Genomic DNA, 71,095 nt, shown 5'->3' with positions numbered 1-71,095 from the left:
CGTGTTCACTTCCCGGACTCCGCCGAGAAGAGACCATCACGGCTACACACGCGGTTGATGCGTTTTAATTCGGATCTGGTGTCAAGTTATCTACAACCGGACATTAACAAATTCCCATCTGCCTATAACCGCAGGCACGGCTTTCGAAAGATTATACCCTGCAGGGGTGTCCCAACTTAGCCCATGATAAGCTCTCGCGATCAACGAAGGATATTCCTTCTCCCAGGAAGACCCGATCAGACTCGGAATCCCGGTTTACAAGACATTTCGACAATGGTAAAACAAGACCAGCAAGACCGCCCGATGCGCCGACAATCCCGATAGGAGCTGCACATATCTCGTTCTCAGGGCAACACCGGATGAGCAATCCGTACAACTAAAACCAGACCTCAAGTTTCCCTGAGGGGGCGCTGCAAAGGGCTCTAGTTCGGACCAACACTTAGACAAGCACTGGCCCAGGGGGGCTATAATAAAGATGACCCTCGAGAGAGCGACTCCCAAGGGAAAAGTAGGTGGTGGTGAGGCAAATGGTAAAACCAATGTTGGACCTTGCTGGAGGAGTTTTATTCAAAGCGAACTGTCAAGGGGGTCCCATAAATCACCCAACCGCGTAAGGAACGCAAAATCCGGGAACATAACACCGGTATGACGGAAACTAGGGCACCACATTGATCACAAAAATACATGGTAAGCACCTCTGTAAAGAAGACATATCATAGATCAAAACACATGTAGACATCAACCTCATAGGATGCACACATCAATCATGGCAAAAATGACAAAAGAGCATGTTCTGTTAACAGACAGCAGACAACATCATGAAGCACTCTTGCAACGATGATTCAGGCATCAAGATTAGCTCAAATGAACATGATGCAATGGAATGAAATGTTGTACTCGTTGCGACGAACAATTTGACATATTACATGCATGAAACGGAGCTACGGATACAGAGATACAATGCGATGAACATGGCATGGAAATGTGCAAATATTCGGGACTTAGTGGAATTTTTGGAGGGGGGAAAGTCAAGCTTCGGTGGATCTGGATCCGGGTCGAGGCGGGGCCGGGCTCGCTGGAGCAGGGCGCCGGAGACGAGGAGGGAGGCGGCGGAGGAGGGGCCGGCGACGGGGCGGAGGGAGCAGGGGCGACAGAGCCGCGGCGGAGGCGGGGCGGCGGAACCACGGTGGAGGCGGCGCAGCGAAGGGCCGGCCGGCTCGGGCGCGCGACCGGGGCGGCGCCGGCGGGGGCTGCCGGGGCGGCGCCGGGCGCGGGGCCGGACGGCGGCGAGGAGGCGGGTCCTGGCGGCGACGGGCGGATCCCGGCGGCGGGGCTAGGTCGCCGGCGGGAGGCGCGAGGCGGCGGGGCGCGCAGGGCGCGGGGCGGCGCGCGCGGGCCTTGGCGGGCTGCGCCTGGGCCCGGCGGGCCGCGGCGGTGGGGCGCGGTGGCTGGCGGCGGAGAGGCCACGTGTCAGCGCGGGATTCGTCGGGGGCGAGCGGGGCGGACGTGTCCGGCCGTCGCGGACGCGTCCGGTTGCGGCGGAGGGCGATTTTGCTGGGGTTAGGGTAGAATGATCCGAAAATTTCGGGGGAGGTCTAGTTTTATAGGTAGAGGAAGCTAGGAGAGTCCAAATGAGGCACGGTTTTCGGCCACGTGATCGTGATCGAACGACGAGAGCATGGAGGGGAGTTAGATGGGTTTTGGGCCACTTTGGAAGGGGTGTTGGGCTGCAACACAAAGAGGGCTTTTACGGTTACCCGTTAACCGTTGGAGTATCAAACGACCTCCAAATGGCACGAAACTTGACAGGCGGTCTACCGGTGGTGTACCAAGGCCGCTTGGCAAACCTCGGGCCATTCTGAGAAAGTTCAACACCCACTCACGAAGAGAGGCGAGAAGGGGACGCCAGATGACATAGGAGCGCCGGATTGCAAAACGGACAACGGGGAAAATGCTCAGATGCATGAGACGAACACGTATGCAATGCAATGCACATGATGACATGATAAAATGCAACACGCAAGCAAATGACATGGCAACAATGACGAATAACTGGCTAACATCTGGCACATCGAAACCGGGGCGTTACAATGCTCCTCCACTAACAAGAGATCTCGTCCCGAGATCTTAGGACCGAGACGGAAGGAAAAAGGGAAGAGGTGAAGCAAGAACTTCAGAGAAGAAGCAAAGAATCGATAGCACTCGAGAAAAAAAGAGGAACGACGAGAATGACGAGAATCGAAAGCTCAGGAATCATATAGGCTAAGAAACCACTCCGGTTAAAATGAGATAAGAAACGAATAAGACTGAAAGGATTTAGGCAGCACTCCGGCTGAAAAATGGAGGAATAGAACACGAACTTCATAGATGGAATGGCACTTGATGAGATAAACAACGCAATGCCTCCGGAAGAATTAAAAGAATGGAATGAAATGAACTTAGAAGGAAGGGTTGAACGGAGTTGTTGAGAAAATCAACAACGAAAGAATAAGCTTGTTGTGGACTTATGGAAAACATCTCAAAATTATGAGGTGATCACCGACCACAAGCGAAAAAGATTAATTAGCTGAGGAGAACGAAGAAATGCAAAACTCCACTTCAAAAGAAATATGGAGAATTAATTGCACTTCGAAAATCAAGAAGGAAAGATACTTGAGCTCCTTCGATAAGAATCTTGATGAACACTTGAAGAATGAATTAAATACTGACGGACCGCCGTGAAGAACTCCGTTGACAAAAAGGATGATGAGATAGAATGAAGAATGAAAGAATAAGATTAAAGCCTTGCGATGATTTAGATGGAGGTTCCGACGAAATGACCGAGGAAATTGAACTCCGAAAAAGAAAAGATGAAAACACTTGGAACTAGAATTTATTCATCAAGAACAAACTCCGAAGGAAGGGATTATTCACTTGGATGGAATAAGAATAAGATTTATTGTATGCTTATCCTTCATCAAATTAAATTGATGACAATCAATGGATTTTGCATACTACTTATTCTCGTTGAAAAAGGATTAAGGGGAAAACATAGCACAAAACTTGAGAAAGTCTTCATGAACCACCGGTAGGATTGGAAAGAACGAATGAATTGATATGATAACAAAGGAAAAAGAATCTTGAACGAACCACCGTAAGAATTCGAAAATGACTGATGAAAGAGACTGAATCCCCGGGATAATTGGATAACGGTAGCTGAAATGTGAGGACGAAGAATTCTTCTGGAACGATGCCTCTGGTGAAAAGAAATGGAATAACAACTTCTGACATACTCTGGATGGATGAAAAAAAAATCTGACAAATGGAATAATTCTCGAGGATAACAAGAAGCTAGCACCACGAATCTCTGGGAGAATGGACAAGATTTAGAGGACAAACTCTTCTTCGATCTTCAAATGACGACAGAAAACACCACCAAATTACTAAGATACTCCGGGAGAATGAAAAGCGAAGGGATTTGAGCCAACAATGAGAATGATTTGAAATTGATCTTGGAAAAAGGCATGTGACTGATGGAATCCATTCTTACGTCACACTTGAAAAGAATTTAAGAATAACTCCGGGGGAATTAGAAGAGTCGGGTAAGATCCTGGGAAAAAACCTATGGGTTAGGGCCCATTGAAGAGAAAAAACACCGTTGAAAACTCCGGAAGGATAAACTGGCGAGAGGCGAACGAGCAGGGAAAACACTTGAGCCGAGGAAAAAAATATAATCAACACCGAATACTTGAATTGGGTCCACCGGAAAGGAGATGAAGAATGTCCACCGAGACGAGAATTCACCGGTTGAGATAATTGACGAAGGACTGAAGAGGCTCCACATGAATGAAATTGATGTTCGAAAGAGGCTCAGGCTCTGGGAAGAAAAGGGTGGGAGGGCGGGAAAACAAAAGCAACTTGGAAGGGGAAAATCGATGAATAACTTGAAGAGAAAACACCGGTTGAAATCATTGAGGAAAGAAAACAAAGACTCCGCACGAGTAGGAAGGATACTCGATTACGGACTCCGATTCTGAGGAGAAAAAAAAGGGGGGGGCGGGTGGGAAAGAAAACAACTGAGGATTGAACTTGGCAAAGATGAAGAGGCTCGAGTCGACTTGACGAGAAATGCACCGGACGAAAAGAGCTGAGAGCCAACGATCGGAAAACCAACTGCGTGATCCCAAAGAAAAATTTGAAGGGGAAGAGAAGTAATTCAAAACAGCTACATCAAGATTCCTTACCAGAGCGACGAAGGGGCAGAGGAGTAAAAAGAATTCCTACTCTCCGATATAACTAGACTTCGAAAACAGTTTATTCTAGACTCAACAACGACCAATCTACACGATCAATCAAGGGGGCTCCTAGGGTCGGTCGAGGCTCTGATACCAACTTGTCACGCCCAATATGCTACCCTATCCAAAAGGAACTCGAAGGTCCCACCAAGGATAGACCTGCATATTGAAACGCTTTTGCAAGGTAGATATCATTACATCAACTTTACATAATAGATGGGGATACATACAAAAGGCATACAATGCCACAAGAATACAACATCACATCATACATAAGATCACCATCCTACTATGGATGAAACATAAAGAGAAACTCAAACGACATCCACCCTGCTAGCCCAGGCTGCCGACCTGGAATGTATCCCCTGAACGAAGAGGAAGCAGAAGAAGAACTCCAAAACAAGCACACATCGCTCTCGCGTCAAGATCATCGCATAAACCTGTACCTGCAACTGTTGTTGTAGTAATCTGTGAGCCACGAGGACTCAGCAATCCCATTACCATGGGTATCAAGACTAGCAAAGCTTAAAGGGAAGGAAGGGGTAAAGTGGTGAGGTTGCAGCAGCGACTAAGCATATATGGTGGCTAACATACGCAAATAAGAGCGAGAAGAGAGCAAGCGGAACGGTCGTGAAGCTAGCAATGATCAAGAAGTGATCCTAAACTCCTACTTACGTCAATCATAACCCAAAACCATGTTCACTTCCCGGACTCCGCCGAGAAGAGACCATCACGGCTACACACGCGGTTGATGCGTTTTAATTCGGATCTGGTGTCAAGTTATCTACAACCGGACATTAACAAATTCCCATATGCCTATAACCGCAGGCACGGCTTTCGAAAGATTATACCCAGCAGGGGTGTCCCAACTTAGCCCATGATAAGATCTCGCGATCAACGAAGGATATTCCTTCTCCCAGGAAGACCCGATCAGACTCGGAATCCCAGTTTACAAGACATTTCGACAATGGTAAAACAAGACCAGCAAGACCGCCCGATGCGCCGACAATCCAGATAGGAGCTACACATATCTCGTTCTCAGGGCAACACCGGATGAGCAATCCGTACAACTAAAACCAGACCTCAAGTTTCCCTGAGGGGGCGCTGCAAAGGGCTCTAGTTCGGACCAATACTTAGACAAGCACTGGCCCGGGGGGGGGCTATAATAAAGATGACCCTCGAGAGAGCGACTCCCAAGGGAAAAGTAGGTGGTGGTGAGGCAAATGGTAAAACCAATGTTGGGCCTTGCTGGAGGAGTTTTATTCAAAGCGAACTTCAAGGGGGCCCCATAAATCACCCAACCGCGTAAGGAACGCAAAATCCGGGAACATAACACCGGTATGACGGAAACTAGGGCGGCAAGAGTGGAACAAAACACCAGGCATAAGGCCGAGTCTTCCACCCTTTACCAAGTATATAGATGCATTAATAATATAAGAGATATTGTGATATCCCAACCAAAATCCTGTCCACCATGGAGCAATCTTCAACTTCACCTTCAACTAGCAACGTATAAGAGGGCTGAGCAAAGCGGTAACATAGCCAAGCAACGGTTTGCTAGGAAGGGTGTCAAAGGTTAGAGGTTCATGGCAATTTGGGAGGCTTGATAAATAGGTGATAGGTAGCGCAGCAAAGCGATAGAACGAAGCAACTAGCATAGCAATGATAGTAGTGAGATCCAGGGTAGCGGTCATCTTGCAAGCACCAAAACAACATGCTACAGGACCTCAACAAGAAAACAAAAGACATGGGCAGGAAGTACAGGTAAAGCATAACAAAACATGAACACTGAGCTATCTCCAGAAATCACTAGAACATGCTCAAACACGCATGGCAAGATTGCAAATAATAACAGTTCAGACTTTGCAGAAAATAACATCAGGTTGCAATGTTTAGAGCTATCAAACAACATGTTACAGGAACTTATCATGGCAAACAAAGGCATGGCATGAATCTACTAATTGCATAGATCAAAAGTCCATTACTGACCATGAGCCAAAAAGGATCAGAAAATATGATGGCACCCATGTAAACATAGCAAGTTATAATACAGATTCAAACATGGCAGAAACAGAATTATGAAGGCATGTAGATGAGCTTGTACCCCTCACTACAGAGCAATACATGGCATGGCAAGGCAACCAACAGTAAGAAGACATGTTTGTGAAGCTAAGCATGGCAATATCAAGTTCATAGGGTGCATGGAACACTAGCAACAATCATGGCAACAACTGAACTTAATGTTAACAGGCTAACAGCAACATTATTAAGCAACTTTGGAGCAAGATATAAACAAGCTACAGCAAGCTATAATTGCAACCAGGGGCATGAATGGATAAAGCATGACATGTAGAATAAAACATATTTAGTGCTCATCTCCAGATTATGCATAGAATGATTTGTAGCAGCAGGTTTACATAGCATCACCAAATAACAGATTCAGCCTAGCAAAACAGCAACAGCAAGTACACTACTTAACAAGATTGATTCACTCACCACAAGTCATTGCATGACAATATAAGCATAGCATCATCAAGAAGACATGTTTGTGAAACAAACCAAGGCAAGAACAAGTTCATAGCATGCACGGATCAACTACAACAACCTTGGCAAAATTGAATAACATGTAAACAATCTGCCAGGAGACATTTTGAAGCAAATGTAGAGCACGAAAATGGCATGCTAGACTACTCCATAATTGCAACCAGGGGCATGAATGGATAGAGAACAACCATATGTTCAAAACACCCTTACTGAAGTATCTCAAAATATGCATGTATCTCTCTGTAGCATCAAGTTTACATGGCATCAAAATAACAGCATAACAGGGACTGAAATCAGCAACATCACGATGCCTAGTTTGCATGCTTGTGCTAGTCACCACATTGATCACAAAAATACATGGTAAGCACCTCTGTAAAGAAGACATAGCATAGATCAAAACACATGTAGACATCAACCTCATAGGATGCACACATCAATCATGGCAAAAATGACAAAAGAGCATGTTCTGTTAACAGATAGCAGACAACATCATGAAGCACTCTTGCAACGATGATTCAGGCATCAATATGAGCTCAAATGAACATGATGCAATGGAATGAAATGATGTACTGGTTGAGGCGAACAATTTGACATATTACACGCACGAAACGGAGCTACGGATGCAGAGATACAATGTAATGAACATGGCATGAAAATGTGCAAATATTCGGGACTTAGTGGAATTTTTGGAGGGGGGAAAGTCAACCTTCGATGGATCTGGATCCGGGTCGAGGCGGGGCCGGGCTCGCCGGAGCAGGGCGGCGGAGACGAGGAGGGAGGCGGCGGAGGAGGGGCCGGCGACGGGGCGGAGGGAGCAGGGGCGGCGGAGCCGCGGCGGAGGCGGCGCGGCGAAGGGCCGGCCGGCTCGGGCACGCGACCGGGGCGGCGCCGGGTGCGGGGCCGGACGGCGGCGAGGAGGCGGGTCCTGGCAGCGGCGGGCGGATCCCGGCGGCGGGGCGAGGTCGCCGGCGGGAGGCGCGAGGCGGCGGGGCACGCGGGGCGCGGGGCGGCGCGCGCGGGCCTGGGCGGGCCGCGCCTGGGCCCGGCGGGCCGCGGCGGCGGGGCGCGGTGGCTGGCGGCGGAGAGGCCACATGGCAGCGCGGGATTCGTTGGTGGCGAGCGGGGCGGACGTGTCCGGCCGTCGCGGACGCATCCGGTGGCGGCGGAGGGCGATTTTGTTAGGGTTAGGGTAGAATGATCCGAAAATTTCGGGGGAGGTCTAGTTTTATAGGTAGAGGGAGCTAGGAGAGTCCAAATGAGGCACGGTTTTCGGCCGCGCGGTCGTGATCGAACGACCGAGAGCATGGAGGGGAGTTAGATGGGTTTTGGGCCACTTTGGAAGGGGTGTTGGGCTGCAACACAAAGAGGGCTTTTACGGTTACCCGGTTAACCGTTGGAGTATCAAACGACCTCCAAATGGCACGAAACTTGACAGGCGGTCTACCGGTGGTGTACCAAGGCCACTTGGCAAACCTCGGGCCATTCCGAGAAAGTTCAACACCCACTCATGAAGAGAGGCGAGAAGGGGACGCCGGATGACATAGGAGCGCCGGATTGCAAAACGGACAACGGGGAAAATGCTCGGATGCATGAGACGAACACGTATGCAATGCAATGCACATGATGACATGATAAAATGCAACACGCAAGCAAATGACATGGCAACAATGACGAATAACTGGCTGACATCTAGCGCATCGAAACCGGGGCGTTACAATTGTCCCAGTGAGGAACGGATGATGGAGACAATGAATCCCCCACAAGTCGGGATGAGACTCTGGACGAAAAAAAAAAGATAGGCCAAAAGAGCCCAAAAAAATATGAGAGAAAAAGAAAGAAGGGGCAATGTTACTATCCGTTTACCACACTTGTGCTTCAAAGTAGCACCATGTTCTTCATATAGAGAGTCTCCTGAGTTATCACTTTCATATACTTGTGGGATTTTCTTTATTATAGAACTTGGCTTGTATATTCCAATGATGGGCTTCCTAACATACCTGAGGTCTTCATGAGCAAGCAAGTTGGATTCGTACCCACTTAGTTTTAGTTTGATCTTTCATATACTTATAACTCTAGTGCATTCGTTGCATGGCAACCCCTACTCCTCGCACTGATATCGATAGTAAGGACCCTCCATTGCCTAACAATCCGCCGAGTTGATGAGAGTCTTTCTTCCTTTTTGTCTTTTCCTATATACCTCTACCACCGCACTCTATTCCACCCTAGTGCTAATATCCATGGGTCGCGCTCATGTATTGAGTGGAGTAAAAAATGTTGAAGTGCGTCAAAAAGTATGATACACATGCTTGGTTTGACACTAGGGTGCTCATGGTTTATGCTTATGCGGTGAAGGTGGAGTCATGCCATGCTTACATAATTCAATGAGTAGCGATAACATTCGTCGAGCATTATACATTTTGAAAAAACTAATGATTATGTTCTTATATTCATGGATATTATTATGTTGATATCAATTACTTCATTGTTTCTCAATATTTATACCGTAAAGAGATTACATGAGAAACATGTTAGATAGCATTCAACATCAAAACTTCTGTTATTATCATTTACCTTCTCGAGGACGAGCAAGAATTAAGCTTGGGGAGGCTGATATGTCTCCAACGTATCTATATTTTTTTTATCGTTTTATGCTATTACATTACAAATCTTGGATACTTTATATGCAATGGCATATCAATTTTTTGGACCTAACCTATTAACTCCGTGCCTAGTGATAGTTGCTATCTTTTGCTTGTTTTTGGCTTTTCAGAAAATCCGTACCAAACAAAGTCCAAACACGATGAAACTTTACATTGGTCTTTTCTGGACCAGAAGGGGCCCTAGAAGGTTCGGGAGGAGGCCAGAAGATCTACGGGATGAGGCCAGAAGATCTACGGGAGAGCCACGAGCCCCTTGAGCACGTGGGTCCCACGCACCTCCGTTTGACCTAATTCCACCTCCATAAATTCTCAAATATTCCCAAACCAACACAGAGCCACCTGAAACACTTTTTTCACCGTCGTAAGCTTCTGTTCTTCCACGATCTCATCTGGAGGCCTTTTCCGGTAGGGAAAACTTTGTTTTTGCCACTCTAGCTTTTGACCACTTTGCTTTTGCCACTCTAGAATTTGACATTCCACTTTTGCCACTCTTAGTTTCTGACAATACATCAAAGTTTCCATTGAATGGCGATTGTGATGTATTATCAAAACTAAGAGTGGCAAAAGTCAATGGCAACTGTGATGTATTGTCAGAAACTAAGGGTGGCAAAAATGAAATGAAAAATTATTGCTTTTTCCACGGAATGGCATTTGTAATGTATTGTAAAAATCTAAGAGTGGAAAAAGTGATATGCCAAATTCTAGAATGGCATAAGCAAAGTGGGCAAAAGCTAGAGTGGCAAAAACAAAGTTTTCTCTTTCCGGTACTCTGCTAGAGGGGGAATCGATCACGGAGGGCTTCTACATCATCCTTGCGGCACCTCCAATGATGTGTGAGTAGTTTACGATAGACCTACGGGTCCATAGCTAGTACTTAGATGGCTTCTTCTTTCTCTCTAATCTTCAATACAAAGTTCTCCATGATATCCATGGAGTTCTATCCGATGTAATCTTCTTTTGCGGTGTGTTTTTTGGGATCTGATGAATTGTGGGTTTATGATCAGATTATTCATTGAAAGTGATTGAGTCGTTGTTGTACTTTATTATGCATGATTGTTATAGCTTTGTATTTCTCTCCGATCTATCTGTTTGGTTTGACAAACAAGATTGATTTATCTTCAGTGGGAGAGTTGCTTCATAATGGGTTCAATCTTGTGGTGTCCTCATCTCATGATAGAAGGGGTAGCGAGGCACATATTTGCATTGTTGCCATTAAGGGTAGAATGATGGGGTTTATTCATATTGCTTGAGTTTATTCTGTCTACATTATGTCATCTTGCTTAAAGCGTTACTCTGTTTGTCATGAACTTAATACCATAGATGCATGCCAGATAGTGGTTGATTGGTGGAGTAATAGTAGTAGATGCAGGATCATTTCGGTCTACTTGTCATGGACGTAATGCATATATACATGATCATTGCCATGAATAGCATCATAACTATGCATTTTTCTATCAATTGCCCAACTGTAACTTGTCTACCCACTGTATGCTATTTATTTGAGAGAGAAGCCTCTAGTGAAAACTATGGCCCCGGGGTCTACTTTTATCACATTCCAAAAACCAAAAATACCTTGCTGCAATTTATTATCTTTTATTTTGTTTTGCAATTTATATATCTACTACTACCAGATTTGATCCTTGCAAGTAACGAGTTCAAGGGGATTGACAACCCTCTTGCTAGCATTGGTGCAAGTGTGTGCTCTTGTGTGTGCAGGTACTGTTCACTAGGCTTTGCGTGATTCTCCTATTGTTCAATAACCTTGGTTCTCATTGAGGGAAATACTTATTAGCTACTATATTGCTTCACCCTTCCTCTTCGGGGAAAATCGCAATGCAGCTCACAAGTAGCAATCACCGGTTGTGTTACCCTGAGATGCGGTGGCGGTGGCCTTTGTGGGACCCGAGCACCGGCGGGCTCCCATGATCTACTTTGCCTCGTTGTCCACTTTTGATGTGGACGTGTTGGCCTCCACAGGCATGGATTATTTCCCCACCTGGTTGACGTGTTGCCGCCATTGCTCACGGCGGAGTTGCCGAGAGACGGTGTTGGCCAGCTTGGAAGGCGAGGAGGAGCTGGCAGTGGCACCACATCCGAAGGGTTTGTCGGCAAGCCAACCTATATCGGGTTGGCTCGTTGGGCAAGCGAGGCTGCTGCAATGCCGAAGAACTCCTTCTTTTGCTCGCCGGAGGCCATGGTAGGTGTTGTACAAGGAGGATATGGAGAGCGGAGGTGAGGTGTGGTTATAGCTCGGCGCCTCACCACATTTATATAGCAGGCGGATGCGAGGAGCCAGCCCGAAAGGTGTTTAATGTCGGCCCGCACATGAACGGACATGTGGCGCTCGGGGCGCCAGAGTAGGTCCCTTGGCACACACGCCGGCTTAATGAAGGTAGGCGGGCAGACGAATGCCATTTCAATGCGGAGAGAAGGCGTGAGCGGCGGGCAACGCTCTCGCCCGGCGAGCCGCTTTAATGCCGGCTCTAGTGAGCGGCCGTGTCCGCTCTGGCCTGCCATAAATGCGTCCGAATGGCTTCGGGCAGGAATGCGGGCGGGCATAGGAGAGGGGTTTTCGGTGGGCCAAGGCAATCATAAGCGGACTTGGCAGCGGTCCAGACGCCCGCAAAGCCCTCTAGTTTGTCCCCGGTTTGTGGGAAAAAGTGCGGACCGCCCAATACAGACCCGCATTAGATGGCAAAACACGTTCGCACCGTGCTGTCCGGACGGTTGCGGGTGGCCTAAGGTTCGGCGATGGAGACACACTTTGAACATCTGTAGCAGATCTCGTAAAAACACCACCTGTAAAAATAGCATAAAGATTCCCTCAAAACGAATTTACGGTATCGTGAGGCATCGGGCGGAACAGATCCCGTAAACCCTACCGTAATATTATTTTTGTTTTTCTTATCCCCGCGCTTCTTCTCCGGGAGCATGCATGGACGAACTTGAACTCCAGTCGGCCAGAACGGCGCCGCTCCCATCTACCGCCTGCTCCGGCGACGCTCTAGCCCGCCGCGTGCTCCGAGGATGCTCCAGTCGGCCGCTGCCGAGCTTCTCCGCCTGCTCGCTGCTCTTGCCTGATGTCTGTGAGCCCCCCTGCTCCGGCATTGACCAGTTTTACGGGACCCTCAAAAAACGGCTCGAATCCACCATATATGACAGATGGGTGCACTACTAATATATGGGAACGTTTTTTTACTAGATATTCTATTTTGCAAGATCTATTCGATGCCTTTTTCTAACCTGTACCATAAATCTGAAGAATGGGCCATTTTTACGGGATTTACTAGAGATGCTCTTATACTGTACTCCGTATTATATTATTGCGTGAGGTCTCGTGGGTGTGTGGCTTGAATATTGTTTGGTCGTTGCTGGCAGTGTGTTACGTATAGTAGTATAATGCACTATATGCAAGATGGTGGTAATTTCCTCATCCTTTTGAGGACGAGAAAGAGGGCTTTTACATGAGAAAAAGACAGTAGCAAAGCCACCTTCAGAGACTGTCAAAGCAAAAGGAAAAAAACAAAGGCAACTTGAGAACAAGCAAGTCCGAGCCTGAAGAAAGGAGTGGCAAGGGCAGAATGCGCTTTCATCTAGAAAAAAGAAAAAAGAAAAATAGAAGGAGCTTTCATCTCAATCAAACGGGAAAAGGCAGAAAGGGACAAAATTACTGTTATGACCTATAAGACTAACAAAATCCCGATTTGACCTCGCTTTGGAAAAAAATTCGTTTCTGATCTTTTTAGGTGACGCCAACATCCTTGTCGTCTGGGTTGCGAAGCAGACGCCAGGATCCCTGGCGTCTGGCCCTGGCCCGCACTGCCCGCCTGCACGTTGACCAGCTGACGTGGCAAAGGGGCCAGACGCCAGGGACCCTGGCGTCTGGCCCTGGTAAGTGGATAACCCCCACGGGCCGAGCCCACCCACCCATCTCTTTTCCTCCTGGCGGCGCACGAACAGAGGGCTTCCTCTCCTTCGCCCCTCTTCTCCCTCACACCAAATCCTCACTTGGTCTACTCCATCCTCCACTCTAGTTCGTGGATCTGGGCCCCCTAAGCATCCTTGAGGTATTCTCCCCCGTCTCCTCCAATTTATTTGGGTTGAGTCCTCTTCTTTTTGATGCATTATTCAACACTTGGTGATGTTAGATGAGTAGATGGTTTCTTTGTTTTAGGAAATTGTTTGTAGTTGATAGATGATTTGGTAGGCAGTAGATGATGTGTAGTTGAACATGTAGGCAAAATCAATTCCTTTTTGTGCATATGTTGTCCATAGGAAAAAAAATTAACTAAGAGGGGTGATTTTTGTATGTAAAATAAACTTGTTTGATAATTTGGTTTGATAGGATGTGTGTATGTGGTATAACAATATAGTTGAATTTAAATATGATGTCTCTATGTGTAGATAATCTTATTGTTGGCATACTTTATTTGCAAAAGATATGGTGAAATTTGGTACTCTAGATGATATGCATATGTGACACCATATTATTTGACAAATTTATTTGATTTAGATGATGTTGGTATGTTTGAGAAGAATTATGTGTGCATATGAAGAAGAAAAAAATGATGTGGTTATATTTGAGAAGAATGGTGTGTTCATATGGCATAACTTGGAGAAGAAAATTGTATTGTTTTATATTGTTCATGTATTCATAGATGTTTGTGATTTGTTTTGTAGGATGGCGGATGATGATGGACCTTGGTATGCCGGATTAATCGATGAGTGGGATAAGGAGCATCGTGCTCGTGCCATTGAGAATGGAAAGGTAACAAGCAAGACTTGTCAAATTTCTTTATTTCTCATTTGTGTTCTTGTATTGATCAAAACATCACTTTATTTGCAGCTTGTAGTTGCTATGCGCATGAGGGGTCATTCCGCTGATGGCTTTACTTACGACCCGCGGTACGAGCCTTATATTCGGAGATTGGGTCTTCTCCCATTCGTGTTGCAGTTTAAGCGACGCGCTCCGCCGGTGAACCACGCGGCGTTGAACCGCACTTGTGGATCGTTGGAGGCCGGAGACTCACTCGTTCCACCTTCCATGTGGGGAGCTGACGATGACCCTAGAGGACATGGCTATGATAAGCGGCCTTCCTATCGACGGACAAGCTGTTACCGGTCGTGTCAGCGTCGTTAATTGGCGAGAACGGACAGGCATTTTAATTGGTGTTCAGCCCGACGACCCTCAAGAAGGCAAGGCCGATACCGCGAGAGTGAGGCATTCTTGGCTAAAACTAGTCAGAGGAGACACCAATCCGTGCCCTCAGGGTGCCAATGACGTGGTTGTGCAGCAGTACGCGCGGGCCTATCTTTGGTATGTACTAACCAAGGTAGTCTTCTCAGATGCAACCGGGAACTCAGCCCTCTGGATGTTCTTGGAGCTACTCAATAACTGGGATACCCAGTATAGCTGGGGTTCGGCCGCACTAGCATATTTGTATCGTCAGGTAAGAGATATTTGCAACCATTTATCTTGCATTTGTCATGCGCCTCCATATCTAACATGTTTGTTTGATTGCAGCTTGACTTGGCGTGTCGGAGGAAGGGAGATACATCCTCATTGTCTGGGTTTGTTTGGAGTCTATCCGTGTGGATGTGGGAGCGGATCCCGGTTGGACGGCCCGATTTCAAGAACCCCCTCATGGCAAACCCACGGGGTAATCATGACGGGTTGCATGATGATGATCCATATCGGCGCCCTACGCTTGCTTACTATTGGGAACAAGTGACAGTCTACACAGGAAGCTCGCATGTGCGATACAAGTGCTATATGAACGAGCTGGACACCTTGACTGCTGAGCAGGTTTTGAGAAGTTCGATGAGATAAAATTTAGTCAAGAATGAAACTTATGTAGCTAACAATGTATCTCTTTGTTTTGCAGGTATATTGGTTGCCTTATGTGGAAGATCGTGACTTTGATCTTAATGAGATGTGCACGCGTGATAGCCATCTTTGGCGGGCGAGGTGCCCAATGATATGCTTCTTCGCAGTCGAGTGGCACTTTGTAGACCGTGTGGCAAGACAATTTGGAAGAAGACAAGGTATTCCAATTGAGGAGAGCAAGGAGGAAATGCTATCTCTGCATCGGTAAGCAAGCATGCCTTGAGTATGTAGTAGAGCATTGAATAAGTCAATGTTTGCTAATGCTTTGTCCCGTGCATCATTTGTAGGTTCGATCGAAGGAACAATCAGGATATATCGGATTGGGCAAACAAACACCGTGCGTGGATAGAAATTTGGAATCAAAGAGACACGTTAGTGCAATCAGAGAATAGACCTCACAATCAGTCAGCATATCAGAAGTATCAAGTGTGGTATGCGGATCGTTACCGGTTAAAGCTGAAGCCTGGTTGGACTCATGAGGAGTGGTCGGAGTTGGTGTCTGAAGACCCGGAGACTGCACAAGGTTATCAAACCTTCAACACGGCTGTGAGAGACACCAGAGGGGCTCACGTTGACTATGCACCGATGCATGATGAAATGGTAGTCTGTTTGACCTATTCTAACATACTTGCATCATGTTGTCTTCTTTCAAATACATAAGTTTGGTGTGTTCATGAATTGCAGGGCAGAGAGTTGCTTCTGTGCGTCAACGATGCCAATGTTGCACTGAGTCATCCACCTGGTGGTGCATTATCTGAGAGGACTCTTAGGAGCACGATGGAGGTGTGATCAATATATTATAAAAGTTTCTTTTCGCGGATTATTTATGTGCATCTCATATCATAGCATATTTTGTCTTATTGCAGAAGTTCAAGAAGCGGTTTCATAAGATGGCAGCAATGCTTTCTTGCCATGGTGCTCAGTCCAGTGACGTGTATGCACCTGGTAGCCGCGCCGCCACAGCTAATAGACGGCGTTATCTACAGAACGATGAGGACATGGAGGAGGAGTTCCATGAAGAGGAGCCATCACATCAAGAGGAGCCAACACATCATGAGGAGCATGAGTATGATGCAACACATGAAGAGGATCATGAGTATGATGTTGATGCTCCACAACCATCACAGGTTACACAACCAACACAAGGCAATGCTCCAACCATCTAGGAAAGGCAAAGCCATAGCTAAGACACCAGGCAAGAAAGGTAGAAAGAAGACATGGAACACACAATTCCATAGTCCGGAGTATCCTCATAAGCTTATCCCAATAGGAATGCAAAGATATAAGGCCAACACTGAGGCGGAGGAGGAGGCATACAACGAAGAGGAGGAGGAGGAGACTAGCGAAGAGGAGGAGCCTACACTTGCAACCATGGTGAAGAGAGGAAGGAGGAAGTGAGCTTCTTGTTGACGTGGTAAAAACTTCTTAGGTTGTCTTGAATTTGGTGTCTTATGTATGCACTTGATGTCTTATGTATGCATGAATTTGTCGTGATGAAAAATTTGTGGACTTGTTGTCGTTTGTATGCAAGAATTTGTCGTGGTGAAAATTCTGTGAAATGTGCTATCTTCTGTGTTCTATGAACCTGTCATATTATTATATATGTGTTGTCTTCCTGTGTCAAATAGCATGTCAAATATTATGTACAGGGACCCAGATGTCAGGGTCATTGGCGTCTGGTCTAAAGTCAGGGGAGCAGATGCCATGGTCCTTGGCGTCTGGTCTAAGTCAGGAGATCAGACGCCATGGTCCTTGGCGTCTGGTCTAAGTCAGGGGAGCAGACGCCATGGTACTTGGCGTCTGGCCCTGGTGTAGTAGTTTTTTCATTTTGTTCATATTTTGTCACAGCATAGTATCGAATGACATATATATTTTGTTCTAGCAAACACCCATAGTATCGAATGACGAACATTAGTGTTCACATAATAGCAAATGACAAACATAGTTCATGACCATGATGGTCTACGATACAATGTCTTGAATGACATAGCAAATTACAAACATAGTTCAAAATACACAAATAGTCTCGAATGAGAAGTTCATCACATACAATGTCTCGACTGACATAAGTAGTTCATGACCACGATGGTTGAAACGACATGAACATCACATATAACTCGGTTTCCTGTAGCAATGCAAGTCAACAACCCTTTTCCATTCCCATTCTTCCAGCATTTCTTGAATCTTGTCATCATCAGTTATGTCAACCAATTTTCTTTCCCCGGGGCCATCTGACTGCCTCCTGCTGACGTAGTACACAAAATCCTCTTCCTTCAACCCTTGCTTCAACATGAATTTAGTCTTCAACCAATCGAAAGTGAGGTCCACTTCACTAACTTGCACAACACATGGAGACAAGCCTTGGACATGAACAACAGGGCTAAGCACCCACTGCTTAGCCATCTACAACACACAAATCTCTTAGTAGCTAACCTATCTTACATTAAACCACAAGGAAAACAAACTAGGGTTTTCACAAAACTATAATACATTAAACCAACCAAAAAATAGGGGTGGAGTTGATTTACCTTCTAGTTTCGAAATCCTGAAGATCCAACGGTGAAACCGGCCCGATTCGTGAGAGATTTGAGGGGGGTTAGGGTGCTGGATGAGGGAGTGACGTTGGCAGGGCTAGAGGTGAGAGTGGGTGGATATGAATGAAATGAGAGGGGTAGAGGAGGAGATGAATGGATGATAGGGCTAGAGGTGGGCCCAAAAAATCTTATCCACTCGAATCTTATCCATCAGACAGATAACTGCAAAAATGCTCTCTGGATACCAGACGCCACGGACCTTGGCGTATGGATGTCCATCAGACACATCAGAGTGTCTGGTCTCCTGCGCGAGCAAAATGATCCAGACGCCAGGGTCCCTGGCGTCTGGGTGTGGGAGGCAGACGCCATGAACCTTGGCGTCTGGGTGTCCATCAGACACATCAGGCATGTGTCTGGTCTTCTGCGTGAGCAAAATGAACCAGACGCCATGGACCTTGGCGTCTGGGTGTGGACCTGGTGTTTTTGCACACACTTCTGTCTTTTTGCTTAGCAACTTGTAACACACACTGTTAAATATGAACAAAGCATGCTAGTCTCAACCAAAAATATGAACAAAGCATACTAACTAGTCTCGAATGACGAACATAGTTTGCACATTCTCAAATAGTCTCGAATTACAAGTTCATCATACATGATGTTTCGAATGACATAAGTAGTTCATGACCACACAAGGTCTCGAATAACAAGTTGATACATTAAACAAAGTCTCGACAGTTCATCATCGACGTCGGTGCCTTTCCATTTGTCTACTGAGTAGTACGGGGCCACTTTCCCTTCTTGTCACGTGCCTTGTCCTCCTCTCGTGCATCGCGAGCCCTTGCAAGTTTTCTTGCCCTCTCTTCTTGATGAGCCTCCTTCTCTTTGCGTGCCCTCTCTTCCTCACGCTTCTTGCGCTCACGAGCCTCCTTCTCACGACGCTCCCGCTCCAATCCCCGTGCATAGGACTCCTCGAATAGGCGCTGCCTCCGTAACCAATCTCGACGTTGGTCCTCTTGGACATCTTTTGGTACCTCGTGATCTATCCAAGTGAAGTACTTGCAAAGTGGAGGAGGGGACTACATATAAACCATGTTTTTGTTAGACATATGAGTGACAACTTGTTGATGTTTTTTGTATGTACACCTAACATACCGGTGGTATGTCATATGCGTTAGTTGGCCTTCGACGATCATGTGCATAGTTGGGACACACGAAAAACCTTCTACCTTCTGTCCATGACTTGTTGCGGTCAGTGGACACCTTCAGCTTGCAAACATCAGCACACCAACATGATGGTGTGGGCACATCCTTCTCCTTCTCCTTGTCCAAACTGGCCTCCATCCACGTCTTCGGCATGTCCTCTTGGTCCGCGCACGCCGGCCTCGTCCTGGAACCGGATGAAGCCATGCCTACAAAAAGAACAATTGTTAGCACAAGACATAAAGAGAGTAAATGCGTAAATACAGTAAATGAATAAATGCTAGGAATTGTATGAACAAATAATATACCATTATTATTAGATCAACCATCTGGATTAAGCAAATAACCGAAGGCCGATCCATTATCAACCATTCCTCTACGACCACCACCACCTCTAGCACTTGTGCTTCCTCTCCGACCACCACCACCTCTAGCACTTGTGCCTGCTCGACCACCACCTCTAGCATTTGTGGTAGCTCGACCACCACCTCTAGCACTTGTGCTAGCTCGACCACCACCACTAGCACTTGTGCTTGCTCGACCACCACCTCTAGCACTTGTGCTAGCTCGACCACCACCTCTAGCACTTGTACTCCCTCTACGAACACTAGCACCTCTAGCACTTGTGCTCCCTCTACGACCACCACTACCACCTCTGACACTTGTGCTTCCTCGACCACCACCACCGTCACCTCTTCCACCTCGTTCACCATCGGTGCCGCCTCCACGACTTGTTTTTCTTTTTTTGGTTTTCTTATTCTTGCATGTCCGCTCATTGTGTCCCCCTTCACCGCACACCCCACAGTTGATAGTGTCAGGAGCCTCCATGAAATGACCGCTACCAAATTGTTTCATGCCAGTGTATCCAGCCAGGTCATCCATATCACCCCTGAACCTCTTAGTTCTCCTTCTACCCTTCGTCTCCACCTTCAGAAGAGGGTCTGGCCTAATATGAGGGCCATGGTACTCAGGCCACTGTGATTGGTCCAAGAAAGGGCGAAATCTTGGCGCCCATGTCAACCTAGTAGCTTCCAGATGGAACTCTTGCATCCGCACGGTTTTTCCATCACAAACATGTATGTTTCTCGCCTTCGCCGCCGTTATCAAATGCGAGCATGGCCAATGATACTTACTAGGCCTCTCGCACTGGCACCACCGAGTCTTCAGTTTCACCTCAAATGCAGCACCACCATATTGTCTACCGTCTCGTGTTGTGCCACCTGGCTCATCAATTTGATAGATCATTTCAATTCTATCGAATATGATAACTTGTTGCCGTGAAGACTTGCTTGCTTGTAACTGCAACCATTCATCAACCTTTTCCGGATAATCCTTTTTTTCACCTATCCATTTTGCAGTCTCTTCAGAATGCCTCTGAAAGTACTCATTAAGCTTGAAGAAGGTGTACTCCACTATTGCAGTCACCGGCAATGCACGAGCACCCTTCAACACATTGTTGAAACATTCTACCAGATTGCTCGTCATGTCGCCATATCGCCAACCACCATCGTCATGAGCGCGTGCCCACTTGTGCTTCTCGCTTAAATTCCTAGTTAAGAAGTCTTTTCCCCCTTCGTTCACCGCTGCAAAGAGTTTGTTGTACCGAGCATCGAAACCTTGGGTGGTGAAGGCCACACATACATGGGTAAGGTCTTTGCTGAGCTCCTTGCTCTTACATGCCCGGTAAAAGTTGGCCACGAAATGCCTCATGCACCATCTGTGGTGAAGCTTTGGAAATCCTGGAATAACAATGTCCATTGCCTTGAGTATGCCATGATGCCGGTCCGATATGATGCATACCTCCCTAGCCCCAATCACGTTATGCCTAACATGACCCATGAACCACTCCCAGTTGTCTTGGTGCTCGGAAGGCACCAAAGCAAATGCACACGGCAACACATTGTCGTTTGATGAGTGCGCCATTGCTACCATTAGTGTGCCCTTGTATCTACCGGTCAAGAACGTGCCATCTATAGACAAGACCGGACGACAATGCTGAAACGCCTCCACACATTGTCCATAACTCCAGAAGGCACGGTGGAACACTCCCTCGTGATCCTCGACCACATGAAACATGCCCGGGTTCCTATGTGCAATGGCGGCCAACAACCTTGGGAGCTGGTTGTATGCTTCTTCGTAACCACCATACAACATCCTAATAGCATTTGCCTTTGCCTTCCATGCCTTCCCATACTTGACTTCATAACCAAATTGTTTTTTCACCGTCCGCATGAGAAACCTCACTTTCACAGTGGGATCAAAGCCTATGTCTTTCATCCATTTGTATCCGAGATACTCAGATGTGAGTTGACGGTGTGTCTTTCTAAGTCGTTTAGATGGAGGTTTGCATCTATGAGTGGCAACACAACTTTTTAACACCCATTCTTCGGTTTCTTTAAGCTTTCTTGCACGAACCTTCCATGGGCATCCTTCTTGCTCACACACCACGGTGTAACGCAACTTCATGTCGGAGTGCTCAACATAAAATGGCCTATGGTTTCGAATGGCATAGTCAGCCAACCAAAACTTCAGCATAGGCAAGCTCAGAAACTTCACTCCTTTCTTCAAATAAGCATTCTCGTCCTCATTCTCCACCCTTGGTTCTCCTGGATCCGGGCATGGTGTTGGCTCAATCGCCGTCATTCTCATTCCACCGTCAACAACAGCTTTATGGGCAAGGCTGAGATCTTTAAACAAGTGAGTTCTTTTTTGTAAGCCCGTCAGCTCAAAGTGGATTTGGTTCTCCTCCTTTGTGAATCCATCCTCGTCCAACTGTTCAACTGGACCCTCGTCATCCGAGTCATACGCATATTGACGCCTAAAAGGCAAGTCACGATCCATGTCCTTTTGCGCTATGTACGCATCCAAGTCACCAACATCATTACCATGAAACCCTTCCTCTTGCTCTTCGTCGTCATCATAAGCATCTTCATCCTCTTGAATTACTCCGTCACTAGCAATCACCTCAACTTCATTTGCTTGGCTAGTTGGTGGTTGGCTAGAAGCATTGGGGGCATACAACTCAACCTCATTTGCTTTAATAGATGGTACACGGGGATGTGGTGGGGGATAAACATTGGGGGCATCAACCACAACCCTATGCTCAACAAGTGGCACCATTGTCCTCTCGCTCATGTCATCCATTGGGGAAGAGACATGCCGGTTCAAATCAAAGGTAAACCGAGGAGATTCAACCTTGGTGGCAAACAATTCAAGTGACTTGTCTTCCGATTGGGATACTTTTTCCTTGTATACATCCCAATGCAAATCCGAGGTGATAGGCATACTTTTCAAGCGAGATTTGGCTCCAACTCCAACATCATACCTTCCTATTAACTTAACATCAACATTGGTGTCCATCCACTTCAAAACTTGTCTCACTTTTGCAACAACATCCTCATAGCTAGGGCTTGTATCAAAAACCAATGGTTCCTCACCCGTGTCGGCATTGTTACTCAAGAATGCCTCCTTGTCAATGTAATGAACATTAACAAGTCTCTCCATCTAAAAATAACATGAATGCATTTAAGACTTCAATGAGAATTGGTGTTTATCCAAATACATCTTATTATATCCAAATCATATCAACACTAAATTATTGGTCATGTCCACAAAAGTATCACTAATTAACACACACTAAGCAAAGTTAACCCTAATCACTAACTAACCCTAACCCCCAATCTTTCTACTCAACAAACATATATTCCTACTACACACCATGCATAGCACTATATTATCAAAGTTAACCAAGCCATTCACACTAACATAAGGGGGAGAAAACATGAACTAGGGTTCCACCAACATGTATAAAATGCAACCAAAATAACAAGATTTAACAAAAAATAATTGGATGATTTGGGGGAGATTACCAAGAGCAGCAAAGTGATGGAAAGATCCACCTAAGGGATGCACCTTTTGGAGAGGATTTGAGGGGGAGCTTGAGGGGTAGGAGAGAGTATGAGAGCTCCAAGTGTTCTTCAAGCTCGGGTTGTGGATTGGGGAAAGTGTGTGGGGTGGGTCCCACACACTCTCCCGTGGGTTATCCACTTACCAGGGCCAGACGCCAGGGTCCCTGGCGTCTGGCCCCTTTGCCACGTCAGCTGGTCAACGTGCAGGCAGGCAGTGCGGGCCAGGGGCCAGACGCCAGGTATCCTGGCGTCTGCTTCGCAACCCAGACGCCAGGGATGTTGGCGTCACCTAAAAAGGTCAGAAACGAAATTTTTTCCAAAGCGAGGTCGAATCGGGATTTTGTTAGCCTTATAGGTCATAATAGTAATTTTGTCCGGCGGAAGGAGCTTCTCTCTGAAGAGGAAGATGGAATCCAATGCACAGCTCCCCCATTTTCCCGATCTGGTGACGGTGAGTGAGGCGAGGTAGAGCAGAGTTGACCTCGGCCTGTGTTTGTGGATTGTGGTGGTGTGGCGCACGGGGCGGGAGGTGCTGCCGCCTCAACCGGCACGGTGCGCTTCCGCTGCGCCTGCGCGCGCACCACCATGGGACGGGAACGAACCGGGGAGATGCGCGCTGGCTGGCCGGTGCGATGCGGCGACAGACGTGCTGAGAATGGCCACGCGCTTTCTTCCCTCGCCTGAAACGAAATTGCTGGGAAAAGGCCAAGTTAGGAAACTTCGCCGTGAGTAAAATTAAAATATCTCGGACGGTCGTGGTCTGGAGAGAGGAGAGGACGGACACCCGAGGATGGCCGTAGCAGCAGCCTTTGTCCCGTTGGAACAGGGCCAAACTCGCACCGTTGCACGGCTCGGTACCCGGCGAGACGAGACGAGACGTGCCGGAAAGGCAGCTTCACTTCACCCCGTTGGTTCTCCGCCCCAAAAGCTTTGATGCCCGCAACAGGAACGCCGGATGGATCCGGTGTGCAAAACAAAAGCAAGCCACGCAACGGCACAATTTCCCTTCCCCTTTGCCGCTGTTTCTGCCTTTTCTTTTCTTTTCCCCGATCTCAAAGCTCCACAGTGCTGCGGGCTCGGCCGCCAGCCTGAGTGGCGGCAGCACGCAGCCACGAATGTGTACTTGTATCAGATCAGAGTAGTAATGTGCTCCGTCTGAGCTCGCCACTTGTCTCAATGATGTCGCTGAGATGCTCAAAAGCCGCGTTCACGACTGCCCCAAGTGCCGTTGATTAGTGCATGATACCGACTGTACCGTTGCCGTCGTCAAAGCTGGAAGCTTCGGGTTTAAACCCCTACTTAAACCCCCCCTCCTCGACCCCCTGCTGGTCCTCCACACGTCAACGCCCGCTCGCTCTCCAACGGCGACTCCACACGACCGCGCGCAACAGAGCAGGGCCATGGTGGCATCCATGGCGGCCTCCCCCCTCCGGCCGCTCCTCCTTCTCCTCCTCGCCGCCCTCGCCTGCCACGGTAAGCCATTCCTCCGTCCGCTCACCCGACCCGCCCTGACCCGAGCTAGTTGCTGACGTGCGCTACGTTGCTCTGTCCGTTTCTTTGCTCCTGCAGCGGCGGACGCGAGCTGGAGCGGGAGCCCCTTCCGCCACGGCCACGGGCGGGGCCGCGGCCTCGGCGTCAACTACGGCAGGGTGGCCGACGACATCCCGGCGCCGCGGCGGTCCGTGCAGCTACTGCGCGCGGCGGGGGCGGGCTCCGTCAAGATCTACGACGCCAACCCAGCGGTGCTCCGCGCGCTGGCCGGCACGGGCATGGCGGTCTCCATCATGGTGCCCAACCAGATCATCCCGGACCTGGCCGCCTCCTACGCTGCCGCCGACCGCTGGGTCGCCGCCAACCTGCTCCCCTACCTCCCGCGGACGCGGGTCAAGTACCTGCTCGTCGGCAACGAGGTGCTCTCCGACGGCTCCATCGCGGCCTCCACCTGGACCCGCATCGTGCCGGCCATGGAGAACCTCCACCGCAGCCTCCGCGCGCGCCGCGTCAGCCGCGTCAAGCTCGGCACCACGCTCGCCATGGACGCGCTCGTCACGGGCGCCTTCCCGCGCCCGCCCTCCGCCGCGGCCTTCCGCCCTGACATCGCCGAGCAGGTCATGCGCCCGCTGCTCCGCTTCCTCGAGGGCACCAACTCCTACTACTTCGTCGACGCCTACACCTACTTCGTCTGGGCCGGCAGCAACGGCACCGTCCCGCTCGACTACGCGCTCCTCCAGCCCGCCACGCGCGCCCGCTACGTCGACCCCGGCACGGGGCTCACCTACACCAACCTGCTCGACGAAATGCTCGACGCCGTGGGCGCCGCCATGTCCAAGCTCGGCCACGGGGGCGTCAGGATCGCCATCGCGGAGACCGGCTGGCCCAACGGCGGCGACTACGACCAGATCGGCGCCAACGTCCGCAACGCCGCCCTCTACAACAGGAACCTCGCGGCGCGGATGGCCAGGAACCCCGGCACGCCGGCGCGGCCGGGCGCCAGGATGCCGGTGTTCGTCTTCTCCCTCTACAACGAGAACCTCAAGCCCGGCCCGGGCACCGAACGCCACTGGGGCCTCTACTACGCCAACGGCACGGCCGTGTACCCGGTCGACCTCACCGGGCGGCGGCCGCTGTGGGCGTACCCGCCGCTGCCGGCGCCGGAGAACGACACGCCGTACAAGGGCCCGATATGGTGCGTGCTGGCCGCCCACGCCAGCAGGAAGCTGAACGAAACGGCGGTGGGGGACGCGCTGACGTACGCGTGCGGGCAGGGGAACGGGACGTGCGACGCCATCCAGCCCGGCGGCGAGTGCTTCCAGCCCAACACGGGGGCGGCGCACGCCAGCTACGCCTTCAACTCCTACTGGCAGCAGTTCAGGAAGACCGGAGCTACGTGCTACTTCAACAACCTCGCAGAGCAGACCATCAAGGACCCAAGTAAGCATGCTCTGACTCAACACTGCTCTGCTCTATATACATTGTGAAAATTGTTAGTACATGAAGATAAAATGATTTATGGATGAACATTGCAAGTAGATTATTTGAGCTTGTGCGTAGGATTAATGAAACTGTGTACTCTCGAATTTTTGTCATATAAGACCATCTATGCTTTCGTATTGTCAAAAAAGATCACACCCGGACCGTATTGACAAAAAGGACCACGTACACTGTGGCAGCAGGTCTGGCAGCCGACACGTGGCACCTGCCGCCACAGCAGCCGGCGGCAGGACTTGCCGCCACAGACGGCGGCGGCAGCTTCTGTTTAACAGATTTTTCGCCTCTGCATCGATCCACAACGGAACGGAAAGGCTAGGTGGGCCCTGCCGCCATAGAGGGTGACGGCAGCTTCTTTTACTGTCGTGCGACGCAGCATCTCATTGAGAAGGTACTCTGCGCCTAGCACTTAGCGGCGCGAGGAAAATACATGGGCTGGGCAAGAATTAAACCAATCACTCTGCGCTGAAAAATCTCGCAATTAAGCCAACGACCTGACCCTACTCCACCATGCAGTCTCGGCCCACGTTCAACGCACTCTTGCCAATCAACGCTACTATCTTGGTAATTACTAACAACCAACGAGCGGCTAACTAGCGCAGTAAAATGAGCTGCCGCCACCTTCTTTGACGGCATGGCTCACATGCCATCTCCGTTCTGTTATGTATCACTGTAGAGGCGAAAAACCTGTTACATGCAAGCTGCCGCCGTCGGCTGTGGCGGCAGGTCCTGCCGCCAGCTGCTGTGGCGGCAGGTGCCACGTGTCGGCTGCCGGACCTGCCGCTACAGTGCATGTGGTCTTTTTTGCCAATACGGTTTGGGTGCGGTCTTTTCTGGCAATATAAATGTGTAGGTGGTCTTTTCTGACAAAAATTCGTGTACTCTCGGCGTTGGTTAGCTGTACCTGGTGAACAGAATAGATAGTACATTTTTCAGATGAGCAAAAGGAGTAGTGTCTTTAGTTTCTTTAGCTGGCCGTGGGATGAACCTTCTGAAACTAGCCAAGGCTATACAGCTTAGGAGAACAGTACAGGACCAGCTTGCTTCTAGGTATGATCGGCGGTGATTAAATTAAACTGTTTTAACTTGTCACCTGATTTTATATCGGGTTATTCAAATGATCAAATCTGGATCAATCAGGCCATTCCAAACTAGGAGATCCATCCGATGCAGTGCTTAGCTGCTACGGAGGGTTTAGTTATTATTATAATGATGATTAGGGCGATGAAATCAAATTGTCCTAACGTCTCTCCTGATATTATACTAGACGTCCCTGTTGTGATGCATCTGGTGTACTCACATATCTTAGGTAGGTGGTTCACTAAAGAGATTAGGATCGAGATATTCGAAAACGCTTACCGCTTAGAAGTAGTTGCTGGCCTGTAAGCTTTAGCTATCTGTTGCCCATAGCTGATTGATTTCCCTGGATAATCTAGTAGGATACTTGAGGGATTATAACGAATCGTGCGGTCAATAAGAGAACTCTTCATTCTGTCACAAGAGCTGACCCCCAGCTTGGAGATCCAGATATAAGAGATACTATTGATATGCACAAGATGAGCATGAGATCTGTTGTTGCCAAAATTTATTTAATCAGCAGACATAGTGTTGACCCAGTACATCTGGATCTCGATTGTTCTAAGGATAAGTGGAAGGTAGTCTATGACAACTTCATCTTATGGAATGAGATGAGCACCTGAAACTGGTGTTCGCTTTAGAGCATCATGAACCCTCCCCCCCTAACCAACATTTAGATGATTTCATTTTACTGACTAGGTGAAGCTAGTATCTATCAACAGTCCCGCATTAGCATAGTGATATGGCACAGCGAATCCTGCCATAGCACTATGTACACCTGTCTCGCTGACAAAAATTGTGATGAGATGATCAGGTTGCAGTTGCCATCCTTGTTCTGAAAGGTCCATTCAGATAGGCATAGTAGAGCTGGCTGTCGTTTCTCCATTGGTTTTTAATGCTAAACCCAGGTGCGCTGTTGATCAAGTCAAAGTCCAACTGCACATTTCACATTACCTTTGGACACCCTGCATCTGCATGACTGCATTGCCCGTCTGCCATCGGCATGAGCATGCAGGCAGTGGCTGTCTGAATCGGCAGTCCTTGATACGTCTTGGACATTTGAGAGTAGGGTGGATACAGAATCATAATTTCTGCACATACTTAGAAAACATCAGGGTTCAGTGTGCAGAACATTTCTCGTACGCTTTTGTCGAATTCGCACAAGCACGAGAGGATGGGTGTCGAGTGTTGAGGCCAACTCCACCGCGCGACTTCAAACGGACGTCCGTTTTGTCCGGTTTCGGTCCGTTTGGGTAGGGGTTTGGGGTCGTGTCCGGGCATGTCCTGGGATGCGGTGGCCGTGCGCCCAGCGCGCTGCCGCATCCATTTGTCCCATCTTGTCCGTGAGGGCCAAAAATGCCTAAATTTGCATCAAACTACTTCCAACCCAAATGTTTGTCTAAAAATTAAAATAGTTTTACAACCCAATTGAAATTGTCTTAAATAAAATAGTTTTACAACCAAATCGAAATTGTCTTGACTGAACATAAATTGGACCAATACATCTATTGGTTGCCAATGTGATCCCAGACGTGCTCAACCAAGTCATTTTGAAGATTCAAATGAGTGTGCCAATCACGCATCTCACGGTGGAATTGGACAAAGTGTTCAAATGTGGCCGGGTCTTGGTGCAGGGGCTCAATATTTTCACCTTGATAATCAAATCCTTGGTCGAAGATACTCTCATCACGCTCATCCTCGACGATCATGTTGTGCATGATCACACAAGCAGTCATCACCTCCCAAAGCTTTCTTTCATTCCATGACAGTGCAGGGTTTCGAACGATACCCCACCGGGATTGAAGCACACCAAAAGCACGTTCCACATCCTTTCTAACACTCTCTTGCATTTGGGCAAATCTTTTTCTCTTCTCACCTTGGGGTTTCGAGATTGTCTTCACAAAAGTTGACCACTGAGGATATATACCATCTGCTAGATAGTATCCTTTGTTGTACTGGTGGTCGTTGATCTCAAAGTTGACAGGTGGGGAGTTTCCTTCTGCAAGCCTCGCGAAGACTGGAGAACGTTGCAGCACGTTGATATCATTCTGAGAACCTGCCATACCGAAGAAAGAATGCCATATCCAAAGATCTTGTGATGCCACCGCTTCTAATATGACAGTGCACCCGTTAACATGCCCCTTGTACTGGCCCTGCCAAGCAAATGGACAGTTCTTCCACTTCCAATGCATACAATCAATGCTGCCAAGCATGCCTGGAAAGCCTCTAGCTGCATTGGTCGCCAACAATCTCTCTGTATCAGCGGCAGTTGGCTGCCTCAAGTACTCTGGGCCAAACACCTCGATCACAGACTGGCAAAACTTGTACATTGACATCAGACATGTTGTCTCACTCATACGCACATACTCGTCCACCAGGTCGCCTGGAATACCATATGCAAGCATGCGGATGGCCGCGGTGCATTTCTGATAAGAGGAGAATCCAAGCTTGCCAAGGGCATCCGTCTTGCACTCGAAGTATGGGTCATGAGCAACCACTCCCTCTCGGATACGATTGAACAAATGCCTTGCCATAAGAAAACGGCAACGAAATTTATCCGGCTTGAAGAGTGGGGTGTTGGCAAAGTAATCGGCATAGAGCAGGGCGTGGCCTCTCTCCCTGTTGCGGTTCAGGTTGGGAGCCTTGCCAGGGAGTGACCCCCTGTAGCGAGGAAGCTGCCGTTGAATATGGTCGTTCACAACCAGTGCAGCCACCACAAGTTCTTCATCATCCGATGACGAATCGTCCGATGAACAAAGGAAGTGATGGAAGAAAAACTCGTCTCCACTGTCCATACCTTTGTTGGCAAAAGGTCGAACACCTTGCGGTTGCGGTGGCGAAGCGGCCGCGATGATCACCTCGACGTAGCAAGGGTGGTTGTCGGCCGGCTACTGGCCGCTCTGGAGCTCTCGTCGGAATCTGCCTCGGCCGCTGTCGGTGTCAAAACCGGCGGATCTCGGGTAGGGGGTCCCGAACTGTGCGTCTAGGCGGATGGTAACAGGAGACAAGGGACACGATGTTTTACCCAGGTTCGGGCCCTCTTGATGGAGGTAAAACCCTACGTCCTGCTTGATTGATATTGATATTGTGGATGTTTACAAGAGTGGATCTACCACGAGATCAAGGAGGCTAAACCCTAAAAGCTAGCCTATGGTATGATTGTAATGGTTGTTGTTGTTGTGTCCTACGGACTAGAGCCATCCGGTTTATATAGACACCGGAGAGGGCTAGGGTTACATAGAGTCGGTTACAATGGTAGGAGATCTACATATCCGTATCGCCAAGCTTGCCTTCCACGCCAAGGAAAGTCCCATCCGGACACGGGACGAAGTCTTCAATCTTGTATCTTCATAGTCTTGGAGTCCGGTCGATGATGATAGTCCGGCCGATGACAGTTCGGCTGACGATGGTAGTCCGGCTATCCGGACACCCCCCAATCCAGGACTCCCTCAGTAGCCCCCGAACCAGGCTTCAATGACGATAAGTCCAGCGTGTGTATAGTCTTCGACGTTGCAAGGCGGGTTCTCCTTCAAGTTCCATGTACCTGCCGAACAGTGTCCGGCTTCCTCATCAATGTTGCGCGTCTTGGCTTCCACGCCCAATAATGGTCTTCTTCCACGCATCGCGCGAATGCGAAAAGCCAGGGTATCTTTTATGTTTTACCCCCTAGTTGTGCGAATAATCTGCCTATAAGAGAGGCAAGAATCCAGATGCAAATCACCATCTTCCTCCCGCGAATACTCACCGGAGCGCTTTCGACCAAGAATCCATTCCATCATGGACCGTCAACGCGGCTCCTCTTCTCGCACTCCTAGCCCTTTGCCGGGAGATTGGAGGAGATGCTCTGTTCCGCACAACGAGCTGGTGAAGCTCCAAGCGGGGGGATATCTCCCTCCGGCCTTCATGGTTCCGGTTCGAGCCGGGCTGGCCACCTACAAAGGTGGGAAGCAGGCGGAGGCTACCCCAAGTCCCAACAAAGGGGAGCGGGTATGCTTCGTCCCCTATCTGATAAGGGGGCTCGGATTTCCTGTACATCCATTCCTCCGTGGGCTCCTGGAGTTCTACGGACTCCGGCTTCATCACCTCACGCCCGCCTCAATCCTGCATATTGCGGGTTACGTAGCTCTTTGCGAGCTGTTCCTGGGCGTCGAGCCCCATTTCGCGCTGTGGAAGAGGTTGTTCTGTCTTGTGCCCCGCTCTCACGAGGGGTCCATATATCAAGTGGGCGGCACCGAAATATGGCGCATTGCCGGGACCGGATATCCATCCGGAACCCCTAAGAAGGCGTCCGAAGACTGGCCTTCCGAATGGTTTTATATAGAAGACGCTCCGCTGCCGGACCCTGTTCGGATCGGCCTCCCGGAGTTCAGCAATGCTCCTCTGAAGAAACGCCTTAGTTGGCGTCCGCGGAGCCCCCAACTGGAGGAAGACAAGAGCGTCCATCATTTAATGGGCCGAATAAGGTTACTGGCCCATTCCGGGTTGACCATGATTGGAGTCATGGCAACATGCATTATGCGGGGGGTGCAGCCACTGCAATACAGGGGCCACCCCATGTGGGATTTCAACGGGGAGGACGATGCTACCCGTCACGGCCGCCAAGGGCCGGATTCGGTCGAAGACCTGGTGACGATCCTGACCGGCCTGTATAAGGGGGAGAAGGAGGATTTCCTTTGGACGAACCCGTTAAATGGGTTCTCCATGAATAATCCCCGGCCTTGGGTAAGCGAACACTCTGCGTGCCCGACCCATGCTTTTTGAAACTTAAGTTTCTTATATTGTGTTCTTCTTTCGACGCAGGAGCTGCGCCGGATCGTGGAGGACATGCTAAGTCCAGCTCCGCAACCCGAGGATCCAGAGAGATCCCGGGATCCGGCCTCCGAAGAGGATCCGAACATAATGGTGGAGCTAATCGACGGGGTGTTCCACCAGCTCAGCATGGACAATGCTTTAGTTGCCATCACGGCCGACTATCCCGGACTATATCCGGCTTCCCAGGTGATTGCGACCGAAGTCCTGACACCGTCATTTCTTCCATGCTTATTTCTGACCACCGTATATGATGGCGCTGTGCAGGAGGCGCCCCTAGGGCGAGAAGCCGAGCCCGCGGTGGCTGACCAGCAAAGGTCAGTCCGGACCAGTAGGCGGAAGAGGAGCGCGGCGCGGACTAAAATGTCACCGCAAAGGTATAGCTCACAATTCATTATTTAGAGCAACGTTCCTAGGAAGCATTTGAGTGCTCATGACATTTATAGGAGGAAGAGCGCCCGCCGGACTGCGGGCGCAGAGATTGCCAATCCGGCCTCTACCATCCAAGCTGCAGCGCCTGGTCCGGAGGGGGAGGCGAGCGCAAGGCGCGAGCCGGATGCTCCTCCAACGGAGGATGCCGACAGACTGTCCGCCACCAAGTCTGAGGTGGAGAGCGCCATGAACCATAGGCGCCGCCGGACAGTATTTCGTGACGCGTGCTTCTCCCCTGAGGCATTGGATGCCTTTAACGCAGGGGACGTGCACCTCCGTGCCGCTCAAGATGGTTTGACCAGAGCCACGGAGCAGTATGTAAAAGACATACGGGTAAGAGAATTTAATAGTTATATATGCCAGTAGCCCCCGAGACTTAAAGTAGGTGTATTAACTGATTTAAGGATCATATGAAACGCAGGGTCTTACCGAGAAGAATACCCAACTGTCTCAGGAGCTGCAAGAGTGTAAGGCTCAACTTGAGGCCGCACTCGCTGCTGCAGGAGGAAACACAGGGACCTCTCCTGGTAACACATTATTTAAAAAGATAAGTAGTGTTTGGCCTGTGCGCAAGTCTGATAATGACGTTGCAGGTGCTGCCGGACAAGATCCGGACAGGCAAGAACTTCTGCGCCAGCTGAAGGCCGGCGAGAGGGTGCTGCATAAGGTGCAGCACGAAAGGAACAAGCTTCAGGATGCCCATGCCCAGCTTGGAGAAGAGCTGAAAGGCGTTCGGGCCAAGCTGTCTGGCTCCGTTAAGGAGAATCAGCGGCTTCGTCGCGGCATCTATAGTAAGTGCTTGAGCGAACTCCTTTGAAAAGAAGAGTTCGGCGAGGAAGTCAATTGACAAAATATGTCTGTAGGTATACTCACAGGTCGCCCTGCAGAGGAGATGCCCGTATCAACGGGTGATCAACTTCCCTGAATTGTTGCAACTGATCGAACGAGTTCGGCAGGCAATGAGCGGCGTCATCCAGGCTTTATGGCCAGCCTTTTCCTTACCCGAGGGTCTCGGGGAGCTTGCGGAGAAGCTTCAGGGAGTGCGGCAGCGCTTCCATTTATGGAAGATTTCGGCCTGCCGCCAAGGTGCCAGGGAGGCCTGGGCCATGGTAAAGACGCGGTACAAGAAGGCGGATCCCAACCACATGGCCGAGGTCGGACCTGTGGGGCCCGATGGGAAGGAGATACCTGTAAGTTTAGTATACGGCCAAGTAGAGTTGGCCGCTAAGTTTTCCCAACAGGACTGTAAATTAGACAGCCTGTTAGACGGGATTGAGGAAGAATACAGTCAGTCAATTTGACAATGTATTATAAAATGACATGTAAAATGCCTTCTAGCCGGATTGTAGATCGTTTGTCTTTGCCGACCTTTTCGCTTCGACCTCGGGATCCTAGAGTCCGGAGTGTGTCCGAATACCTTCTCGGTTATGAAACAACCGGGGTATGCATGGAGACCAGGCGTAGGGGTCATTAGTGCTTTATCAGACAAGTGCCCAACTAGTTATGTTATATTACATGGTTAGTAAGAAACATCTTCCAGGGAGAATAGTTCCGTTAAGGGTTCCTTTCCTCTGGGGGTGGCATGCCCTAAAGTGCATGTCCGGACTGCGAAAAAAGCAGAAAAACATCTGGGGGTAGATAAATAAGTAGGTAAAATCATCTTTCAAGTCACCGACCGAATATTCCCTTAAGAACGCTAGCTTTCGGCTTCATCCAGTCTGAGGTACACATCCGGCTGACCCGGCAGTAACAATCGCAGAGGTGCTCCCTTTACCTCCTAGCCGAACAATCGGGAACGTAGGGGTAAGCACAGGAGCCAGGCAACCCAGCTTGGCCAAAACTTAAGTCATATCGATGCATATAATGGTGAATAAAAGATACATGTGGAAGCTTGACACATGTGCTAGGCATGAAGCCCTTATAATTTAAGCTTCTGGTAAAGAAGCCCCCAGGTATAATGAGTGCGGATGGCACATCAAGTGTGTGTGAACAATACGCAAGTAGGCCCTTAAGGGCTTTTTGATAGGAGATTAAGAGAAGAAAGAGAAATAAAAGACAGCTGAAGTATAAAAAAATTGAGCAGGGGAAGAGGACGAACTCTTAGTCCGGCGCTAGGCATAGAATCTTCGGAGGCGGGCTGCGTTCCATGGGTTCGGCTCGAGTCGGTTATCCGACGCATTTCATAGACGGTACGCTCCGCCGGTCAGGACTTGATCGATAATGAAGGGCCCCTCCCATTTGGGCTTGAGCTTGGTCCTTTTTCTTGTCCGGCAGGCGTAGAACTAGTTCGCCAACATTGTAAGTCTTGGCCCGTACTTCTCTGCTTTGATATCTTCGAGCCTGTTGCTGATAGAATGCGGAACGAGCTTTGGCGACGTCGCGTTCTTCCTCCAATGCGTCCAAGTTGTCCTGCCGATCCAGCTCGGCTTCTCTTTCTTCATACATGCGCACTCGAGGTGAGTCATGAATAATGTCGCAGGGCAGAACTGCCTCTGCGTCGTACACCATAAAAAATGGTGTGAATCCGGTAGTACGGTTGGGCGTTGTCCGCAGCCCCCAGAGTACGGAGTCGAGCTCCTCTACCCAGTGCGTGTCTGATTTCGTAAGGGGCCGCACTAATCTGGGTTTAATGCCGCTCATTATTAGACCATTTGCTCGTTCCACTTGACCGTTGGTTTGAGGATGATAGACTGAAGCGTAATCGAGCTTAATGCCCATATTTTTGCACCATGATTTAACCTCGTCGGCCGTAAAATTCGTGCCGTTATCGGTGATGATGCTGTCGGGGACACCGTAACGGTGTACTACTCCGGATATAAAGTCTATCACTGGTCCGGACTCTACCGTTTTGACTGGCTTGGCCTCTATCCATTTGGTGAATTTATCCACCATGACCAATAGGTATCGTTGCTTGTGGGTTCCCCCTTTAACTGGTCCAACCATGTCAAGCCCCCAGACCGCGAACGGCCAGGTAATGGCTATAGTTTTGAGGGCGGTGGGTGGCATATGGCTCTGATTGGCAAAGAGCTGACAGCCGACGCATCTTTGGACTAAGTCCTGAGCATCTTCTCGGGCGGTTGGCCAATAAAATCCTATACGGAATGCCTTTCCTACAATAGCCCGAGATGCAGCATGGTGTCCGCCTAGCCCGGCGTGAATTTCAGCCAGGAGGTCTCGCCCTTCCTCTTCGGAGATACACCTTTGAAGGACTCCGGTTGTGCTTTTTTTATAAAGTTCTCCCTCGTGGACCTTGTAGGCTTTAGATCGCCGAACTATGCAGCGGGCCTCATTTTGGTCTTCGGGAAGTTCCTGCCTAAGTAAGTAGGCTAGGAATGATTCTGTCCACGGGGCGATTACGGCCATTATGTCGTGGGCTGAAGGTGTTATTTTAGCGGCGGAATCGCCGTTTATGTCAAATTGCTCTGTGTCGGTTGGTGTGGCTGCTTCCGGTTTGTTATTTCCGGACTCCTCTTCCCATAGTACGGATGGCTTGAACAGCCGTTCCAGGAAGATGTTTGGAGGGACAGCGTCACGTTTTGCGCCGATGCGTGCCAATACGTCGGCCGCTTGGTTATTATCCCTGGCTACGTGATGGAATTCGAATCCGTCGAACCGAGCTGACATTTTTAGGACAGCGTTGCGATATGCTGCCATTTTCGGATCCTTGGCATCAAAGTCTTTATTTATTTGGGATATTGCGAGGTTTGAATCCCCGCGCACCTCTAGGCGTTGAATGCCCATGGAGATTGCCATCCGGAGACCGTGTAAAAGGGCCTCGTATTTGGCTGCATTGTTGGAGTCCGTGTATATTATTTGAAGTACGTATTGGACTGTGTCACCGATCGGGGACGTCAATACGACGCCAGCCCCTAGTCCGGCCATCATTTTAGAGCCGTCGAAGTGCATAATCCAATTGGAGTATGCGCCGTACTCTTTAGGGAGTTCGGCTTCGGTCCATTCAGCAACAAAGTCAGCCAAAACTTGTGACTTTATAGCTCGCCAAAGTTTGTAAGTTATATCGAATGGTAAGAGCTCAATGGCCCATTTTGCAATCCTGCCCGTTGCGTCGCGGTTGTTTATAATGTCGTTAAGTGGTACTTCGCAGGCCACTATTATCGAACACTCTTGAAAGTAGTGTCGGAGCTTCCGGGATGCCATGAACACCGCATATGCTATCTTCTGATAGTGCGGGTAACGGGACTTGCAGGGAGTTAACACAGTGGATACATAGTACACTGGTTTTTGAAGAGGGAATTTATGCCCTTCTGTCTCTCATTCGACGACGAGTACCGCGCTTACAACTTGATGTGTTGCTGTGATGTATAACAACATTGGTTCGCCCAGATTGGGCGCAGCCAGGACCGGATTCGTTGCCAATATGGCCTTTATTTCTTCGAGTCCGGCGGCGGCAGCATCCGTGCACTCGAAGTGTTCGGTGTGCCTGAGGAGGCGATATAGGGGCAATGCCTTTTCTCCTAAGCGGGAGATAAAGCGGCTGAGGGCCGCCACGCATCCAGTTAATTTCTGGATCTGTTTTAGGTTTTTTGGAATATCCAGCTGTGATAGAGCTCGGATCTTGGCCGGATTTGCTTCAATTCCTCTGCCGGATACAATGAAGCCCAGGAGCTTTCTGGCTAGTACGCCGAAAACGCATTTTTCCGGATTCAGCTTAATATCATATGCTCGGAGGTTGTCAAATGTGACCCTCAAGTCGTCTACTAGAGTTTCGACGTGTTTAGTTTTGACGACTACGTCGTCTACGTATGCCTCTACTGTTTTGCCGATCTGGGTAGCCAGACATGTCTGAATCATGCGCTGATATGTTGCGCCGGCGTTTTTAAGTCCGAAGGGCATCGTGTTGAAGCAGAATGGTCCATATGGAGTAATGAATGCCGTTGCGGCTTGATCCGCTTCTGCCATCTTGATTTGGTGATAGCCGGAGTATGCGTCTAGGAAGCACAATGAATCGTGCCCTGCAGTGGCATCGATGATTTGGTCGATGCGGGGGAGGGGGAAGGGATCCTTTGGGCAGGCTTTATTTAGGTCTTTGAAATCGACACATAGGCGCCAGGATTTGTCCTTCTTGGGTACCATTACCAGGTTTGCTAGCCAATCCGGATGTTTGATGTCTCTGATGAATCCGGCTTCCAATAGTTTGGCTAGCTCTTCTCCCATTGCCTGTCTTTTGGGTTCGGAAAATCGTCGAAGAGCCTGTTTGACTGGCTTGAATCCTTTTAGGATGTTTAGGCTGTGTTCTGCCAATCTGCGTGGGATTCCGGGCATATCCGAGGGGTGCAGGCAAAAATGTCCCAATTTTCCCAAAGGAATTCTCGCAGTGCGGCGTCTACATCAGGGTTCAATTGTGCCCCGATGGAGGCCGTCTTTGTCGGGTCCGTTGGGTGGACCTAGAATTTTATTATTTCATCTGCTGGTTTAAAGGAGGTGGACTTGGATCTCTTATTGAGTATCACATCGTCCCTATTCACCGTAGAGCGCAGCGTGGTGAGTTCCTCTGCCGCTAGGGCTTCGGATAGTGCCTCTAAGGCTAATGCGGCTGTCTTGTTTTTGGCGCGGAGTGCTATGTCCGGATCACTGACTAGAGTGATTATTCCGCCGGGCCCAGGCATTTTGAGCTTCATGTACCCGTAATGGGGCATGGCTTGAAAAATTGTGAATGCCTCTCATCCTAATATAGCGCGATATCCGCTGTTGAACGGGGCCACTTGGAACGTGACTTCTTCGGATCTGTAATTGTCCGGCGAACCAAATACCACATCGAGTGTGATTTTTCCTGTGCAGCGCGCCTCCCGGCTAGGGATTATTCCTCTAAAGGTTGTGCTGCTTCGTTCAATGCGGCTCCAGTCTATTTCCATTTTTTGAAGGGTTTCCTCGTAGATGAGGTTTAATCCCCTGCCGCCATCCATGAGGACCTTTGTAAGTCGAAAGCCGTCCACTATTGGACTAAGTACCAATGCGGCTGGAGCTCGGGCTGTTTGGAATTTAGGTTCGTCGCTGGCGTTGAAGGTAATGGCTGTGTCGCTCCATGGATTGGTTGTTGCTACTTGGTAGACGGCGAGGCTGCGGATTGTTCGTTTCCGCATATTATTTGATGCGAAAGTCTCAAAGACTGTTGATACCGTACCGATGTTGTTGGAGTGGTTTTCCAGGGCTAGAAGCTCCTCTCCACTTTTGGCCACCTGCCCGTAATATCCAACATGCTCGAAGGCTATGTGTTGGGATGGTGCCTTCTGTACTGTGAATTTTACAGGGTCCGCTAAGCCATCCCTCCAGTACGGTTCCGTGCCCTTTATGGGGTTTTTGCTTTTTGGTTTGTGTATCTGGTGCCTGAGTGTAATGCATCCTTTTGTTGCGGACTAGGGTTGTATTCGGGGCCGGATTGTCCCAAAACTTATTTTCGGTTGTCCGAAAACTCTCCATCGCACAGTACTTTCGTACTATGGACGCCCGGTCGGTGAAGCATGTAATTTCACGACGGCTGACGGCGTTCAAGATTCCCTCGTCCGTGCAATTATTGCAAAAAATTGAGATTGCGTTTTCCTCTCGGCAGTCCTTTATCCTGTCCATAACCAGGAGGAATCTGGCCCAGTAGTGATGTACTGTCTCAGCGGGCTCTTGCCGGATTAGAGATAGATCGCATATGTCTGGGCGGGTGGGTGGAATTAAGTCCGGAACCCTACCCATCTCAAGGCTCGAAGGCCGAGAAGTTTCCAAATTTGGAAGCTTGGATTGCTGGACGTTGTCCAACGAGTCTGGTCCGATGCCTGACTTTGAGTTCAGTGCTTGATCGAAGTCCGTCCCTCCGCGGGAATCCGGCATGGGGGGTTCGGGAGCCCGAACATGACTAGTTTTCGATATAGGAGAAGAGTCGCCGCATTGTTCCTCTACCACTGCAACGTGGTGGGTGACCTGGGGAGAGTTGATCTCTCTCAGATCAGTTTTAAGCCCAATCTGATTGTAGTCTGTAGCGACTCCCAGGGCGGCGATGCGATCCAAGAGCTCGTTTAAGGACAAGATCTCTATTGGATCCAGCCGCTCGGCGAATTCCGAGCTGACGTGAAGATTGCTTTTGACGACTTGAGAGGTCATTGTCGAAGCGGTGGCCGGACAGGAGGTCATAAGAAAACCACCTAGCCGGATAGTTTGGCCGGCGGCCAAGGCTCCTTTGGCGAAAATACCGTCCTTGAAGACGGGAGGAGGCATCCTTCCTATCGGTGACGGCACAGAGGAACTCTCAATGAAAGCACCAATGTCGGTGTCAAAATCGGCGGATCTCGGGTAGGGGGTCCCGAACTGTGCGTCTAGGCGGATGGTAACAGGAGACAAGGGACACGATGTTTTACCCAGGTTCGGGCCCTCTTGATGGAGGTAAAACCCTACGTCCTGCTTGATTGATATTGATATTGTGGATGTTTACAAGAGTGGATCTACCACGAGATCAAGGAGGCTAAACCCTAGAAGCTAGCCTATGGTATGATTGTAATGGTTGTTGTTGTTGTGTCCTACGGACTAGAGCCATCCGGTTTATATAGACACCGGAGAGGGCTAGGGTTACATAGAGTCGGTTACAATGGTAGGAGATCTACATATCCGTATCGCCAAGCTTGCCTTCCACGCCAAGGAAAGTCCCATCCGGACACGGGACGAAGTCTTCAATCTTGTATCTTCATAGTCTTGGAGTCCGGTCGATGATGATAGTCCGGCCGATGACAGTTCGGCTGACGATGGTAGTCCGGCTATCCGGACACCCCCCAATCCAGGACCCCCTCAGCCGCCGTGGTCCTCGCCGGCAGCCGTGTCCCCTCCGGCACCGGCAAGGACGGCGACGGCCAAAACTACGGCGAAAGCGCGGGCATGGTGGCGGCCATGTCGAGACGTGGTTTGTTATGGACGGCGGGGGGAGGGGGGGGGGCTGCGCGGTGAGGAGGCGGCCGGAGAATACGGCGGCGCTGGCGGCGGGGCGGGGCGGGGAGAGAGGGTGAAGCGTTGGGGAGCGGAGGGACTGCTAGTGTCCCCGACAGGCTGGCCACGGGGGGGGGGGGGGCAAGGGCGTGCGTCGCGGTCGTCCGCGCGCGTCCGTTTCACCCCAAACCGAGCGCAAGTTTGGGCCTGGGATGAGTCGAAAACGGACGAAATCCGGACATTTGTCCGTTTGAGGCCGTGCGCTGGGCCGCCTCTTTTGTCCATTTTACCCCAAACGGACGGAGCCGGATAGGATAGGGTCGTGCGGTGGAGTTGGCCTGATGGCTGTAGGTGAGACGTCTGCATATGCGTAGTAGGGGTAGTTTCCATTCAGAGCTGAAGCCCATCCATCCACGCACTCCTGCTTGCGCCTTGCGCGCGTGGCTTTCCCTCGGTTCTTTTAGCCTGTCGCTTTAGCTTAAACTTGGTAAAAGATGATGATGCAGAGTGTTAAATCTGGTCTGAAAAGCATAAGAGGCCTTTCCATTATTACTTGAGGACTTAATTATTACATTACCACTTGTGACAAGCTTTACTGGAAGCATAAATATGATGACTATATGAGCGGTTTCTACTAGCTGAAGCAACTGACTGCGTTCCCCTCTGATGTCGACATGCAACTGCTTTGCTTGTGTTAGCCTTTGGTTACTGTTAACTGGGTTTTTTTTTTGTTGTTGCTGGGGAGTTGTTGTTAACTGGTTAATCCTGTTTTTTCCAGGCCACGGATCCTGCAAGTTCAGCAGCTCATTGGGCTGATTGATTCAGACAAGGAAGGACATGGAAGGAGGACGGCGAGGGTGGTGTATTATGATCCTGCTGATGTTCTTTAAAGACTTATATTTAGGAACGGAGGGAGTAGTAACAGTGATTGCTGACCGTCCGTTTGACCGTTTTTCGTTGTGGTTAGGCCGCTGTCCTTTTCTTGTTTCAAAATCATTCATGTACCGTACGTCATCTGTTGACGGTTGAAATGATAGTCACTCTGATTTTTATTGTTACTGGCTCTCGCTAATCCTGTCACTTGGCACTAACAATCTCATCCTTTTGTCTCTTTTGTCTGTCCCATACCTACTACTGGAATGCAACGTTCACTTGCCTACTTCACTCTCTGCCAATGTGCACAATTTTGCACAAAGCCACGACGCACCTCTCACTCGTTTCCATCACTGGTCCTTTCCTCGTCACAGTTGCCATAGCTGTGCTGGCCATAGCTGATTGATTCCGTGGTTAATCTATTCTGTTAATGATACATGAGGGTTATAACGGGCAATAAAACAACTAATTATTCCGCCAAGAGAGTTTGACCCACACTTTGGAGATCCAGATATTGATGTGCACAAGATGTGCATGAGATCTGTTGTTGCCAAAATATAATCAGCTGACATATTGTTGACCCAGTACAGTTGGATCTGGACTGTCTTTGATATTGTCTTAAGCGTAAGTAGAAGGTCGTATCTTGACAACTTCATCTAATGGAATGAGATGCACACACGAAACTGGCGTTCGGTTTAGAGCACCATGAACTCCCCTTTTCTGAATGCATTTAGCAACATGTAGGATGATTTCATTTTACTGACTAGAATTGGATGGTTCCTTACAGTGTACACCAATTCTTAGCTTAACAGCCATGTGCTTGTTGAAGCTATCATCTCCAACTCCACATTAGCATCTTTCTAACAATTTGGCACAGAGTTGGTACTATGCAGACTTTTCCTGCCGCAAGTGTTGATGGCTCGCTGACAAAAATTGTGGTGAGATGATCAGGTTGCAGTTGCCATCCTTGTTCTGAAAGGTCCATTCAGATAGGCATAGTAGAGCTGGCTGTCGTTTCTCCGTTGGTTTTAAATGCTAAACCCAGGTGCACTTCGGTTCTCCGTTGGTTGGTCGAGTCAAAGCCCAACTGCACATTTCACATTGCCTTTGGATCCCCTGCATCTGCATTGCCCGTCTGCCATCGGCATGAGCATGCAGGCAATGGTTATGCAGTCCTTGATACGTACTCCCTCGCTAAAGAAATATATGAGCGTTTAGATCACTGAAGATCTAAACGCTCTTATATTTCTTTATGGAGGAAGTACATTTGAAAGTAGGGTGGATACTGAACCATAATTTCTGCACATATTTAGAAAACATCAGGGTTCAGTGTGCAGAACACCTCGTACGCTCTTGTCGAATTCTCACAAGCACAAGAGGATGGGCGTCGAGTGCTGATGGCTGTAGGTGAGACGTCTGCAATATGCGTAGTTTCCTTTCAGAGCTGAAACCCATCCATGATCCATCCACGTACTCCTGCTTGCGCGCGCTTCTTTCCCTTGGTTCTTTTGGCCTGTCGCTTTAGCTTAAACTTGGTAAAAGATGACGTTGCAGAGTGTTAATTTGGTCCGAAAAGCATGAAAGGCCTTCCCATTATTACTTGAAGAAGAAATTAGAATCTCCAGCTGCAAACCACGTAATTATATCTTACTAATGCTACATCCAATGATTCTTGATGACAACTATGAGAGGCCGCTGAGTACATATGATGACTATATGAGCGGTTTCTACTAGCTGAAGCAACTCACCCACGACGCCGACATGCAACTGCTTTCCTTTTATTACCCTTCGGTTGTTGTTAACTGGTTAATTCTGCCTCTCACTGCAGGCTACGGATCATGCAAGTTCAGCAGCTCGTTGGGATGATTGATTTACGCAAGGACATGAAAGGGAGGGAGGGAGGACAGTTGGCGGGGTGTATGATCCTGATCAATTTCGGATGTAACAGCAACCGTTATTTCTTTGCGAGTGGTGGGTGTAACAGTGATAGCTGACCGTTTGTTTGACCGTATTTTGTTGTGTTTAGGCTGTTGCTCTTTTGTTGTTTCGATTCGAAAACATTCACGCACTTCATCTAGTGACTGACAGAGGTGAAATGATAGTAGTCACTCTGATTTTATTTATTACTGGCTCTTGATGATCATGTCACTTGGCACCAACCATCTTATCCTTTCGCCCCTTTTGTCTGTCCCATTTCTACTACTGGAATGCAACGTTCACTTGCCTATTTCACTCTGTGCGCAATTGCACAAAGCCACGACGTACCTCTCACTCGTTTGCATCACTGGACCTTTCCTCGTCAAAATTGCTATAGCTGTGCTGCATGCTGACGTCCAATCTCTGTCCATCCATGTCGACTGCACTGCATGTGAGGCTTGTCGCTGCTTGGGTCTGTACTATGTAGAGTACTTGGCAAGCACGCGTACGTGCCACACTTCTGGCATGAAGCAATTCCACGCTGATGTTTTTTGGTGACAAGTTTAGTTATCTGAAGATGAATACTTTAATTGTGAAGCATGATAACTTCTTGTTTGGACGACAAGTTTCAGTTTTATTATGGATTTTGTTTTTTTATGACATTTTTAGCTGTAAAAAACATCAGGGTGGTGTTAATTCGTGTCATACGCGTGACACTTATCATTTGAGAAAAAGAATTGCACCTAAGCACATAGTACACACGAGAGAGAGTACCCATGACCGCTAAGTGCTAACTGATGGTGAGATTATCATGACAGGAGCTTAGGGGAAAACAAGACGATCCCTTTGCTTGGCGTGCATGTTAAGCATATCAAGATTCCTCTGCCAAGTGGTGGCCGGTATAATGAGCTTATGAGCAGAGGCAAGGGTGGGAAACTCTTCACTGTGGTTATTCGATCATAGCTTCATCTTCTTCATTTTTAACAAGGAAACCTGTAGGCAGTGGTGGAGCTAGAAAAACTGGATCACGGAAGCCAAGTGATGTTAAAACAGATCGTATGCATCGACCGATGCAGAGGCCGGCAGTTATCCTCCTTTCCGAAAGAAAAAAGTGATGTTAAAACAGGTTAGGGGAGGGCTAAACCTTGATAAAATGGGCTTTGAGCAACAAAATCACTGATTAAGCATTGTTCATCCGATGGACTAATTTTCACACAAAGGCTCACAACAAGCACACAAAATATGAGACTACGACCAAACATACCAATGACTTCATCAAATCAAAACTCTTGGTTCTTGCTCGAGACGAAACAGGACACAAAGTCCTCACAAAAGAGACCACCGTGTGAGGTACAATCAAAAGAAGAAGAAAAGAAGTCTTTACCCATCAAGTCTAGAGGAGCTAAGGAAAAGGCATGCCATGCTGACCAGACCTTGCAATTTGAAGCCATGGATTGACGTGAAACACATACCCTAAGGAGATGGACAATTATTACGCAAGCCGATGTACTCCCTCCGTTCCTTTTTAGTCTGCATATAAGATTTGGTCAAAGTCAAACTTTGTAAAATTTGAACAACTTTATAAGAGAAAATATCAACATCTACAATAGTAAAGCTATATGGTATGAAAATTCATTTCATGATGCATCTAACAATATTGATTTCATATTATGAATCTCGATATATTTTTCTATAAACTGAGTCAAAGTTAACAAAGTTTAACTTTGACCAAACCTTATATGCAGACTAAAAAGAAACGGAGGGAGTATTATAGTGGGCACAACGAACCACGACCCGGTAAGAACAACTCCAACGCGCCAATCCATTTTTTGTCAGTATTTTGTCCGTTTGGGTCGGCCACCCGCTCGGCGTCCGCCCTCTTTAAGATTTGGGTCGGCAGTGCATCCAACGGCCGCGACCCATTTCATGCTCGCATGCAAATTTCAGAAAAGGCCCGTGGCCATAGATCATGCTAGCGGACATGTCATCGCCCAAAGTTCATGCCAACGTCGGCATACAATGCCAGCTTCAGAAAAACACCACACAGTTCAGTTGGCACACTTTCCAACGGCCGGCACACATGCCAGCACACAAAAGGAAGCAGGAGTTCGACCACGTCATCGCGGCCGTGGTCATGCGAGCACACTTGCCAGCATACAAAAAAGATGGCGCTCGCCGCCATAGGTCACTTGTCGTCAAACTTGAGCATGTCAGCCTGCATCTTTTCGAACCACGACCTCTTCCTTGGCGACACGGTGTTGAGATCCACCTTCATGATCTCCACCCCATCATCATGCTAGCGGGAGCCACTTCTTTCACATTGGTCTTGGCATTGGCGGCCTCGATCTCTAGCATCTTGGCTTGCTTCTCCACCTACATCTCAAGCATCCTCGTTTGCTTCTCCGCCTCCGTCTCAAGCATCCTTGTTTGCTTCTCCTCCTCCATCTCAAGCCTCCTCCTTTGGATCTCCATGATGGCGCTCATTTGTTCTTCCTTGTTGAAAGAACATGCGGTGCCCCCATGTTTGGTTTTGGTAATTGATGACAATCTCTATGGACTAATGGTTGTCTTGAGTTATATTTGAAGGATTTGTCCATAGGATTTTCTTGAAGTCCATGTGTTGGTTTCAAGGAGTTTATGAGTTGACCAAGGTGCTATTAAGGAATTATCCAAAGATTGGTCGAGTGTTGAGCTTATTGCAAGCATGTCTTGAAGAAGAAGGTTGTGTGATCATTCATGTTTACCTTCAATACATCATCCAAATGAAGAGAGTTGGAAAGATTCATCACATAAAGGGCACAAGATGTACCGAGGGATCAAGTGATCCCATGGTATGGTAAGCATTGTCCATTACGCTTTGTGTGCTAACCCATGATCTTTGTGAGAGTTCTTTGTGGGGTTAGGTTACGGTGTGCAAGTTCAAGTGATGTATCACGAAGAGATCAAGTGTTTGAAGCTTGCCGTCCATTGTGGTGACAATGGACTTGTGAAGATGAGCAGAAGAGTGGCTCACCCATAGTGGAATATGGGGGAGCAATCAACTAGTCTTCATCGAGCCAACGCAATCAAGAAAGGTGGTCCATCTTGAGGAGGAGTAGATCGTCATCATCTAGCTCAAGTGGATTTTGTGCAAGGCAAAGGTTTGCCCTTGATAGGTTTTCTATTTTACCGGTCTCATGGTAGTTGTGGGAGACCGATTTATAGGATCGATTGTCGTACTATCAAGGGGGGCTCTCGATGAGTTGCTTGATCGTATCGTTCGTAGAGAGGTCAAACCATTGCATCCTTGCATCATCTTTATTGGTTCTTGTTTGGTTCTTCTCCTTGTGAGATTTGGAGCTTTTGGTCATTTTCTTGACAAGCTCAAGTTCATCGAAAACGGAGTTCACATGCATCTTCTATGATGTTTTCAATGTTGGAGGTTCTGCCGGTTCTCCTCTGTTGGAGGTTTCTCTCCTCTCTTGTTAGGCATACCTCCCCTGCCTCTTCTTACTATAACCAGTCTCTGTTTTGATGCTACTCGTTGTCTTGTATTCAACAAGCTTGAGTTTGCTCAATTCGGAGCTCATTTGCAGAAGTTATGGCAGTTCTAGTTTTATTGTTACCCTCTGTTGTCTTCTCTGCAAAATGAAGGACTCCTAGTGTTGCTGATCTGGGGCATGCGGTAGTACTGCTCTCCGGAGCGGTAGTACCGCAGGCCCTTGTGGTAGTACCGCTCTGTTGGAGGAGTAGTACCGTGGCCTCCGGCCAGGCGCAGCTGCTCGAGCAGTAGTAGGGGCGGATGTAATTTTTTACATCCGCGCCCTACGCGGTAGTACCGCGCCGCGAGCGCGGTAGTACCATGGGCTCTGGCCAGGCTTAGCAGCATGAGCGGAAGTAGGGGCGGATGTAATTTTTTACATCCGCGCCCTACGCGGTAGTACCGCTCTTCGTGTGTGGTAGTACCGTGCCGGAGTTTTGCGCAGGTCCTCCTTCAGCGGAAGTAGGTACGGAAGTAATTTTTTACGTCCGTGCTTTCTCTGTGCCTAGTGTTGCCTGCCTTACGGTAGTACCGTAGGGGCCCACGGTAGTACCGCTCCGGCGGTTCTACCGCTCGTTGCCCTGTGCAACAGGCCTTCATCTGGCCAGAGCTGCACATGCGGTAGTACCGCAACCTGCAGCGGTAGTACCGCGGCCAACCGCGGTAGTACTGCAGCTCCCTGCGGTAGTACCGCGTTGTGCGGGCTGAGTGAGGGGATAACGGTTGGTTTTTCTCCCCACCTATAAAAGGGGGTCTTCTTCCCCATTGAGACGTATCCTTTGAGCTCGTGTTCTTCCCCCATTGTTGACCTTCTTCGAGCTTGCTAACTCTCAATCCCTCCATGGATTCTTGCTAGTTTTTGGAGTTCTTGGTGTTCTCCTTCTTGTTCTTGCGGGAAAAGAGAGAGGAGATCTAGATCCACATTTCCACCAATCACTTTCTCCTCTATGTGAGGGGAACCCCTTGGATCTAGTTCTTGGAGTTCTTGGTGTTCTCCTTCTTGTTCTTCCTCTCATTTTCCTCCCTAGCATTAGTTGCTTCGGTGGGATTTGAGAGAGAAGGACTTGGGCACTCCGTGTGCCCTTGCCATTGCATTTGGTGCATCGGTTTGAGTTCTCCACGGTGATACGTGGAAGTTACAAGTTGAGAAGCTTATTACTCTTGGGTGCTTGGTGCCCTTGAGCTTGTTCCTCTTGGGTTCTTGGGCGCCCTAGACGGTTGGTGGTGTTCGGAGCTCAATCATTGTGGTGTAAAGCTCTGGGCAAGCGTCGGGGTCTCCAATTAGGTTGTGGAGATCGCCCCGAGCAATTTGACGGGTACCGGTGACCGCCCCCAAGGGTTGCCAAAGTGTACGGGTTCGGTGACCGCCCCCAAGGGTCGCCATTTGTACGGGTTCGGTGACCGCCCTCAAGGGTCCCTTAGTGGAATCACGGCATCTTGCATTGTGCGAGGGCGTGAGGAGATTACGGTGGCCCTAGTGGCTTCTTGGGGAGCATTGTGCCTCCACACCGCTCCAAACGGGGATTAGCATCCGCAAGGGTGTGAACTTCAGGATACATCATCGTCTCCGCGTGCCTCGGTTATCTCTTACCCGAGCCCCTTTACTTATGCACTTTACTTTGTGATAGCCATATTGTTCTTTGTCATATATCTTGCTATCACATAGTTGCTTATCTTGCTTAGCATAAGTTGTTGGTGCACATAGGTGAGCCTAGTTGTTGTAGGTTTTGTGCTTGACAAATTAACCGCTAGGTTTATTCCGCATTTGTTCAAGCCTAAACTGTAATTATTTTAAAGCGCCTATTCACCCCCCCTCTAGGCGACATCCACGATCTTTCACTTGTCTTGTCAGCGCTTCTCCTCCCTTGAGTCCTTCTTGGTCATCATGTCCTCCACGGTTGCGATCAAGGCGTTCGACGTCGCATCCCGCTTGTCCTCCTTCTTGGAGTTGGTCTACCCCCGCGGTTGTGACTTCTCGCCGTCCCTCCACGGCGGCGTTGGCGAGGCCATGCTGGCGAGGCTTCAACCCTAGGTACATCAGCGCCTCCCTCGTTGCTGCCGCGATGCGGGTGTTGGTAGACTCCTGCTGTGCGGCGGTGGCGATGGCGGCTGTCGTGATGGCTTCATCCCTTGTGTCCGCCGCATGCCTCCGACCCTTTCTCTTCGCCGACTCCCTTGCCCGCTCCTCGAGCGTCAGTTTCTTCTTCGGCTTGGGCGCGGCGGCGGTCTTGCGGGGGGGGGGGGGGCGCGAGGCTTGCCTTTGTCGGAGGGGGCGGTTGTGATGCCGGACGAGGTGAGAGAAGCGAGCCCGTCGGCGGCATCGAGGTCGTCGTCCATGGTGAGCGGCGGGAGCGCGCGCGGGCAGGAGGGTTTTGATGAAAGTGGAGGATATGGCGGAGGCTGTCACCGACCGGCGGCCCGGGGGGGGGTAGTTGGTGCGCGTCACGCGCGTCCACCTTGTGTTCGCGCCAACGCAAATAAGGCTAAAAAATGGGCCGAGAATGGGTCGGCAGGCGGACGAAAAGCGGACGCGCGTCCATTTAGGTCGGCGCGTTGGGCCGGCTTTTCTGTCTGTGCCGACCCGAACGGATACGCTCGGACGAAATGGGTCGCCGCTTTGGAGTTGCTCTAAAAACATAAAGAAAATAATCAGCCTCCCCAACCTCACAACGTCGTAGAGGCCATAGGATGTGACATGTGAGGAGCGATGATTTTATCCTCTATAACGTTATGCTCTCTAGTTTTAGAAAACCCATGTTCAATTAAGGGTTTCAATTGAAATTGGCTCACTCAGTTTTGACCTGGTCAATAATTTCTCAAAGCTCCCTCATTCAACTCTTTTATACATACACTGTGCATCGTAATTTGTAAGGCTTCACAACTAATTGAGGTCTTCAACTTATATTTTGGTCACCTGATTTTAAACGGATCGACAATTTCTCAAGAGCTCTCCCATTTAATTATTTAATTCCCTATGTTCCCTAGTTTTAAAACTCTTTCATTCAATCGAGGTATTCAATTTTGAATTTGGTTTATGATTTTGACCGGGCCAATAATACTTCAAATCAATGAGTAGCAACTGGCGTTTCAAAACATATCAATCTCGCAGACCCTTCCACCACTAAGGAAAAAGAAGCGCCACAATGTGATACTATAACACCAATATGGTACATGCATCCATCGACGCTAAAATTTCCCCACGTAAATATATGTTGGTTAGTGGATAACACATAACCACACCACGAAAGGTCCATCAAATCACCGCATTGTAAATAAAAATAAAACACACCCCGTCATCTCCCCCACCTGCCAAACTAAATATTTCATCAGTGAAATATAAGGGGTATTAGTTTTTCAGAAAATCATTTTTTTTAACTTTGAGCACAAAATATATATTTTTTAAAACCGAGGCAAAAAATTTGCCTCATTCATTTGAGCATAAAATATTGACATCGACAATATTAAACAAAAAGGTATGAAATTCATTTCATGATGAATCTAATCATACCCATTTGATATTATGGATTTTCATATAAATCTCTACAAATTTTATCAAACTTAAAAGATTTGACTTTTCAAAAAAGTAATACACCTTATATTTTGAAGCATGGTGAGTAATTTTCTTTAAGAAACACCAACGGCGCAGCAAAGCACGCCCACCCTTTTAGTTTTGTATTAAAGTATGAAAGAACCATGAAGTAAGCAACCGTGGACTTTCAAGGACAACCTATTTGTATACACACCAAAAAAAATAAACAATTGTATACTCTAGAAACCTGTATCAATACGTTTTTTGGGCACATTCGCATAGATAACATCTAGTGGACTGGTAAACCATAGATCTATTCAAATATTTAAGGATCACGACTTCACTGTGCACATTTACAAACACAACAAAATACATCTAAAAATAATACACAAGGTTGTTCCAGCTAAATATCGAAACATTCTCTTACATTTTCTTGGATCTAAGGCGATCCAACAATTGGTCCAATGATTTCCATACGAGGAAATTTCTCGAACTAAAATTAAATAAACCATGATAAGATTTGTTGCAAAATTAAATCTTATGTTGTACACTCGTATATTTGCATGTTGGAGATGTGAAGAAAGAAAATGTGTCTTCTTATTTAGTAGGCCAATTTTGTGCTAATTATCCAAAATATATGATTTTGTGGAAGATATTATGTTGGTAAAAAGAGTTATACAAAAGTATAAAAACTTAATATAAATAAATAAAATGGGTATTAACAGAGTGGAACATTTTGGAGTCTGAGCTCCCTGAAACCCTAAACCATATCACGAAACATTGTGATGTGGGTCCTGCGTTGGCAGTCTTTATACGTGGATATTATTCAGAAATACATGTCTGGCATGACTGATATGCTTGGTTTGCACATGGGCCTCCAATAGCGTAGAGTTTCCGGGAACATGGTATGCCTCCTGACCAGATTTGAAATTGTTGCACGTGGGGTCAGGGCAGAGCTGGTGGGACACAAAACGACATCGATGAGCCCATTGGGTTGATACAGAACAAATTACATTTCTAGGACACACATGCAGTCTGACAACAAATATGTGAAGACCTTGCTCAAATCTAAAATAAATTTTTATTGCACAAAAAAAATATGAACTGCATTCGAATTAGGATTTTTTTTGAAAAATTGACTACAATCCTGGACTTGGCGATATTTTTCAAAATAAAACTCAGTGTTTAACATGCTTTCGTGGGGTATTGCATTATTGTTTTGTCAAAACTTGATTCATAGCTTATGTGATTGAAACATCTGCACTTGGGGCTCAGGCGAGGGGGACGAGGTGATAGTCCTCACTGATAAATTACAAATAGTGTGTAAAATGTTGGAAATAGATTTGAAGTTAAATTTTTGTATGAACAAAAACAATAATCTCAAAGAGTATATTCAACGATGATCTTGATTCATAGATCTCACCAAAGAAAAGGTGTGTTCGGAAATGTTCCCACAACCAACCAACAACAAAACAACAACGAAGCCTTTAGTCCCAAACAAGGTGGGGTAGGCTAGATGTGAAACCCACAAGATCTCGCAACCAACTCATAGTTCTGGCACATGGATAGTAAGCTTCCACGCATCCCTGTTCATGGCTAGTTATAGATGAAAGCTGCTAGGATATTGAGGGGTGACGACTACGATTAAAGAAAAGGAAGGGTTGGTCATGCGAACTAAGGTATGATTATAGCTTCTTGCATGACATGTTTACATTGTGCACGAAAAGATCGATTTACGGAAATAAAGTGGACTTGATTTGTAGGATTATTCTCTTGTGAAACAAAATGGATTGCTAATAGTTCAGTTGATTAAAAATGTATATATCGGTCAACATTGTCCGATCTGATTATGACCATTTTAAAATTGACCCGCATAAAATGAACATGTAAAATTATTTTTGGAATTTTTGAAACTTTAAAATATCGTTTTCGAACTAAAGTGCTCCAAAGCATCCATACATCACTCTCAGAATGAGAAAACGACATGCCAGAAACGGCTCGAGACGTAGGGATAGAGGAAATGATAGGGTGAGATGGTGTGTGGTGCATGATGAGGGATTCATGTGCAGTTCAAGTCTCTCTCTCTAGCTAGCTAGCCAAGCTACATAATGTACGAGTTTGGCATGTGTAGTGGAGGTCAGTCGTCTGGGCTGGACAATCACGTCCACTTCAACTGCATGCTAGTGCTAGCTTAGCTTGGAGTCTTTAACCACTACCTGTCGTCTATATTATCCAACCTACACGAATAGGCACGGTTGGTTACTTACAAGTAAGTTAAGGTCAGTAGAATAGTAGGAGTAGATGGATAACAATATTCCTAGTGTAGTGTGGTATCAGTTGGCACGTCGCTGCTTTCCCTGCCATCTGCCAGCACTACCCATAGATATGCCAATAATGAACATGCCATGAAACTGGTTTTGAACTCAGAACGTTTGTATTGATGTACAAGAAAGTACTCCCTTCATTCCTAAATATAAGGCTTTTTAGAGATTTTAATGCGAAGTTTATATAGACATATTTTAGAGTGTAGATTTACTCATTTTGCTCCGTATGTAATACATATTGAAATCTGTAAAAGACTTATATTTATGAACGGAGGGAGTAGTACGATACTGGATTAGATAAACTCCTACATATATATACGGGCACAAAATCGGCGTGGACTAAAAACTAGACGAGATATCATCCTCATCCTCCAAGGGAATCCTTCTCGCACGCCACTTTTTGAAACACTTTTTCCTCTGCTTTATTAGTCACGTTAACTTCTTATATCACCTCACAAAAAAAGGACCTTTAACGATCCTGTCATCAGGCCTAAAGAGTATAGACGATGGCGGATATGAATGACCACACTCATATTCGACATTCCAAAATTAGGCCTCTGCCCTGCAGCCCACCTTGCGGCTACCCAGCGCAATCCGGTCCAATCGGGACGATGACGAGATGAGCTTTTCATTTTTGGAATTTGATAAGTACCGAACACACCATAACTTCGAACATTTTCGACATCAAGTCTAGTGATGCGGCGATGACAATTTTAGTTGTTAAACATGACAACTTGATGCTTCAGTTTATTTTTTAAGAGAAAGCTACCGTGTTTGCCAACAAATTATTATCCTCACCTCACTAAACTTGGTGTCGAAGACGTTCAGAGCTGTCCTTATCAGTTTTTTATGTGAGGACAATGACGAGATAAGCTAGGTTGAAATGGGCGCTTGCTCTTTCCAGCGCGAACAACCGTACGTGCAGTGCAGCACGAGCACGTAGGCACAGCGCGTACGTGTAGCTAGCACAGCACGCCCATGATGGAGCTGAGCATATATCAGATCCGTTTTCCTCTGGAAAGACAGGTGATGGGGAAAAGGGGCAATGCCATGAACTAGTTCATCATGGCCCAGTGCCAGTGGGCAGGGGTCGAGATTCGAGATCACGGGAAAGAGATGGTCCTTCGGTCCCGTATATGCGTGCGTGGGTCGACCAAAGGGGCCACGTGTCTGTCCTCCGTGTTCCGTGAACCTGTGACCGTGGTCCGTGGTAGAATTTGCGCCGGACAACCATTTTTGGTTCCAGGGGTTTCAAACGCTCAACACACGACTTTTATGTGAAAAACGTAATTGTATAGCAACATAGTTGTACAGTCAAGATTTTTTATCATAAATCTGACTAGAAAATGTAAGTTTATACCACAAAAGTTGGATCGTAGATTCATATTCGAAATAATTTTCACTGGTACTATTTTTGTGACTATTTCTTTTTACCAATTTAGTTCAAGGTCAAAAATTGATCCAAAACACTATAAGGGCTAATAAATACTTTTTTTAAACACAATACATACGCAAACGCTTATATACACGCGCATACACTCACCCCTATGAACGCATACACGCACACCTTACCCCTACTGAGTAGGGCTAATAAATACTTGGGCGGTGGAAATATACATACACTGATAAAATGACATCGACTGAGGTTATTCATAAAATGCATGTTCTCACATGAGGATTATGTTTTCCAAAATACACAAGCATACCCATAGAACTCGTAAAAGATCCACTAGATATAGCACTCCTACACTCTACAAAGAGTTGGTAGTAGCCCAATGTACCGGACGTTCAGACCAGCAAGATCCACACACCATAGCCTCATAATACCAGTTTGTTATTCCCGTTGTCCTCCACTAACCCTAGGCGGGTAAGACAAACTCCCCCCTCCAGACTTCACCAATGAGTCCGTGGATTCGCCTCCCATCCGTCTGTCGCCCCGAGGCCGGTAGCAGAGAGGGGAATCCCGGTGCCTCCGCTCCTATTAGTAGTTCAGGTTAGGTTTTTTTAGTCCGCATTGGTGCGGCACTTAGGCGGATGTCGGCGTTTCTTCTTTGAGATTGTCTTTTGTACTTCGGTCTTCATAGATTCTGTTCATTTGGACTTAGTCGACGAAATGTTAGTGTTTGTCGTCATGTGACGAGATTTGGTGTTAGGTGCTTCGTTTTTATATAAGGGTTCAATGTCGTCGACTGCGGCTCCAGGGCGCCGCGGGTCCTTATGGGCATATACACGAAGACTTTCCAGCTTTCATCGACAAGGTCAAGCCAGGTCCTTCTGCGGTAGTAGTGGTCGTTCAATGGTCTTGAAATTTTAATGTATTTTTTATTATGTTTGAGATGATTTATACTTCTGATGAACTTTTACACTAGAATGATGTTTTCTAAAATACACAAACATATGGGCATAAAACCTCAAATGACCCACTAGGTAGTAGCCCAGTGTACCGGACCAGCAAGCTCCATACACCAATTAGGCTCGTAGAGTAATAATCAAGCCAATCCAAACTCCATCCATGGGTAACCGTGCAAAGCACAGCAGCGACCCTTTACCCAGCGAACAAAAAGAACGAGAGAAAGAGCGACCCGCATCGCTTTCCGCCCCCCACACGCGCCACTCCACCAGCGGCACGCACGGCCTCCCTCCCCCTCATCTCAGCCGTCCATCTTTCACCCAACGGCTGGATCCCACGCCCACCCCGCACGCTCGCCGCAGGTGGCCCCCCACCCTCCTCCTTTTTCCCTCCACCCCTGCCCTAAAAACGAAACCCATCGAAATTGCGCCCGCCCGCCGAGTCCACCACGCACATGGCCCGCATTGATGGCGCCACCGCACGGGCCACCCCACTCGCCGACGTCGAGGCCCCACCCTCCCCCGGCCCCGCCCGTCAGCCTCCGGCCCGGCCTGCCTAAGCCCCCGCCCGTGCCGCCCAAAGCCTTTTAACTCCGCCCAAACCCCCGCCGTTTGTCTCGTCTCGTCCCGTCTCTAAAAAGGAAGGAGGGGCAGGGGTAGAGTAGCACTCCGTTGCGTCCGTTCCCATCTGCACACCGTCTCCGGGTTTGTCGCCGTCGACGACTCCGCCATTGCCGCCGGCCGAGCGTCGAGCAAGCGGACGGGGGGCGAGGCGGCCATGGAGGGCGACGAGGCGGCGAGGCGGGGGAGGGAGGCGCTGAGCGGGGGCCACCTCTGCCACGTCTGCGGGCACCAGTACCCCAACCCCAACCCCAGCGCCAAGCTCCGCCGCTCCCACCGCAGGAATTCCTGCCGCAAGGTCACGCCGTCGGCCGAAGAGGAGGACGCCGGGCCGCGCAATGCGGGAGAGGGCCGCCTCGTGCTTGGTACGTACCGTACGGGCCCGTGCCGTGCGACGCGGCGGTGCTTTGGTTTTGTTTTGTTCTGCTTGGGGTTTGGTGCTGGTTTTGGGTCCGCCGGTTCTGATGCACCGCGTCTCTGCGCTGCAGGTGCTGCGGGAGGACCAGGAGACGGGGAGGAGCCCGGCAATGGCGCGGCGAGCGGAGGCTCTGCCTCGCCCGGATCTGCGAACGGAGGCGTCGAATCGGTGGAGGACAGGGAGAACGCGGGTGTGTGCTCTCTGCTCCTCTCTACTGGTCAATCTGCTTACCCTGCCATTTCAGTTCGTCCATTATCATGCTGCTGATTCGTGTAAACGCAGAACTAATTTGCATAGCTTGCTTCTGTTGTGCTCTGTAATTATGCCGTGCCTTTTGTTGTTCTACCTCTCCTTTTCTAGAGGTTTGCAAAGGCAAAATGATTGGTTGCCTTTTTCCCCAGTCCCTCCGTTGAAGAGTTAATAGTGGAAATAGTACTTCCGTGGGGGCCTGTAATAATAATCTGATTGATTCATTTCATGCTTTAGCATTAAAGCTGAAAGCGCAGGCACTTTGCTGTTCGCCCTTGGTTTTGGGCCTTCGGGCCAATATTTTGGGTGCCAAGTACGATGTGGAGCAATTTGAACTGTAGATCTGAGCTTTGCTCTAGTTGCCTATCTTCGGCGTTGAATAAAGTAGTGGATTCCGGCGCGCTAATCGCTGAGGCGCAAGTACACGGTTCCACCTTTTCTTTACCTAGATTAATTATCGTTCCGTGTCTTATGGCAAGTTGGTGGCCTGATGTTGGCTGTCAGCAAATAAGAATTGTCTGTGCGTGGACGCATTGGATTCTTTCTCGAGTCTGACAGTCAGGAATGGGCGAAATGATTTGTTTGTGTCTTGGTTATCTGGAGTTTGTCCTCGAAATCCAACATATCTGTCGTTAGTTAGTCGTGCTGTTGGGTAGGATATCTTTGGAACATGTCGTTTCTACATTGGTTTCCCTTTGCTTAGCTTGCTCATAGTGGTCTTCCACCACATGCTGTCCTATCCTAGTCACATGTGCGATCTGTTCTGTTGGGTGTGCGAAATATTTTAGTCTCGTTAGTTATGTGCCTATCTCCCAAAGTTTTGAACGTATCCTTGTATATATAATTATATATACACGTTGCTAGTTATTATCTACTTTGGAAGATCTCATATTTCGTGGTGTTGACATTTGTTCCCATAATTTATTAGTACCTACTTGTTGTCACCTGTGTCCATGTTGTCATGTATTAGTCCTGTCAGTTCTGAAATCACCATGCTGGTAAGTTTCGAACGATTTCGGTTCTCCAATGGTACAATCAGCTACTATTAGGTGTTTTTCAGGCTTGCCCATTTATTTTTTTGAAAGCCCATTTTTTAGTTTTGTCCCCTATATTAACAATGTCATTTCATCTTAAAAAAAGCAATGTCATTTCAGGCATGCTTTTGCAGTTAGTTGCTTCTGACTGCTTTGCAAACTTAGCTGCAAGAGAGGCATTGCAATGATCTTTTGTATTCTACTCCCTCCGTCCCAAAATAAGTGTCTCAACTTTAGTACAACTTTGTATTAAAGTTGGTACAAAGTTGAGACACTTATTTTGGGATGGAGGGAGCAACTTTTATCTCAGGTGTAGTTGTGGATTCAGTGCCCTTTGTCCATCATTGCATATCATTGCAGGATACCGCCACTAAAAAAATTACTAACAACTGTAGGTCCGAGGAGACAACATCCAATTGTAGTGTCTGTTTTATTTTTACTGTTTGTTCAAGTTTGCAAACATCAGTTAAATTTTGCACTACCAATTATCTTTAGTTGTCTTGACTGTGTTACTCTCTAGTTAGATTTGTCAGTATGACTTTGGTTTTGCCTTTCCTTCTAACTACAACAATCCACCTTACCTCTTTCTTCTGCCCATCTAATTTTCTTTATTCTTTCATACTCATTTGTTGCGTTGTGTTAAACATGCCTTGAAATTTTACCAATGTTTATTCCTAGTAGAAATACTGCCATGCATTTTTTTTCAGTTGTTTCTGGCTATTCCCATGTGCCATTGTATTTAATCATTTTCCCTTTTTATTTATATATCAGTGAGTGTGTGTTGACCTGTTGATTTACTGTTTTACAGAACATGCTTCTCCTAATGCTGCTAGAATTCAAGCCATCACCAGTGACTACATTGAAACCGGCCTGATTCCCAATAATTCTGCTGTAACTGCAGATGAAGGCAATGGAACCGATTCAGAAAGGCCTTGCACCAATGGAATGCAACATAAAGTGCCTGAAAGTTTCACTGAAATTGGACAGCTTGCAGTTGCACACCCAACTGAACGAGAAGATTGTCTTGAGGAGTACCAGGATGCATCTTCTTTTCTTCATCAATCAGATCCGGAAGATGGTGCAGCAATAGCACGTGAGTCAGATGTTCCTATGGAAATCAAGAATCTGGATAAAGGCTCAGTGGGTTCAAGTGTGGCTGCAGATGTAATCTCTCTTGAAAGATATGACACATGCAAATATCAGTTTTCAAGAGAATCAAGCATGACTGATTTTCCTGCTGGATCCGAAGTTGAAAACGAAGCTGAATATTATGCGGAGAATAGAACTCCTGGATTGGTCAGGCGTGAAGATGTCTTAAACCTCCAGAGTACAGGTGACTGCTCAGCAGACATTGACAGCAACAATGCAGATTTTGTGGTTGACAGCAAATCTGATAAAACATCAGGCAGTTGTGAGTTTATTGGTGATTTGAATCCCTCGTCTCTTCAGAAGTGCTCTCCGCTTATGTCCGACCCAGGATCCCAATCTGCATGTTCCAGGAAGGTGGACAGCTTCTTTAAAGATGGTATGGAAGTTCTGGATTGCATGTCTGAAGTATCGCCAAGAGAAGAAATTGTAGAATCATATCCTATTGGATCTGAAACAACATCTAATTCTGGAGACGAGGTGAAGCTAATTCATACTGAAAGTACGTCAACTGATCACTCCACAGAGCGCTCTTCACAGAACTTTTCTGCTCAAGATACTTCAGGTGTTCAGCTGCCAGATGGTAACTCTTGCTTGGTAAATTCAGTATGCTCTGTACCTGGTTATAAGAATGATCTGGCTGTTACTAATGTTGATGGCATGCTCAAGTCCAATGCTGAAGAGAACTGCAGTGAAGGCATTTTAGTTAAGGGCAGTGCGTTGGATTCTTCCTGTGAGGCAAGGTCTGAACAACAAGAGGACATCTGCAACAGAGAGAGTGCCACTGAGGTTCCAACAAATTACCAAGTGTCTACAAGTCAGGAGCATGTCACATTACTAATGGATCAAGTGACTTCTACCAAGAATCCATTCAATGTAGATGACACCAGGAGTGATGACTTATTTGAGCTTGCTTCTGGTTACCATTTGGAGGCACCAAATGTTTTTGAATCAGAGCAGGAAGTTGACTCTACATCTCAGACAGTTTCCAACCAAACCAGTGTTGCTGATGGGAAACACTGTCCGATCTCAGGTGAGAATTCTGGGTTTTCACTTTCAACCTGTGTGTGCTTTGTACAAGTTGGTGATTATTATTTCTGTTGTAGTACTAGTAATGTCTCAGTTTGTTGATGAAATTCAGACAGTTCAAAACATCAAACTTTACTGGACATATTTGTACCATTGTTTGTTCTACCAATTCTTCTATTTTTGGGTTGGGAATCTACTATTCCTAAATAGTTAATCCCCATTAACTCTAATTCTCTGGCTCTCCATCTCACCAAGTGTGCCATGTAAGGCCTTGTACGATGGGAGATGCTTAGAAAAATAAACCGAGTTTTTCTGAAGCACCAGTGCCTATTTGTACAGGATAGACGCTTAGTTAAGAGTCTATCCTGTACAAATAGGCACCAGTGCTTAAGGAAAGCCTGGTTTATTTCTCTAAGCACCTCCCCTAAGCACCTTGCATTGTACAAGGCCTAAGCATCCACTAACATTATTTTGTAGCCCCATGCAAGCCACGTGCACACTCTTTGTTCACATATGGTGCAAGTATGAAAGATTTCTGCATTATAAAAATTAGCTTTTGATTTAGATAATTTTCGTCATACATAATTCATCTGGAATTAATCTTTGAATTCCCGCCGCAACATGCGGGGAAATCACCTAGTAATAACAGTAAAAGAAAAATGTAAGCTATGGAAGTTCATCTCAGTTGTTTAGTCTTGTTTTGCTTGATTGATCTTGTTTTGCTTGATTGATGTGTTTGAACACTTTCATATGGTCGTAGCTGGGATGAATAGTGTTTGATGTTTCAAGTTTGTTGTCTAAATACAAACAGTAGGATTAGTAACATGTTATTTTCGTATGTTAAAATTACTGAGTCTTGTTATTGCAGTCTTAAGTGTAGTACTAATTCTTTCCCTATGTTAGTTCTTACAAGTTTGGATTACATGATGTTGTGCACTGAAACTTACTGATCATATCTGGCAGATGATCGCATGGTAGCTGTGTCAAGTAAAAATGGATATGCAGTTGATGCAGAAGATGCGTCGGTCAGTAGTAGTGCAGATTCTGCGAAGAACGTTTTCTTGCATGATGCCTTGGTGAACCATGACAAGAAGGAAGGTGAATCACATACAAATGGCATCATCGATGCACCATCTCAAGTATTTCTGACAGAATTTGGCACAATGCCCGACTCTCAGGAGATCAATGCAGTCAGCACACATGTTGAAGAAAAGACTGGCACGGAAGACACCAAAGCAAAAGATGAGACTCCGGTAGAGAATATAGATGACTCAGAAGAAAAGAAACAGACTGAAGATGCTAGTGCGAAGGAGATGACTGCAGTACTGCACTCAGATAATGTCGAAGAGGATAAACTGGCTAAGGATACTGGTTCAAAGGAAGTGACAGCAGTGCAAAGCACAGAAAATATTCATGAAAAGGTTCAGACTGAAGACGATCGTGCAAAGAAGATTGATGGAGAATTTAACACAGCTGATGTTGGCAACAGGCAGACTGATGTCGCCAGCAAAGAAGAGAAAACAGATGAAGTGCAACAGACAGATAATGCTGAAGAAAAGAAGCAGGCTCCAGAAACTACTGCAAAGGAGACGAACGCGGTGCAAAGCAGGGATCAAGCTGAAGAGCGGAAGCAGGCTGAAGGGACAGTCGGTCTGGAGGGAAACAAGCAGAATGGAGAGATCGCTGCCGTTGGCTCGAGGCTGAATTCAGCAAGGATCAGCGTCCCCTTGAAGGTCCTCCTCGCCGAGGCAAGCCTGGAGGGCAAAGAGAAGAAACCCAGCACCAAGGAGCGGGTCCTGTCGTTCACGCGGCGAGGAGCGTCGAAGGACGACGCCTCATCGGCGAAGCCAGGGCCAGCCGGTTCGGACGACCAGTACTGGAACTCCCCCGCGAAGATGCCCCACGACAACAACAACAACGTCGACAAGAGATCCAAAGTGAGGAAGCAGCCGTGGATGCCCTTCATCTGCTGCCACTCCGTGCACTGATGCTGCCATTCATTCTTCCTCAGCTACGATCTTCTTTCTACATACGCCATGCGCATCTTGTTTGAATCCGTGGCACCCTTTTTAGTATATTTGCGTGAGGACTGGATAAGCTTATGTCTTGCAAACTTATGCCGCCCGAACTACTGTCATGTTCGTGTAGATAATCAATCAAGTTAAGATGGTCTGGTATCTCACCTGATGTTGCCGAAATATGTCGCTGTTGAGATGCTTTGGATCAGTGCGATTTTGATGCATCGCCAACTGACTTTGTGGTACGTATGTTGTTTGGTCTCATTTGCACTTGGATGTGGCTTTAGTCCTGCACGGCCGCTGACTAGGTTCATCAGCTCGTCTTTTTGGCCAAAGTTGCCTTTTCCCCAACATATTTGAGCATCGTGCTATATTTTATTCTTTTGTTTTGAGCTTGCTTGCGGACTTGAGATGAACTTCGTACTCTGTTGCTACTTTATTTACTCCCTCCGTTTCAAAATATGGCTTGCGTGCGTTTCTCGAGGTTCAACTTTGATCATAAAAATTTACGAAAATACTAACGCCCGCACATGTGGCAATTTTGCAACTCACCCACACGCGTGGATCACTGTTCAGTTAAGTTTGCATGAATCTTCACACACTGAGTCAGGTTTCGCGTGCCATGTAGGACGGGGCTAATGTGTGGGCATTGGAGAGTTTGCCCACACGCCCCGCAGCTATACCTGTCCATGGGAAGCCCGGCCCGACGCTGCCCCTGGGCCGGGCTCGGGCCTAGAATTTGAACCCGAAGGCCGGGCCGGCCCGAAGCCCAACGGGCTTTTAGGTGTTCGAGTTGGGCTCGGGCCCAAAAAACAAGCCCGTTGGTCGGCCCGGGCCGGGCCCGGGCCTGAGTTTTTTTGCGCCGGGCTTGGCTAGGCCCGGCCCGAGGTATGGCCAGGTATACCCGCAGCATGCGGCTTGCCTGCTACGCTCAGTGGGCGAACTAGTTTTTGCCCATACAACCATCACCTAGTCCACGTGCATGTGGGCGAATTGTTTTTCGCCCACACGACACTCGTACATTGTTGGATGGCAACTGCAGTTACGCGTACGTGGCAACTAGGTAAACACAACTATGATTCGTTGCTAGACGGCAACTGCAGTTGCGCGTACGTGGCAACCAGATAAACACACATGGCAACTGCGATTAATCATACATGGCAACTATGGTTGGATCACACGTGGCAACTAGGTAAACACACATGACAACTACTGTTTGACCATATGTGGCAAGTAGTTAATCACATACGGTAACTATGGTTTGATTACACGCGGCAACTATCATAAATTAGACATGGCAACTATTGGTAATCAAAACAGATAAAGTTGCCATATTTTTACAACTACATTTGAAATTCCGGATAACTACATCTGCCATCCCGGATGGTAACTAATTGTCATCCCGTGGATACCTAACGTAGCTGCGTCAGGACGTGTGGGCATTTTTGCTTCGGGCCACACGCACGGAATGAAGATGAGTAGTACTTGTTGGGCGTGTGGTACGAAGTAGGGGCGCCCATACGTGTGGGCAATTCTAATGTTCACCCACACACAGCCCGTGTGGGCTGCCTCCTGCTCACGCCACACACGATATGTGGGTGGACGTCTAATATGCCACACGTGTCGGCGTTATCGGTGTCCTATTTAACCAACGAGACCGACTGCCGCGGGAGGAAAAATCACTGACCATAAATTTAACCAACGAGACCGATTGCGGTGGGAGCAAAAATCATTGACTGCGGCGGGAGCAAAAATCGCACACACAGTGATTTTTGCTTCCGCCGCAGTCGGTCTCGTTGGTTAAATTTATGGTCAAAGAAGCACGAAAATTAATGAAGCACTATATTTTGGAACGGAAGGAGTATTTAATAAATTAGTTGTGTGCATCACTCGATCCAGAGGCCGGGGATAATTCTTCTTTTCTAAATAAATATGTATTACACATCTGTTTAGATTGGATATCAAATGCAATGATTAATAAATTAGCTGTGCGATGCGGAGGCTGGGGATAATACTCCTTTTCTAAAAAAATATGTACTCTCTTCGTTCTGAATTATTTGCCGCACGTATGGATGTATCTAGATGTGTTTTAGTTCTAGATACATCCATTTCAGCACGAGTAATTTGGAACGGAGGAAGTATTACACATTTGTTTAGATTGGATATCAAATGCATTGAATTAATTCACAAAAAAAATGCATTGGATTGGATGACAATTGTTGTAGTATCAGACTAAGATTATTACAACATCAATTGCATGCTAGCCATTAATAAACTACATCTATTTTATGATCTGAAAATAAACTTTTATCTGTTTTTTTTTTGTATGAAAAAAACGAGTCAGTTTGGTCAAGTCCAACCCAACCCAGATACTAGTAGTTGGCACTGCCACTGCTCCTCTATAAACGCAACCCCTCACGAGTTCGCCCAAAATCCTCATCTCTACCCGAACAAACCCCAGCTGCATCCATGGCGAAGCCGCGGCTTCTTCTCTGCCTGCTGGTCGCCGCCGCCGCGCTCCTGCTCGTCGGTAAGCGACCCCGCCCGCCCGCCCGCCCGCCCGCCGTACCCTCGATCCCGAGGGCGCCCCGCGCGCCCCCATCCGTGCGCGGCACGCTCTGATGTCTGATCCGATCTGACCCCCGTTCCCTGCAGCCTCCGCCAAGAAGTCCGGCGACGTCTCGGCCCTCCAGATCGGCGTCAAGGTACGTGCCCTCAGTCTCTTGCCTCTGGTGCCATCAGTGGATACCGCCTGCGCGCGTTCAGAATTGTGTGTTTTCCTCCTGCGTGTCTCGCCGGGGGGATCGATTCATCCTGAGGGAAATAGATTAGATGCTGTGCAATCGTGAATTTCGTCGGATCTGAGGCCTAGTATGCGCAGATTATGTTAGTCTAGATCCGTTGGATAACGATCTTGATGGGTCGAATTTTCAGAAACGAACTGTCTTGGTGGGACTGATGTTCACACAACTCGAGGTTTATAGTGTAGATTTGGAGGTGATAGGTCACCATTTTAGTTTAGTTTAGTAGCTTGTTAACAATCAAAGGTTTCGCACAACCGATGACCTAAATCAATCAGTGTAGAGAGCAAACGCTTCTGCCTTTCTTTCAAAAACTGAATACGCTAGCAGACCGAAGCTGGAGCGATTTGCTTGAAAGTTTTAACAAAACCTTGTTGTGAGAAGCACCATCCACAATTTTGCGCAATATGCTGATATTATAAGTATTAGCAAAGCCTTGTTGTGAAAATCATCATCCAGGATTTGGTTTAATACTGATCTTAAAGATACATTGTTATGGATCGAGATGAGCCAAAGGAAATAATTGCTACTAATGAAACGAACAGTAGTTACATGGATACTGGATTTCAAGCTGAACTGTGATAGAGCATAAATAAATTTAGAGAAAAGGCCGTCTGGCCCTGCCTTTTCTTTTTGTAAGAAAGCAGTAGAGCATAGGCAACACCATTTGCTAGCTTCATTTCTGGAATTCAGTTATTATGCTTCTTATCTTGTTATTATGCCCATGTTGAAATTTTCAGCACAAGCCAGAATCGTGCAGCATCTCGGCTCACAAAGGTGACAGAGTTAAAGTTCACTACCGTGTAAGTTCAATATTCTGCTGTGTGACCTGGATCTGTTGTTTATTTTTGCAATATATAAGCCATGGCAATTTGTCATGGAGAGTTCTGACTTGAGTTTCTCTTTGATTGTGACATTAGATAACTTTATTGTCCTCTTTCTTTCCACTCATTTCACTCTAACTAGTATGCCTTAACTTACCCCTTCATTCCGTAAAAGAAGAAAAGAGAACTTAGTCCTTCAGTACAACCCTAATGATTTTTCTCTACTGCAACATGTATGATACTGAAAAAAAAGTGAATTTGCTTTGAGGAAGCTACAAAACATCTTTTTGATCCAATGTAAAGATAGTTAGAACTTACGCTAGAATTTGTTAATTCAACCATCCCATAGGTGTACTTAAAGAGGTTTAATGCTACATGATATAGGAATTCATTTCTGAATCATGTCTTTTCTGTCACCAGGGAACACTTACCGATGGAACAGTTTTCGATTCTAGCTTTGAAAGGGGTGACCCGATTGAATTTGAATTGGGCACTGGTCAAGTGATCAAAGGTAATTGTGAGAAGGGCCCATTGGATAACCAGTAGTTTCTTCATTTACAATTTGGTTCTGTGTCTGACTGTCCATACTTCACCCTGTAGGATGGGACCAGGGTATTTTGGGCATGTGCATTGGTGAGAAGAGGAAGCTGAAGATCCCTTCAAAGCTCGGCTATGGGGATCAGGGATCACCACCTACCATTCCAGGTATACCATTTTATGCTCTCTAGCTAGCAGGCAACTGTTTTTCTTGCAGATTTCTGATGAGTCCTTTTTTCTCTTGCAGGCGGAGCAACTCTCATATTCGACACAGAGCTTGTCGCTGTCAATGGCGAGCCATCTAGCAAATCAGACGAGGATGACGCTGATCTGTAGGCAGCTCGGCGCAGCACGATCTCCCAGTTATCAAATCGAATAGGACTATGTATGGGAAACTTACTCTTGTAGGGCAGACACAATGAGGCAGGAACATTGTCTTACCATGATCAAACAGAGGAGTCTTAGTTCTCAAAATCGAATAGATCAAGTGACTTTTGTTACCGTATGTAATTCTCTGGAATAATTCTCCTATCTACCTTGTTACTTTTGCTTTTGTTCTTGGAATGGTTATAAAGTACTACTCCCTTCGTTTCTTATTTTATAACTCTACATATTAGGTTTGTCTTAAGTCAAACTTGGTACAGTTTGACCAGATTTATATTAAAAAGTTATTAACATTTACAGTATTAACAATTACAGTGTTAAAATATGTTGCATGATGGATCTAATGATATCCATTGTTATTGGCAATGCTAGTATTAGTTTTAAGTTTTAACTTGTTCAAACATCAACAAGTGGACTTGAGACAAACCTAATATGTGGAGTAAAAAGGAATTGAGTATAAGATTTGTCATGTCGACTTGGATTTGACTCCAATGCAGCATGGATTTAACGAGTCAGAAATTTTAGATTTTTAACCGTCTCAGATTGCATTCCCCTGTGTACTTGGAAAGAAGTAGGACGGACCCAGCTACATCTTTCTGCCAACGTGCTGTGCTTTCATCAATCAGCTTACAAACTTTCTGTGGCCGGTGGTGAGTTAGCCATGCAATGGGCCGCATAGAGTAATCCCGTGGGATCCAATTTTGCTGCCAGTTACCTGCAGTTGTACCCTCATCGATACGAGGATTTAGGCCATGTGAGAGGACCTGCTCCTCCTCCACTATTGCCCTCCAAATCTGAGAAAGATGGCCACCAAGTTAAGCTTAAAAAAAAAATCTGTACTAGGATAGTACCTTGCTTTCAGATTTTATGTGCTTATTAAAATGTCCGGAGCTTGCAAGATCCGCCATGCTTGCCTTGCCAACATGGCCAAATTAAATAGCTCTATATCTTTGAAACCCAAACCCCCTTGGTATTTTGGTCATGTCATCACCTCCCATGACACCCAACTCATTTTTCTTTCCTCGCGCCTACTACCCCACCAGAACTTCCTAATGATAGAGTTTATTTGAAGGCAGAGTCCGCAGGGTAGTTTAAAGCAAGACACATAGTAGACTGGTGTCGCGTGCACCACAGATTTGTTAAACATATCTTTCCCTCCGGAAGTAATCTTTTTGTCCATCAAACTTTTCACCTTATTCCAAACATTTTTTTAAGATACTTGAAAGCTCCATTTTGCTAGTACCTACATGACTAGGCATCCCCAAGCACTTCTCTGATAAACTTTCACTGCGGACATTGCGAATAGTCTTCATCTCATCCCTAACCACTTGAGGGCACCCTTTACTGAAAAAACTCAAAGACTTGGAAAGATCCCCCCCCCCCCCCCGAAGCTTGACAATAGGTCTCCAACAAAGAGGATACCAAAGTTGCACTATCACCCCAGCCTTGACGAACATTAGGCTGTCATCCGCAAAAAGTGACTCACCAGTGGTCTTGATTTTGCCACTTTAATCCCGCTCACAATCGATGACGAAAGGCCCTCTGCTGCCAACAAGAAGAGGTAAGGCAAATTGGGTCTCCCTAAGGAATCTCCTTCGTAGGTTTGAACTCCTTGAGCATCTTTCTATTAAACATACCAGAATTTATCATAGAGCTCACCAAACACATAACCGAAGAAATCCAAACTGGTGCAAACCCCAGCTTGGTCATTATTTCCTAAAGGTAGTTCCACTCCAACTGGTCATATGCCTTCATCATATCCAGTTTACCGAAAAAGGCTTTCGCCCCGCTTTATATATCAAGCAAACCGCCAGAGCCACAAGACCCAACAAAGGTTCACATAGCACACAACACACACACACACACACACACACACACACACACACACACACACACAGGTAGCACACAAACATAGTTCAAGAGGGTTTGCTGAGGGCACAACTCAACAAGCTCTAAATAAAACGAAGGGGGGGGGGGGAGCTCAGGCCACCAAGTGGTTAATCTAGCTCAGGAGGTGGTGGAGGAAGCGGTGGCGCCAAGCGGAGGCCATTGCGTGAAGATCTGCAATGAGGATGTCGATGGTGTCTCAGTCTTGTGGGCAGCTAAGCGGCTGCGAGAGCTGCAAATAGCCACACATTTTGAAAACTGCATCAGTAGCTCATCGAAGAGGCGCACACTGGATCACAAGTTTATTCTGGACCATCCAAAGCGTCCAAGCGAGAACCACAATACCCAGCCACCTAATGTGGCGGTTACACTGCGGGGAGGCCTGGATTTTTGTGAAGAGGTCGGGGAAGTTGTTGTTGCACCAACGTGTAAGTGCATCTAGTGCCACCCCTAGTTGGTTTTGGAGTATTAATGACAAACCTGGTTGAGGGACTAATGTGTTTACGAGAATTGCAGGATAACACAGGTAGTAGTCCCTCACTGATTCGGTTTACCTACCGGAGATGACCCCTAAAAATGTATGAAGACATTGAAGACAATGGTGGTCTGTGAAGCTATTCACGTTGAAGATTATGACATGAGAAGACATCGAGTGAAGACTATGGAGCGCGAAGACTTAGTTGTTTCGTTGTTTCCTTTTCTTCTTTGTTGAGTCATAGGAACCACCACACTGTTAAGTGGGGTCCAAGTGAACAAAGTCAGAGTGACTGAAGTGATGCTCAACCAAATCCTATGTCTTCGAGCGAAGACAATGAGTGCAAATCTTATCCAGAGTCGGATGAGTTAGCTTTACTTGTAGCCTAAGTCAAGCTGCCGCATGTGTTTGAAATCTGACCGTTGTGACATGTGTCAGTTCCTTAGTGACCTAGGGTCATTTCGGACAAATCAGGTCGGGTTGCCCTATGGCTATAAATAGCCCATCCCCTACACCATAAATTGGTGGCTGCTCAGAGTTAGTACACGGCTTTTGTCGTTTTGAGAGCAACCCACCTCCGAAGCTTTTGAGAGAGAATCCTTGTGAGGACAAAGCCCAAACCACCCAGAGCCCAAAGAGTGTTTGGCATCACTGAAGTCTTTCTGTCCGTGTGATCTGAAGACTTGTTACACTTGAGGACTGTGAATCCTCCAGCCGGTTAGGCGTCGCGTTCTGAGCATCCAAGAGTCATTGTGGATTGCCGGTGAACGAAGTCTGTGAAGGTTTGGAAGTCTACCTTGAAGACTTACCAGAGTGATTGGGCGGGGACTAGGTGTCCTTAGCTCAAGGGGAATAAGGTGAAGACGCGGTCTTCTGAGTTGAATCTCAGCCTCCCTAACCAGACGTACAGTTGTCACAGCAACTGGAACTGGTCGAACAAATCCCTGTCCTCCTGAAGCTACTGGTTCTATCTCTCACTTCTCTCTACTTACAGTTTGTCTTCGTGAAGTCATTGCCTGCTTGCATTATCTGTTTGACTTCACTGTGTGACTACCTGTTCTGATTGGCTTCATACTATCTTCCATCCTGATCTTTCTACCTAGCTGCTAATAGTCTTCGTGCTTTCACTTCATTGAATACTTGACTATGGCTTGTCTAGTGTAGTCTATCTTCCGCTGCATACGAATAGTGTTGTTTCTATTGTTTGTCTTTGAAACTCCCATGTTTTGAAGACTTTTATAAAAATCGCCTATTCACCCCCCTCTAGTCGATAACTAGCCCTTTCAATTGGTATCAGAGCAAGGTACTCCCTTGTTCTGTGTGATTCAGTTTAACCACCTGGAGTTTTAGCTATGTCGACTGCAGGGATAATCAAAGTCTCCGCTGCGTGCCCCATCTTCGATGGCACTGAATATCCCTACTGGAAGAATAGGATGCGCATGCATCTTGAAGCCATTGATGTCGACCTGTGGTATGTCGTCAAGAACGGCGTTCCCAAGACTGGTGAAGGTGTCACCCCTGCTGATGTCAAGAAGTTCATTCAACTGGACTCTACAGCCAAGAACATCATCTGTGGTCATCTGACCAAAGGACAATATGGTCGTGTGAGTGCTCTGGAAACGTCGAAGCTAGTCTGGGACTGGCTCTCCAAGGTCAATGAAGGCGTCTCAACTCAGCGAGATCAACGGATCAATACTCTCCGCAACCTCTTCAACCGCTTCAAGAGACACGACAATGACAATGTATAGGTCACATTTGATCGCCTCACTGATATCACAAATGAGCTCCAAGCACTCGGCGCCACTGAGATCATGAAGCATGAAATAGTGAAGACACTACTGAGATCTCTTGACAGCTCATTTGACACCTTAGCCCTGATGATACAAGAACGCCCTGACTTCAAGACACTCGATCCGTATGACATACTTGAGAGGCTCAACACACATGAGTACCAGCTATCTGAGAAACGAGATATCTATGGCCCCAACTATGGCCGAACTCACGCTTTGAATGCAAAGGCTGCTGCTTCCTCATCTGAAGAAGAATCTGACTGCAGTTCTGGTGATCCTGAAGACATTGGAAAGGAGCTTGCCATGCTTGTGAAGAAGTTCCAGAAATTCATCAAGAAGAAAGGCTTTAGAAAGTCTTCACGATCCAGCTCAAGGAATGATGAAGCTTCTGCCTATGACCACAAGAAGAGAACCTGCCACAAGTGCAAGAAACCTGGTCACTACATCTCTGAGTGTCTACAGTAGGACAATGAGAATAAGAAGAAGAAGAAGAAGAAGAAGAGCAAAGAATATGATTCTGATGACAACAACAAGAAGAAGAAATCCTCAAAGTCTTCTTCCAAGTCTTCTTCCAAGTCTTCATCACACAAGAAGAGCTCATCTGGCAAGGCCCGTGCTTTTGTTGGCAAGGAAATGGATTCAGAGGAGGAGTCTGCTTCTGAGGAGGCGGAGGTGGAGTCTGAGGAAGAGTCTGACTCTGGTGTTGCGAGTCTGGCTCTAGCTACAGCCTACGTCGCCAAGTCCATCTAAAACACTGAAGACAATGGCTCCATCACCAACACTGATGATAATGACAAGGATGATTCGCCTCCCACCTACTACTTCATGGCACGTGGTGCCAAGGTAAAATCACGCGATGCTTACTTTCAAACATCAAGTGAAGATGACTCTGATGGTGAATCCAAACCTAGTTACAAAACACTTGCTAAAATTGCAATTGAACAACAGAAAGCTATGGAACATACTCAAAAACTGTTAGACAAAAGCGATGACCTGTTGGATGCGGAAATGACCAAGTCTCAGTCCTTAATTGAAGATATCAAAAATCTTCATGTTAAGTACCAGGAGCTTGAAGGTCGACATGAATCGCTCTCAACTTCTCATGAAAAGCTTTCCTATGATTATCTTCAAAGGAAG

At 47.5% G+C, this 71,095-nt stretch overlaps 4 protein-coding genes across 6 annotated transcripts; all 4 read left to right on the top strand.

The window, feature by feature from the left end:
* The first annotated feature begins 15,824 nt into the window (after nt 1–15,824).
* LOC123114883 (uncharacterized) lies at nt 15,825–16,531 on the top strand. Its single transcript, XM_044536260.1, has 3 exons — nt 15,825–15,965; nt 16,050–16,148; nt 16,232–16,531. The coding sequence occupies exons 1-3, from the start codon at nt 15,951–15,953 to the stop codon at nt 16,529–16,531; spliced, it is 414 nt and encodes a 137-aa protein (XP_044392195.1). The 5' UTR covers nt 15,825–15,950.
* A 7,796-nt stretch (nt 16,532–24,327) lies between these two features.
* LOC123112530 (probable glucan endo-1,3-beta-glucosidase A6) lies at nt 24,328–41,291 on the top strand. The gene is made up of 3 exons (XM_044533541.1): nt 24,328–24,480; nt 24,577–25,938; nt 41,012–41,291. The coding sequence occupies exons 1-3, from the start codon at nt 24,408–24,410 to the stop codon at nt 41,047–41,049; spliced, it is 1,473 nt and encodes a 490-aa protein (XP_044389476.1). The 5' UTR covers nt 24,328–24,407; the 3' UTR covers nt 41,050–41,291.
* A 14,068-nt stretch (nt 41,292–55,359) lies between these two features.
* Nucleotides 55,360–61,419, top strand: LOC123112527 (uncharacterized). Of its 3 annotated transcripts, none has more exons than XM_044533539.1 (4): nt 55,360–55,731; nt 55,855–55,974; nt 57,969–59,246; nt 60,206–61,419. In XM_044533539.1, exons 1-4 carry the CDS (start codon nt 55,524–55,526, stop codon nt 61,228–61,230), a joined length of 2,631 nt encoding a protein of 876 aa, XP_044389474.1. In that variant the 5' UTR covers nt 55,360–55,523; the 3' UTR covers nt 61,231–61,419. The 3 variants fall into 3 exon arrangements, with proteins under 3 accessions (XP_044389474.1, XP_044389473.1, XP_044389472.1); XM_044533538.1 differs by having other exon boundaries at nt 57,876–59,246; XM_044533537.1 differs by having other exon boundaries at nt 55,855–56,001; nt 57,876–59,246.
* Nucleotides 61,420–63,620: 2,201 nt separating this feature from the next.
* Nucleotides 63,621–66,018, top strand: LOC123112528 (peptidyl-prolyl cis-trans isomerase FKBP15-1). Its single transcript, XM_044533540.1, has 6 exons — nt 63,621–63,790; nt 63,916–63,965; nt 64,802–64,864; nt 65,306–65,396; nt 65,486–65,590; nt 65,670–66,018. The coding sequence occupies exons 1-6, from the start codon at nt 63,730–63,732 to the stop codon at nt 65,756–65,758; spliced, it is 459 nt and encodes a 152-aa protein (XP_044389475.1). The 5' UTR covers nt 63,621–63,729; the 3' UTR covers nt 65,759–66,018.
* Nucleotides 66,019–71,095: the final 5,077 nt, after the last annotated feature.

This window comes from Triticum aestivum, chromosome 5B (assembly GCF_018294505.1).
Source record: "Triticum aestivum cultivar Chinese Spring chromosome 5B, IWGSC CS RefSeq v2.1, whole genome shotgun sequence".
In the NCBI taxonomy this organism is placed as follows: domain Eukaryota; kingdom Viridiplantae; phylum Streptophyta; class Magnoliopsida; order Poales; family Poaceae; genus Triticum; species Triticum aestivum.
This window is presented reverse-complemented; position numbering and strand designations above follow the sequence as displayed.

Bases quoted from the DNA above. Each gene is read 5' to 3' on its own strand.
- LOC123114883 (XM_044536260.1), top strand. The intron at 16,149-16,231 runs GTGTGATCAATA...GTCTTATTGCAG, and splicing joins CTCTTAGGAGCACGATGGAG to AAGTTCAAGAAGCGGTTTCA.
- LOC123112527 (XM_044533537.1), top strand. From the start codon at position 55,524: ATGGAGGGCGACGAGGCGGCGAGGCGGGGGAGGGAGGCGCTGAGCGGG. The intron at 55,732-55,854 runs GTACGTACCGTA...TCTGCGCTGCAG, and splicing joins AGAGGGCCGCCTCGTGCTTG to GTGCTGCGGGAGGACCAGGA. The intron at 59,247-60,205 runs GTGAGAATTCTG...CATATCTGGCAG, and splicing joins GAAACACTGTCCGATCTCAG to ATGATCGCATGGTAGCTGTG.
- LOC123112528 (XM_044533540.1), top strand. From the start codon at position 63,730: ATGGCGAAGCCGCGGCTTCTTCTCTGCCTGCTGGTCGCCGCCGCCGCG. The intron at 64,865-65,305 runs GTAAGTTCAATA...TTCTGTCACCAG, and splicing joins GAGTTAAAGTTCACTACCGT to GGAACACTTACCGATGGAAC. The intron at 65,397-65,485 runs GTAATTGTGAGA...TTCACCCTGTAG, and splicing joins CACTGGTCAAGTGATCAAAG to GATGGGACCAGGGTATTTTG.
- LOC123112530 (XM_044533541.1), top strand. From the start codon at position 24,408: ATGGTGGCATCCATGGCGGCCTCCCCCCTCCGGCCGCTCCTCCTTCTC. The intron at 24,481-24,576 runs GTAAGCCATTCC...TTGCTCCTGCAG, and splicing joins CGCCGCCCTCGCCTGCCACG to CGGCGGACGCGAGCTGGAGC. The intron at 25,939-41,011 runs GTAAGCATGCTC...TGTTTTTTCCAG, and splicing joins GCAGACCATCAAGGACCCAA to GCCACGGATCCTGCAAGTTC.